The sequence below is a fragment of the Clytia hemisphaerica genome, unplaced genomic scaffold, assembly GCF_902728285.1.
Source record: "Clytia hemisphaerica strain Z4C2 unplaced genomic scaffold, Clytia hemisphaerica genome assembly, whole genome shotgun sequence".
NCBI lineage: Eukaryota > Metazoa > Cnidaria > Hydrozoa > Leptothecata > Clytiidae > Clytia > Clytia hemisphaerica.
The window spans coordinates 167,410-239,498 of NW_027103617.1; the positions used below are offsets into that span (position 1 = coordinate 167,410).

A 72,089-nucleotide genomic window follows, 5' to 3' on the forward strand; every position below is an offset into this window, starting at 1 on the left:
GACAATCTCAAGGACATCAGAAAGGCAGCATAACTTTCTGCAAGAATACAATGAATTCACCATGATATTCAATTGTAATGTATGCCTAAATCAAATCAGTATTTAGGGAAATTTGGGTCGATTTGATTTGACCAGGCCAGTAGACCACCAGTGATATCTTTGACTTTTACATTGTGTCCGTTAGATTGTTCATCAAGATACTTTTGTAAAAGTTGCGCCGCTGTTTGTGATTCATTCCCTCGTTTACATACAACGAACACTAAAACGAAGAAAGAATATTTGTCCTACTTATAAGTTACCCTAAAAGATGTTATTTCTTAAGAAAGAAGGCGCGCATCTATGCTGACAAAGCAGAGTAAAAGAAGGATTTCTCAAAATTCTAGTGTTTGTTTAAAACTGTTTTATAGGCAATATAGCAGATACTTTACATAATTACGATACAAAATACATGATTTCCTTTAAAAAGTTATATTTATTTTCCACAGATTTATATTTGAGTATGTAATGAGAAAAGTCTTTTTTAGTCTTTTGCCCCCCCCCCCCCCACCCACACCCAGTGGATACAATACTGTTCTTACCTTTTTTCTCTTCTTCCACGCCCTTCAATATAGGTTCCAGATTTTTCTTCTTCTCTATGTCATTCAACGGAATATGTAAAACAACAATAATAAGTCAAAGAATAAATTTTTATATAAGAACAAACTATTAAGAACATAAGGCTTCGCTGACCAAAATCTTAAGAACAAGTAAAAAGAACATTTTAAGGCTTTGTGGACTCAAAAACCCCTATTTCTTAGGGAAATGGTCACAAAATGGTCAAAATAAGAACATACTAAGAAAATTTTTAGGGCTTAAAACTTACTCCATAACTCGAAATTTCCTTAATTCGACTAAAAAAAATTGTTCCCGTGCGGGTTCTAGGCTTAAAGACTCAGAAAAGGCGTTCGAAAAGGATATTAATTGAAGGTTGCAAGGAACAAATTTCGTATTCGACGTCAGGTCTGCAATCTACCAGCAAGTGATCTTCAGTCAATATCTTCTTATATTCCTAGAAAAAGTAACAGGTACACAGTCTGGAACCGATTAGATATGTTCTCACGCCAGCCCGTTAAAAGAATCGATTAGGTACACATATACATAGATTACATAGCTTAAATTAATTACAAAGGGCGAAACATTTTGTGGAATAGTTTGAGCAGAATTTTTTTTGGACGCTGACTCCTTTAGAACACTTAACCACCTCCATATCTTTCTAAGCAGAACCCAGGAAGTAAAATGAATGGCAGTGAAATGTCCGTCTTCATATGTAGAAAGTTCAGTTTTTCGTCATACCTTTACTGTTATCCTTTGATCGCGTCCAAGTATTTCAATCGGTGCCTCCTGAAAATTAGATTTGACTTAATATGAATACCCTGTATTCATGATATGCACCATTGCAATGTCTTCTGAAATTACATCACGGACCCAATAGCTGATTGGATTTAGGTGACGTAAAATTAGTCAATACTTCACTTTCAACCAATCAGCTGTTGGGTCCTTGGAAGACATTACAATGGTGCATATCATAAATAAGCATATGATATGTTTGATTATTCCATTTTGTATATTTTAAGGCAGGTTTTTTTCGCAAAATACAGTTGACGCTCTTTAATATAGGCTGTGCACATCTCCGAAATTGATTTTGATATTGTGGAAGTTTGCTTCGGTAAATTATGTTCAACTCCGCTTCACGTCGTTGAATATCGCTTGCCTCGTGTTAATAAATCGCAATATCTAATAAGGCCATGCAAAATTTGCTATTACTTTAAGGGCAGAAAATTTCGCTGGCAGAAAGTTTCGCGAAGTCAAAAAGTCGCGAAATTTTAATCCTTAGGATGCTCTAGACTTTTTTTGGTTTCAAAGCCTAAAATGTCCTTAACATGTTCTTATTTTCATCATTTTTCGAGCATTTTTGTCCATTTTCTTAAGCAATTAGCCATTTTAGAGTCTGCAAAACCTTAAAATGTATTTCACTTGTTCTTAACATTTTGGCCATCGAAGCCACATGTTCTTATATAGTTTGTTCTCATAAAAAAACGTGTATTGAAAAACACGGTAAGCAGAAACTCTCATAAACGATGCCCTAATTGTCGATACGCCCCCATATTCGATTCCCCTTGAAAATAGAAATAGAGCGGCGTCAACTGTACTAAAAATTTCAGCGCTGAAAATCTTAAGATTGGTCGCATAAGTAGTTGTAAAAATCATCTTCTGTTACCTTATCTGTTGCTTTTGAACCACAGAACAATTCGTAATCCTGAAGTTTGGTAATTTGTGGGTTCTCACTGCACACGAGACATGATGACTGCCGACCACGCAACTTGATCGATCGGAACGAACCAGCAAATGCGTCATACAATAATAGTTTGCCACAGAAAGAGGCTTTGAGAAAAATACAATGTGTAAAATGTCAAAGATTGGAAGAGATTATCCTAAAACAAACCCCTATTTTAAGTTACTTCCACCAAACCTACTTTCAATATTTTTGAAACCCTGACTTGAGCTCGTTTTATCCACTTCCTAAATTTTAAATTGAATTCGGATTCACTCTTGAGTGAGGAGATGTTTGGAACCCTCGATTTTCTACATTAACCCCGATTTCGGACAATTTACCCTTTATAGAAGAAATTCCCCTAGCCACCCTTTTTGCACTTTTCAGAAGATCGCCGTCTTTCCTTTCTGGAAAGTTCTCACAATAAAACAATTAAAAAGGCCGAAAGACACATACATAGATTATTGGTGATAATTTTAATGGCTTCCATCGCTTGCAACGAACCAATAACGCCAGTCACTTAAATGAGAGAGAATAGAATGTTGTCGTAAACAAAATCAAGTCCAGCGATAGTCATGCAAATCATTCAGTGACCCAGGTTTAAAATACGATAAAAGTACATACAAGCAACGGATTAGAATAGGTGGATTAAGAACTCATAGAAAACACTCCTCGTTAGGTTATCAAACTTTTTTACGAGTTTGCTAGCAATTAAAACTTGATAAGTTGTAAAAAAGTTGTAAAAAATCATTACTTTCAACATTTTCATTGGTCATTACGTATCACGTGGTACATTTTAAATAAGAAAATGCACTTTTTTAGCCCTTTCTATCCAATGCAGAAATTAGCCAAATAATTTGAAATTTATTTTCCTAATTCTAAATACGTCTTCTTTCACCAGTATGCAACCCCTTCGTGACCCATCGATAGTTTCTTAGTATAGGACCATACGTTAATTTTCACTTCTGAGATTGCATTGACAAAAAAAGATTAAAATTTACATTAAAACTGGTCTAGCGTTTGTTGATGCTAAAACTTAAGTGCAGGATTTAAAATATTTGCAAAATCATCAAAATTGATCGAATCATAGGACAAATTCGTTTTCGAAACTGTATAAATTGGAAAATTGTTCTTATAAAAACAATGAAAAAACTAAACGAGGAGTGCGCAGAGTCATTTACAGATTTTTCTTGTAACAATGAGAAGACAATGGATCTCTCTTGGGAGCAACGAGAGAAGTTAATCCACCTATTCTAATCCGTTGATACAAGGTACTCAAATCACTTATACTCGCAATATATCACTAATCTTAATTTTTTGAGAGCTTTCCAAAAATATACAACAGGTTTCTATTTTCTCAAGTTAAAATTTTCATAAATTTTTGACCCTATAATTTTTGCCTGAGACTGTCATATTTGTCCAAGAATCACACCAAAGTGTCCGAAAAAAAATTAGCACCCAAGTTATTTTGATTACCCTACCCCTTAGCTTTCGAAAAATGTATAACAAGTGCTTTGATTAAAAAATCGAGCGATCTTAAAAATTTCCCCCTACTAAAATGGGTCTGAAATGATAAGCAAGGGAAAGGGGAGAATCGTTCAATGGAGAAGTTTCTTACCAGCGCCCATGACACCTCCATCAGAGCAATTGGTGACAGTTTCTGGTGGTGGAGGAGTGGGGTATAAACATCGATAGCATGGTCCATTCATGTAGTTGTAAACTATTAACTGGAAAGAAAATCATGAGAAAAGCCATTCAGGAGTGCCAAGGTCAATATTGCAGAATACTTGTGCCACCAATGCTCAATAACTCTAAAGTAAGTATTGGCTGTAAAACAGGTCATCTGTACGGGATTTCTTTATGCATTTTCAAAGCAAAACATACATTTTCAAGATTTGTTTTACCAAAATTTTATAGATCTCTACGCTTCTCTCTTGGCTGTGTATTAATGCGTCTATACTTAAATTGATTAATATTGTAAGGCATCAGAGTTGTAAAGACTATTTGTGGCTTATTTTATCTAAACAGTCACATGATGCTTTCGAGTGTAAACACATTCCGAAGGGAATGAAGTTTTTTTTTTCAAATTTCGTGATCTCTCACCTGCCCTTCAAATCGTAGCGCACTGCCAGAGACCAACGGTTTACCAGCAAAAATACACGCATCGTTCAATAAATACCTGAAAAAAAAACACAAACAGGCTGGTAATAATACGTTGGAGCTGAACGTAAAAAATAAGGGACAATGATCTTTTAGAACAGATTCTAAGCAACCCTTGCACTTGCATCAAAGAGAGAAGGGAAATATAGAAAGCTCTTACAAATTTGGTGAAAGCCAAGAGAAACCTTTACTCAAAATTAAAAAAAATATTTAATTTGAACTTTGCAGCACTAGATTAAATCACTTTTTTTTTCTTGCTTGTGAGATCAAAACAAAGTGACGAAGAGTCCAAAAGAGACTTTTTTCCTAGTCTACTTCATACCTTCGTTTCGAGCGTAAAACTCCTAAGTAAGGTCTAAAAGCCTGAAAACTGCCTATTGTGTAGACTAATATTTTCCATTTTATGGTAGAGAATTTATAGAAGACAAACCCCGTAGAGAGGTAACAACACTACTCTCTAAGACAAAGATGTGCGAGAAAAAATTGGGCGACAAACAAGGAGAATCTCAAAGAAAAATAAACGAGAAAATTTGATTTAGATAAATTCATTATCTTACCTGGTAGCTACATTGTCTGTACAATCGAGAACTAAATCGTACGTTTATAGAAAATTAAGGACAAAACAAAGATATATGATAAAATATCAAGAAAAGGTAAAAAGAAAGTGACTTGGAGATCACTGCGTAATAAAAATAGGAAGACATTTTCAGTGAAAAGGATATTGATTTATGATATCCATGGCGTTCGAAGAATCCAATGCTGTTTTATGAGCATTCAATTTCGTGCTGGAATTCAACCTGGTAAAGAAAGGCAAGTACATCTATATGGGTAATTAATGGGTAACTACCAGTGCCCCGCAATGATTTACCCAACAAATTATTTTATTCCTTACAGTTGGTAGGATACTGGTCGAATAGCCAACATCTTAATTAGAATTCGATATGCCTTTGGGCAGTAGCAAAAAGAACTCTTCGGAAGAGCTAGTTTTCGAGAGCACCATTTCAAAAATAGCCCCTGTATCAGCAACACAGTAGATAATCGTCCTAAGAGGTTTCACCCATCATTTGAGATTGCTCTATTTTTTGGTCCTGTACCGGTAGGTCTAGATCGGCATAATTTTCTTTGTTGAGGTGTACGCGTATTAGAAATCAAAAAAAATATTACAGATTGATGGCACTCGAAAGGTTAAGGATTCAACTTACCTGTTCAAGTATTGTATTGCAGAATCTACTTTATCGAGACCAACTTTATCCTCGGTATGCAATATTTGACGATGCAAGTTGCTTAAATCAACCGTGTCGTAGTCAACCAATCCCACCGTTCCTAGTAGAAAGAACCAATGGGAAAACTTTCACTAAAAAAAAAAGTGTTTTGAATTGGTCGGTGAAAGTCTAAAGGGATATGGCGAATGTGACGACCTGACCTAGCTGCAAAGCCAAAAGAATCAAAGCCGCGTTGCTTATGGCTTGAAAACAAAAGCAACTAGGTTCTAATGTTTATGTATACAATTATGGCTTTTGATTTTGAAGCAAAACATCTTTTGCTTCAGCCAATCATCGCGCTAAAAAGCTCATTTGAAATTCAAAAGATCAAAGCGATGCGCCAACCTGGCCAGATTCACGATTCAGATACCTGCCACCATACCAGAATAACAGAATCTGCTCGAGATTATTGAAATTCATAAATTTGGACCGAATAATTCGTAGTGAGGTAATCAACGTAAATATCACGTCTGATCGTCAAAGAAACTAGACCGGCAAATCAAATTTAAGATTGTGTTGTCTCTCGCACCGTTAGGATCTCATGTTTTTCATAAAACCCGCAGGGTAGTTACACAGCGCAAGCAAAAATGAGTTTTAAAGCAGGTGAAAGTTTCGTTTGGATGAATGAATTTAGTATTTTTTATTATTCATCAAACACTATTTTCAATCGCAACAGTTAGAGAGACTTCACGAGGTATACTGCAACTGTAGATTTCAGGAAGACTTCAAACTGGTCTCAGTTATCTTAAAGTAAGAAATTTTGGCTGAAATTCAATTAGGCGGATGGCGGGAAAAATTAAACTTGGCGGGAACTTAATTTCCTTTCCGCCAAAATTACTTTCCTTACAGTAATCTCTCCCGAACCATAAAAATAAATTAAACGATCAAGAGTAGTCAAGATATTTCATTTGAAAGAAAATACTTTTACTTACCAACGCCGGCCGATGTGAGATAAAGGGCGGCGGGACACCCAAGACCGCCAGTACCGACCACCAGAACTGAAGAACTCTTCAACTTCAGTTGGCCTGGAAAGATAAGGAAAGACCAATGAAATTTAACAAAATATTCGCCAACATGTGAAGTATTTTGGAATTTCCGATTTCTCTATCAAGCAAGAGAAATTTTGCGAATGTCACAATCTTTGAATTTGTGTTCTTTTTTTTACAGTATCTTTTAAACCTTTTAAGATGACAATTATATGGAAAAAGATTTAATTTTGCTAAGAACTTTTGGCAAGTAAGCGAAATTTAATTCAAATTCGGCAAATGATTTTTTCATTAATGGTATTGATTAATTGCCAGATTCCTCAAAATTATAATGATGTTATGTGCAGAAGGTATAGAAAACTTTGGGTCAGTAGAACAGCCTAAGCTTCTTAATTGACGATTTCATTAAAAAATATGTTGAAAAGTATTACCTTGTACTCTAACTTCCGGAAGAATCATTTGCCGTGAATACTTTTCAATTTCATAATTCGGTAGATCACATTGTTTGCAATGAACAACCAGACTGGATGCCTCATCACCGTTAGATTTGCATGGTGATTCTGATGGTACATCCCGTTGGAGAGATGAGCGCAGTGATTGCAACTCTGATTCCAATTCACGAATGCGCCTCAATGTTTCTGTTTTATTTTCACTCATTTTTATTTAACTATTTCTTAGCTAAAATAAAAGATTAGCAGTGTGTAGAGTCTTAAAACAAATTACATTGATAATTGAACTTTCTGTCCCCGACTTCTATTTCTGACTAATAAAGCCCAAAACTAAGACTTATTGCGATGAAAACGACCTTTATGCTAAAACAGGAAAACTTAAAAATAAAATATACAAATTAAAATTTATATTTGAAGATGCAGTTACAAAATTGTGTGTACAAGAAAGATAATAAAAAGTCAATGAAAAGAAATAAAATTTACAAACATACAACAAAATAAAGTTTCTAGGAAAAACCCAGAAATTACAGAAAATTAACAAACTACAGTAAATTTCGTATAATTAGGGGATAATAAATGCTAAAACGAAAATGTCTAACTTAAAAATTAAGTTGGATTCCCCGATAGAACAAGGTATTAAGAGGTAAAAATTCCAGAAATCATTTTTTTAGAGCCACGACTCGTTATACACCTTATACACCTTATTATCAGCGCTTAGGATAATTTGGGCGGGGCGCGTTCCCTTTTCATTCGTACACTCTAACGGCCCATTTTACACCAAAAAGTATCACCTTTGCTTTGCATTTTGATTTTGTAATATTTGATAAAGAACATTTTAAAAATTTGCTCTCTAAAAACTCCTCACCAGCCAGACCAAGCTAAAAAACAGAAGAAATCTGATAGAAAATAATATGAAAGAAAAAAGGCAAAGAAAAGCTCGAAGAAACAGCGTGAATTCGACCAAATTCTCGTACCAAAAATGTACCAAAAACGTGTGTGTTTTGAATTTGAAATCACTCGCTTCTTGCATTATTATACAACGCACCTTGTGCGGAGTTGGTTAAAGAGAACATTTTTTCTTGGTCATGACTGGACAACCAAATGGAAACGAAGCTTTGAGAAACACAATAAAGGAACTTAATGAAGTGGAAGTTAAAAAGAAAGATGAAGAGCATACAAAAGCAATGGGGAAATTGAAAAGTAGAATTGGACTTAAGAGCCATTTTTTGAGAGATCCGGGCAAAGTAAGAAAGTGATGTCTTTAGATTTTCATCATTTTTGGATATTTTGCTCAGAATAATGAAAAAAACATCCACTGAATTTTTTTTCGAACATTCCTTCCGGAGAATAATAATGAAAGTGAGGAAAGTGAATCTGTTCCGGCAGATTTGATTGTTTTGGTAAACTTGTTCAGGAAAAGTGATTCATTTGAACAGATAATAGTATCTGTTGTTAACCATGATAAGCATACCAAAGATGAATTAACGAGATTTGTTGGTTGTAAAAAGCACCAAATAGATCAAGCACAAAAACTGAATAATGAGAATACTGGTTTAAAACTGCCATCTAAAGCTGAGAAAATCACTCGTTCACGAATTCTCCAGGATAAGATTGAACATTGTTTAGATTCCCTTTTCACAAGAGGACTAAAAAATTAAGTTTGACAACGGGAATGTACATAATATTGCTAATTCTATTTTAACGATGAAGTATAGTCATACTATTCACTTTTACAAGGAGATGTGTAAAGAAACTGGATATTCTCCTATTTCTGACTCGTCTTTGTGGAGAGTGTTATATATGGAATCATCCTTCACAAAGAAAAGCTTTAGCTGGACTAAATGATGTTACTGCTGCTGGAATGAATGGTTTTAAAGTCCTGACCGATATTGCTGAGAAAATAAAGCAAAATGATATTTGTAAATCACTTGAAAAAGGAAAGAGATATCTCAAATCAAATTACCCTGTCAAATGTTCAGAAACTTCAAAACTTTCTTCTCACTCAACTTGCTTCGCTTTAAGTTGCAAAGATGATCCAGATTTGAGCACATGCGCAGAAATCAGTAAAGAAGAATGTGCTGATTGCACTGAACTTCACTCAGTTTTGAACCAGATTCGGGACCTTGTCAAAGAAACTAACGATGGAGACATCCAATACGACGCTAATGTTGTAATTGCAGATATTGAAGCATACATGAAACATCAAATTAGAGATGCTCCGCAAAAATTAACAAAGATAATGGCATTTGACCAATAATCACCTGAAACAGGGTTTTGGCTAATAGACTTCTGCCAAAAGATTTTACCAGCTCGTTTCAGAGAAGGCCAGAAAGAATACTTTGGCAAGAAGGGTATAACTCTTGTCGATGTCGATGTTTTTTTCTTTAAAGATAGGAAAAAAAGTTGATGAAGAAGGTATACTGTATTTTACAACAGTCTATCGCTGTGAACAAGCCCTAGTTGACTCACTTTGTCTAGCAGATGTTGTTTTGGAAAAGGCAAAGAAGGACTTTCCAAACATGTGTCAACTTTATGCTAAATCAGACAATGCACCTTCGCATCATGGGAATTACTATTTAGAATCCCTTTACAAATTGTGCAAGGCCAAAGATATTTTATTGCAGCGTTACGACTATAATGAACCTTCCTGAGGAAAGGAAAAGTGCGACCGTGAATCTGCTACACTGACACAACATTTAATTCTTCTATAAAGGTCGTTAAAGATAAACCAATCCCTCGTCTTCATCTGCAAAGAAACCACGTGCTGATAGGATGGTTAACACTGCAAAAACCTATTTTTTAAGTAATATTGAAGATTACTTATTTTAAGTAAATTTCTTCTTAATTCAAGAAATAATTTTAAAATGCAATAATTTAGTTACTTTAATCAAGGAAATAAATTCCTTCAGTACTCACTTAACTGACTTATTTGATTCCTCATTTTAAGGAAATTACTTTTTACAATGATTTGGATCCATAACTGAAATATTTTAATATTTTATTTTATTATTTCTATAGGTACTTTCTTTATAAGAAACGAATCAATGACTCTAATTTTGAGGTATTTTGGCTATTGGTGATTGGTTCTTACAGAGGAAACAAGGGACCATGCTGAATATTATCATATTTAATTTTTCTATAGGCACTTTCTTTATAAGAAATCGAATGAAGAAATCAAAGATCTAGTGCTGCATCTTAAAAATGAAGTGGACATCATCAAAAAAATTTATTTACATCAAGAAGGCCACATCCAACCACCACCGCCCCAATGCAAACCCAAACCCAAACCCAAACCCACAACCACAACCAAGTCAAGAGAGCGAAATCGACAGTTTTTTCGAAGAAAACATCAATTACATGTCACTGGATGACGGATGAGGAGTTGTTTCCAAGTTTTCAAGAAGAAGAAGCGGCGGAAGAAGAAGCGGTGGAAGAAGAAGCAGTGGAAGAAGAAGAAACAAAAAACGGACAACGAAGAAAATTCTCCACCTGATGCCCCCCCAACGAAAAAGAGAAGAAAAGTCAACAAAGCCGTGCGGATGCTAAAAAGGAAGCTGCATAATTCATTCTCCCAGCTCGAGTTGGCGACACACCGTTATACAGCGGTGACTCGTACCTTCAAAGGTCAACAAATCATTTGCGATGCGCTGTCGCCAACTCGGCTCAACAGGGCAATTGCCAAAGTCGACCAAAAACACCCTACGGATATGGCTGACATTAGAGCAAAGAATGAATTGGGCGTACCCGTGAACCAAAAATGTAGGGCAGCCGTGAGAGCCACGAAAAAGCTATAAATTAACTGAATCTAATATTAATGCAATTTGTAGAGCATTTTCTATTATAACCTAAGAATGTAAGAACATTTTTGAATGATTTTCCCAAAAAAGTTACAAAAAGAATACCCATGATGATACACCATTCTTATAAAAAAACGTGTAGTAGGGGACATTTTAAATTTTCGACACACTTCACGTTTTTTTATTAGAACGCAGTTTATAAGAACAATTAGGCTGAAATTTGTTTAAAAAAATGAGAATATCTTAAAAACATTTCCAGCCTGGGCAAAGAGAGGTAAAAAAATTGAGACATAATCTATCAAATTAAAAAGAGCTTTTTTAAAGATTGTCTCAAAGTTGGAAAATGCTAAGTAAAAACAAGGCAAGAAATAAGAACATTTTGACGAAATGAAATTCAAGGATTTCCGTAGTAATATTTTTTGTTCCCAAGCAGGTCCTCTTTCAAATAAAACAAAAATTTTTCGATTTCGACGATTTTTCAATTGCCGATGACGTCATCGATGACGTCATTTTTTAGCTATTTTCCTTTATAGCTTCTCAAATATTGATTTTCAGGTATATGTTGTGATATTTTTGGGAATCCTCGGATGAATATCTTTCATTTGAGCCATATATGAGCTTCTAATTTTCACTTTCATTTTCAAGCCCCAGCAAATCCAAAAGCGACGACGTCACATGGGGACCAGCAAAATGGTCAAAATTTTTCTCACCACTCGTTTTTATGATCTTATAGACCTAATTGATCATTTAAAAAAGTTTCTTTGCTTTTAACAAGTCTGTGCACACGAAGAACATATTGTAGCTCTCCCAGCAAATCATTATTTTCTCTGTCTTTTTTCCTATTGGCCCATGAAAGCCATTTTCTTGTTTTTTTTATTGATCACATGACGTTAGAGAGCCAATCATTAATTTTTCCAAACATTCCTCACAGAATGAAAACAAAAGGATTTTTGAGCAAGTTGCGTGTTTCTTTTTTTCTATTGGCTGCATGGTTTCAGCCCCCCCCCTTAAAATAAGGGGTGATTTAAAATTTAGAGAAAAACACAAGGGGTAAAAATGTTAAAAACTGAGAAATAAGGGGGGACTTGGTCTCAAGGGTCAAATGGAAGCCCTTGCTACTTGAGGGGGGAGTAATCTTGTTCCTTTATGTTCCAACAGCTGATATTTCTTCGTAACTTTTTCATTTTTACCTCATTCTAAAACAATTTTGTTCCTGCTGTGTCCCGATCTTGCAAAGCATATAAGGCTCCAATCACATTTCAGCTATGGAATTTTCTATTTCGATACGAATGTTAAATTCGAAAATATTTTTGTTTCCTTGGTGTGTCATCATCCTACGTACACTACATGTAAGGCTCCAATCACATTTCAGTAATGGAATGTCCCGTGATTCGAATGTTTACATTTTTTAAAGACATTCAATTTGGAATATTTTTCTGTTCTGCTTCTATATGGAATAGTTTCATTCAAATGCTATCAGTTTGAGGAGAAAACGATTTTAGAAAAGTGTATTGTAGGGATTTTTATTCCAGGTATATTGTTTATTGCAGTTTACCTTTCTCCCGAAAAATGTCATATCAGGCACATAACTGTATAGGTCGGTATGTATAAAAGAAAGAACTTTGGCGGGTAAACTGCTCACTCTGAATCGCTTATTGAGTGTTTCGTTGGTTACTACTACAACTTTGTAATTTTTTAATCGAATTTTTTAAAAATCAAAAATCATGAGTGATCAAGTGCTTTGTTATAAGTTTCAAGGGGGAAAACAACTACAAGTCAGATTGGGCATCCTATTATCAAGGGGCTGTCGTCGGCGATATGATAAAGGTGACTTGGAAGAGGAAGGAGGTGGAGGTGGAAGTGGTGGCATTTCGCACCGTACAGGAGATAACAGGTATTTTGTAATATATTGTGACTAGAGTATCAGGTCTTGTTTTTGAGAGCTCTGTTAAGATTTATATATTGTGAATGAAGTTTCTTAAAATCCAGACATCAGGCTTTGTATAAAACAAATAAAGGCCACTGTGTCGAAGGCTGAAGCATAATACTTGATTCGCAAAATTAAGACAAAGAAGATTTCTTCTCCGTTTTTTTGCCTAGTGTTAAGTAGAAATATGTTATGGGTTTCATCAGTTCAGAATTTTCTTTTTTAACTTTCGCCGATAAATATTTGTGTTTTTCATTCAAATTCAATATGTTCGAATTTCAAAATGTTCGAATTTCAAAATGTTCGAATTTCAAAATGTTCGAATTTCAAAATGTTCGAATTTCAAGATGTTCGAATTTGTGAAAGATTCGAAAACTGTTTAGGCTTTATTTACACCGTATCAATAAGTGTAGCGAAAATTAAAAAGATGAAATGAATTTTACAATAATACACCTTTCCCGTAACTCAAATTTTCATGATTTTCACGAATTTTGGCTCTTTTCGCGAAAGTAAATGTCTTTAAAAATTCAGGGTGATATAATATCATAAGTAGAAAGACAATACTTAAATATGAGAGGATGAAATATTTGAGCATTTGAAATTTGAAATACAAACTTATTAAAAACACACTTCATATTTTCCATCAACCCCGTAGGAAAGTATGCACTAGGGGGAAATTTGTAAAATCGCTCGATTTTTTTAGTCAAAGCACTTGTTATACATTTTTGGAAAGCTAAGGGGTAGGGGAATCAAAATAACTTGGGTGCCAATTTTTTTTTGGACACTTTGGTGTGATTTTCGGACAAATACGACGCTCTCAGGCAAAAATCATAGGGTGAAAAAATAATGAAAATTTTAGCTTGAGAAAACAGAGCCCTGTTGTATATTTTTGGAAAGCTCTCAAAAAATTAAGATTAGTGATATATTGCGAGTATAGGTGATTTCTTTACCTAGCTCGAGATATTAATCCTTAAAAACAGTGTTTTTCATTGTTTTTCAGCCAGATACAGCTGTTTTGTCCAGTTTTTGCGCTTTTGCGCGAATTTCGCGAGTTTTTCCGAAATTCGCAAAATATAATCCTCGCGAAAATTAAGTTTTTTTAGACATAATTTCCCTTTGTTTTCAGAAAAATTATACCTATTAAAGACATATCAATCGGTACGACGGAGAGTTTTCATCAACAATGCTTGTTATATCTGTAGACAAAAGCAAGTTTTTTGTTGGTCTACTGTTCGATTTTTTAGTTTTGAACTTTCGAAAAAGCCCACTTCTCGCGAAACTCGCGAAAATTTAGAATATCCGTCTTCGCGAAAATAAGTCCCGCGAAAATTAAATTATTTCGCAAAAAAATTGTCTTGCGAAAATAAGTTACCGCGAAAATTAATCCCCTTAAGGTATTTTGATTCCCCTACCCCTTAGCTTTCCAAAAATGTATAACAAGTGCTTTGACTAAAAAAATCGAGCAACCTCAAAAAAACGAACAAATTTCCCTCTACTATAATCTATCTGGTTATTAAAGTCAATATATCCAATTGTATTTTAGAATTCATCCAGAACGCAAAAGGGAAAACTAAAGGGAAAAGTATCAGTCCATGGAGACACCAGACGATCCCAAAAACGGTATGTTATAAAGCTAAAATACTGTGAAATAATTGTCTTTGCGATCCTATGTGATGAAATAATAAAATGAATAACTTGGCATATGCCGACATTGGCAAATAGGTCGAACCTTTTTTTTTCCCGTGGCAAATAGGTCGAACCTTAAAAAATACGAACGGCAGTTAAAGGGTTAATCTAATACATCAGGTCCAGATGAGGAAAACTTAATTCAATTAATTAATATACAAAAATATTCCTCACACTTCAGGCGAAACGAGTCAAAGGGTTCAGAATCTTCCGAATGAAGAAATCGTCCTTCCAACATTAGGTAAAAAATATATTGTTGATCAGTGTATATATCCTCCGAACCCCATAATAAAGAATGTTCATAGAGTCTGGCCACGGAATGATTTTTAAGCTTTTGATTTATTATGTGACCCGCTTTAATTTTACTTTATACGCTTCTTTTAAAAAGATCTAGTCTGAATAGACGATATCGCTTTTAGATAAATGCAATGCATTCTGGTTTCTCGGGGACTCTCAAAGGAACTATAATGTCGAATATATACTGATCTGGAATAGATTATAATTCCCTTGAGGGTCCCGAGAAACCAGAATGCATTGCATTTATCTAAACGCGATATCGTCTATTAGGATCCTAGCCTCAGAATGCTGTAAAAATATTTTAGGATAATCTTCCCGGTTTTTATAAAAAATTTATGCTTTTAATCAAACTAATTAAACCAAACCTTTTTTTAGACGAAGAGGCAATCGTTAAACAGAGGATAGAGGAAACTGAAGTTACCACCAAAACCGGTATATATTTTCGCTTAGTTATAAGGCCGCTTTATGCGAGTCAAAAATCCGGGCTACATGACCTACAGGTAGCTAGTTATAAAAAGTGCAACAAACTTGTAAAACAATCAAAAGTAGCCATATTTGGTTTGATTTTTTATTTTGACACGTGACATTTGTTTTGATTTTGTATCCGCATACAGTTTGTTTACAATTTCCCAAGTACTGTTTTGTCCCTTTAAAATGTATGTATTTTATTTGAGATCGAATTTCGAATGACGTCATTTTTTTCTTCTTTTTTTTTCCAGTTGCTATTCAAACTGAAAACGTAAATGACACGAACAAAAATGATACGAACCAATTATTACATCAAGTCCTGGTAATTTTAATTTACATATAGTAAATAGTATAGAATTTTTAAGGTCTTAAGGGCTCTGACCATAGTCAGAAAATTAATTTTAGTATCTGAACATAAAAGTTATGTTTAAGATTCTTTAACACTTTTAACAAAGAATTGCCTTTATAAATTGCTTTTTAATCAAACCCCTTAAGAGTAATTAAGAACTTAATTGCAAAAATGACGTTATGAACTTTAAAAAGACGTTAATAATATGTTGCATCACCTTCTTTTATAAAAAGTGCTAAGTTTTAATGGGTAATTAACCTTTTTGTTTCGAACTTTTTTCAAACTGACCGCAAAGAATTGAACTATTTTAAATTTTGCAGAAAATTTTTCTAAAAAGAGTTGTCAAAAGTTATGACTGTTTTTTTAAGCAAAATCCAGATGAAAAATTGATGAAAAACCACTATTTTGAAGATTTCGACACAAAGAAGCATTTACAAAAATTCTCCGCAAAAATTTTTATTGTTCGGTAAAAGATACACCATCTACTGCGAAAATTTTTTCAAAATGTTCTTTCTTCGCTGAAACTAAGCTCTTCAAAGTTGAAATACTCTTCCTCGCAAAAGTCTTCATTTTCTTCTTCATCAAATTTTTTTCAATGCAATTTTTGAATTTTCAGATTCAGGAATAGTTTGTCTAACAGAAAATGTATCACATGCCATAGTTTTGTTAGTTACATCAGTCAGAAACACATTTTAAACACGGCAATTATGAAAAATTCACTATGGTCAGAGCCCTTAACCTTAAGTAAAATTTTACGTGTATGTGAAAAAAGCTTTACAAAAGAAGGATACTGTTTTCCAATCAATTTATCAACCCTATTTGCTCTAAGGAGGGGGCTTTTTTATACCGTACCAGCTGAAGACTTTTGTTTTATATCTTCATACTCTCGGGTACCTAATAGCCGGGGGGTTGGAATAAGCGGGGGGGGGGGGGTTGGAAAAAATCTCAAAACTTAATAAGCGGGGGGGGGGGGCGTTGGAATAAAAATGTCCTGGGTGGAAAATTTTTGAAAAGGAGGCTAATACAGCTGAATTAGGACAAAAAAGGGAACTTTCAAAAACATTTTCCCAAAAATTAATAAGCGGGGGGGTTGGAATAAGAATGTCCTGGGTGGAAAATTAATTAGCGGGGGGGGGGACGGCTATTAAGTACCCGAGAGTAAATATCAATATTAAATCCTAATCATTTTGCGACTTTTCCTAACAAAGCTTCAAAGACAGTCGGCATTTGCCGAGATTCACCTTATTATGAGAATAAGCGGTACAATTTTTTCATGTCACACTAAAAATCAATCCAATTACAACTCTTTTTAAGAAATCGAATGAAGAAATCAAAGATATGGTGCTACATCTCAAAAATGAAGTGGACATGATCAAAAAATTTATCTGTAACAAGAAGGCCACATTCAACCACCACCACCCCAACGCAAACCCAAACCCAAACCCGAACGCAAACCCAAACCCACAACCACAACCACAACAACAAAAAGAAATTCAACCAAGTCAAGAGAGCGAGATTGACAGTTTTTTCGAGGAAAATATCAGCTACATATCACTGATGACAGACGATGATTTGTTTCCCAGCTTACAACAAGAGGAAGCGGTGGAATAGGAAGCGGTGGAATAGGAAGCGGTGGAAGAGGAAGCGGTGGAAGAGGAAGCGGTGGAAGAAGAAACAAAAACGGACAATGAAGAAAGTTCTCTGCCTGGTGCCCCCAACAAAAAAGAGAAGAACAGTCAACCAAGCGAAGCGGATGCTAAAAAGGGAGCTCCATAATTCCTTCTCCCAGCACGAGTTGGCGACACACCGTTTCACAGCGGTGAATCGTACGTTCAAAGGTCAACAAATCATTTGCGATGCGCTGTCGCCAACTCGGCTGAACAGGGCCATTGCCAAAGTCGACCAAAAACACCCTTTGGATATGGCTGACATTCGAGCAAGAAATGAATTGGGCGAAACCATAAACCAAAAATGTAGGGCAGCCGTGAGAGCCACGAAAAAGCTACTTTAATCGTAGAAATTTTAGCGAGACTAAATTTAGCGTTTTAGCAAGTTTTCCCTATTTTTGCTAAAATAAATCTCGCTAAAACACGCTGAATTGACAGATCGCTAAGATTTATCCGCGCGAAATTTCTGGTTATATTGCCTTGATACATTTTTATCAAGTGGAAATAATGTTTTAGTAGAAAGAAACGCAAGAAAACAAGTTCAGTCAATAATGTAATACGAGTATTCGCTAAAATTTTTCCACGAGAAATTTTTTTAAATCGTAATTCGCTAAAATAAATCCAAAAAAAATCAAGATTTTCCTGACTCGCTAATATACGCTAAAATTAGTCCCGCTACAATTTCTACGATTAAAGTATAAATTTTATAACATCATTGTTCTACACACTTTTTTTAATAAGAATACACTTTACATGACCATCCATCGTGAAAATGGCCAAAAATTTAAGAAATATGCTAAGAATATCACCATCATGGAATTTGGAAACTGAAGCTAATATTAATGCCATTTGTAGAGCATTTTCAATTATAACCTAAGAATGTAAGAACATTTTTGAATGATTTTCCCAAAAAAGTTACAAAATGAATACCCATGATGATACACCATTCTTATAAAAAAACCGTGTAGTAGGGGGCATTTTCAAATTTCGACACACTTCACGTTTTTTTATTAGAACGCAGTTTATAAGAACAATTAGTCTGAAATTGGTTTAAAAAATGAGAACATCTTAAAAACATTTTCAGCCTGGGCAAAGAGAGGTAAAAAAATTGAGACATAATCTATCAAATTAAAAAGAGTTTTTTAAAAGATTGTCTCAAAGTTGGAAAATGCTAAGTAAAAACAAGGCAAGAAATAAGAACATTTGAGGCTGAAATTCGAAGAAAAAATAAGCACATTTAGACGCAGCCAAAATTAAGGTCTTCTAATAAAAAAAACGTGTAAATGTCCTCTAGTAATTTATATTTGTTTCTTCGATGATTGATGATTAAGTCTACATTGAGGGAACTAATTCTCGCAGGATCGAGTAGCAAAAAAAAATTCAAAGAAAAGATAGGCATTTTTGTCTCAAAGCTGGTGTCCAAATCGTGTCGCAAAAATAAGGTCCGGCAAAAAGTAGTTCCCTTGAAGGCGACTTAAATACTTGAGCAATATCTACATTTAGGTGTACGTTGAATATAATCCAGAAATGCTATAATAATTACCAGTGATACTTTTTTGTGTTTAATTGTAAGGAGGGGTAGAATAATGGTACTGGTTGATACACAAAAAAGTCAAAGAAATAAACTACAAAATGGACTCCGATGTATGTATCTAAATGTAGGTAGTGCATAGGTTGGACTGATTTTAAAGACTTTGTAAGAATATTACATTATTTAGGCTTCAAACCGAAAAAAAGGAACATTCGAAGGCTTCCAAGAATGTTCTGTTCTAATAAAAAACGTGCATTGTTGTGATTTCTTTTTTCCTTGAGTAGCATGAGAAAGTTCTATTGAAAAATTGGACTAAAATTTCAAAAATGTCCTAATGATATTGCTATCTTAAAAACTTTCAATCCCCAAATTATTTCTGGAAAATAGTCTTAGATGAATGTAAAATTTCTCCCAAGTCATTCTATAAAATAAATAGTTTTATATTACTTTATTATGGTTTCCATTAGTCTCCCCCCTACTTAACTATACACTAGACTTGATTGTACGCATGAAACTCAGAGTTCTACAAAGATAAAGTTTTGAATTTTTACTAATAATGCTCCTTCTGTAGAGCACTTTTTGCTGTTAACAAACAACTTACTTATGATATTGATACACTAGACTTAAAAATATGCTAAAATGATTTCAACCAAAAAAAATAACAAATGACAGAGAACTTTCGTTGATAAATAGTCAAACGAGAAAAAATAAAGATACATCGTTCTAAAAAAAGCTTCGACACGGGAAAGAATTCTTTATTGAATACAAAAAAATATTGAAGGAATTTAAAAATGCACGTGGTCGAAAGTGCCACAACAAATGAGCAGACTTTGTTTGTCGTGTTTATAAAGCGAAGAGTAAAATCTATTCATGTTTTCACCATTGGATAAAAGAAAGATGTTTACATAAAAAAAATTCACAAACCTGATTTTTGTTTCTTGTTCCTTTCAACTGCCTTTCTTCGTCTCGCTTTCTCCCACTATCCTCACATGTGACGATTCTTGATTGCTTTTTTCATCATAATTATGTCAAGTTTCGTGAAAATAATTTTTCTCTTGTTTTGATTTTGCATATGTTGCAAATGACGTCACGTCATAAATAAAAGAACTTTCGAGAGCCAATCATTATTTTCTCTGTCTTTTTTCCTATTGGCCCATGAAAGCCATTTTATTGTTTTTTTTATTGATCACATGACGTTAGAGAGCCAATCATTAATTTTTCCAAACATTCCTCACAGAATGAAAACAAAAGAATTTTTGAGAAAGTTGCGGGTTTCTTTTTTTCTATTGGCTGCCTCAACACGTTCATTTGTTTGCTTGTTAATCACGTGACCTGTAAGAGCCAATCACTGAATTATCCAAACGGTTTTCGAATCAAAACAAAAACAAAATAGAACTGAAAATTTAGTCAGACAGGAGAGAAAGAGCAAGTTGTGCAATATTTTGGAAGAAAGAGATTTTTATTGATTTTGAAAGTCGAATTTACTCAAGCATTTAAACTTCCAAAGGTATGAATCATTTATTATAAAGTTAAATTTTCTATGGAGCTACTGCACTGGAAACACAGAGCTTAACAATGTGTATAATACCTTATTTTGCCTCATTTCACTTTGAGCTTTAAAGTGTTGCAGCGTGTAGCAAAGATATAGTTGTAGAGAACAGGGTATAGTAGTTTTAACCTCTATGTAGAATATTAGTATTCATAATATATTGCCTCGATCGTGTGAATTTGAAGAATTGGTACAAATTTAATTAACCGAATTTGAGAATTCGATTAAATAATCGAATTTGAGAATTCGATTAAATAAGCGAATTTGAGAATTCGATTAAATAATCGAATTATTAATTCGTCGCTATAATAATCGAATATTTAACCGAATTCAAAAGGGATCAAATTCGCTTAAATAATCGAATTCAATCAACTAAATAATCGAATTCAAACCGCTTAAATAAGCGGATCATTAATCGAATTGCATACTCGAAATTCGATTATTATTTTTGAGAAGATCCCTAACATTCAAATTTGGAATCAGCACCCTAAAATTGAGTAAGAAACATATCAAAAAGTTAGTCACAGACATTTTGAATTTTTTCTTTATTTTTGAAACATTAACAATCCACTGGCCACGGCCTAAAATAATCGAATTCAAACCGCTTAAATAAGCGAATCATTAATCGAATTGCATAGTCGAAATTCGATTATTATTTTTGAAAAGATCCCTAAAACAAGTAATTTTTTTCTTAAAATAAAATTAGGTTTTTGCAGTGCAAAACCCAGATAATTTTGTGTAGAACTTGTTTGTTAACACAAAATACCCTTACCAGAGTACTGCTGTATGCCCTTTTTTAAGCCAGGAGGCCAAACTAACACTTTTTATTTTTCCTTAAAAACTGTTAAGATTTTTAAATTCACAATTTAGTTTGTTTACACTTCAGGTAAAACTGTCTTTCTTTTAATAATTTATAGTATTATTGCTTAGATCATATTATTTTTAGGCTATCACATTTTTGAGTTTATTTTTTGTTCTTACTAGATTTTTTCAGCTCTTAGTTGTACTTTTTTAAAGATTTTATTGTTAATTTTACTGCAATATATATATTGTAAAATGATTCTTTGACATTATTCAAATTAATGTTAGTATTTGCATTATTTTCTTTAAATAGTTGTATTGTATTGAACAAACATGAGAATACTTAAAATGCTACTTCCTCAAAATGTCAAAAATAGACATAAGGCACTCTTATTTTACAGCGACGATATGTGTTTTCCTTTGGTATCTAATATAACTATACCACTGAATGCTACATTCAAATGTCAACGACTCCATGACCTGATCAGACGAGTAATGAAGGCAATACTCGACTGATTGATGGACAATTTTATAAAATGGCCGACGGGCAGAGAAGCCGAAGAAGTTTTGAGGGGTTTTCAAGCATTCAGAGGAATGGAAAATGTTATTGGCGCAATTGATGGGAGCCATATTCCCATAATGGGCCAAGGGGAGGACACTTAGAAGTTATATTAATAGAAAGGACTTTCCGTCTATTGTTCTCAAGGCTGTTTGTGACCACAAATTGAAGTTCACACACTGCTTTATTGGGTTTCCAGGGGCAGTCCATGATGTTAGAACTTTTGTAAACAGTCCTCGTTATAATAACATCGTGAATAAACCCATTGAGATGTTACCGAGAGATGAGATGACGCTGCTTATTTTGGCCTGGAAACATTCTTGATAACCTCCTTTAAAGGACTCGAACTTGGTGCTCGTTCATCTGAATCTAATTTCAACTTCGTTCATGCATCTACTCGTAATGTCATTGACAGGGAAGATTCCGGCGAATGACAGAAAAAATTCAGCTCAACGATCCTGAAGAAATTTGTAAGCTCGCGATGGTAGCATACATTTTTGCACAATTTTTGTTTGTTAGAGGATGAAAGGCTATTCAGTAATGTCGGCGATAGCGACGATGATATTGAAAAATATGAGGAACTCGATGTCATGATGATAAGGCTTTAAAGGTGAGGAGAAAACGGAAAAGAAAAATGGAGGACTTTGAATGTGGGGGCCGGTGCTTGGTTACATATGGTTCAGATAAGAAATCTGCTAAAAGAAAGAGGAACGAAATTGTTATAAAATTGGCTAAAAGAAAAAAGAAGTACTCTAGGCCCTCTAGGTAAAGTTGCTTTGTCTGTTTTTGGAATGGTAAAGTAATGTAATATTAAGAGATGGAAAAATAAATGCTAACTAGCCGGTACCCGGCGTCGCACGCCGGTTTAGCTGTTTGCTGAACGCATTTAAAGTCCTTTGAGATGTTGGGAAGGTGGCTTAAACACGATGAAATCAAAATTAAAGGGAAGAATTCTCTTAAAAGTTTGACTCTATCCCTCCCGGGATCTTTTAACCATATTCTGAAAAAGATTTTTGTGGCAAAAATGATCAGAAAACAGAAATGGCGTCATTCCCAAATTACACCATACCAGCGACCAGCGACGTCCGAGACGACTCTGCAATTAGATTTTTTTTCTCGCTTCGCTCGCGTTATATTTGCCTTAGTTCTTGATGTTTAGGATATCTTTGATGTCAAGATAAGCGGAGTGAAATAATAGACATGACACGCGATTCGTCGAAAAAAGGCAGCCCTGGGGAGGGGGTACTTAGGCAAGAGAAGGGTATGGGTATGTGCCGGCCTTATGGGTGCTTTTTTTGAAACATGGCAGTTTGAAAAATCGGAAAATCAAACTTCAGTCCCACTAAGAATTGGAAAAATAGGAAAATTTCAACTTTTTGCCCCCAGAAAGATGGTCAAATTAGTTCCAAAAATTGAAGTAGAATTCACCAATTTCCCTGGTTTCTTCTCCTCTTTATTCTGCTAAGGGTCCGAGGGGCAGGGCCGAATGTAAGCTCGCAACCATAGTCCCCCCCGGAAGGCAGCTAGGACAACGCAGACAAAAAAGCGTGATAGCGCAATTTTATGTTGCTTTTTATAAAATAACTTCGTCATAACTTTAATAATTTTTTAAATTCAACAATGACTTAGATTTATAGCAAAATAATGACATACATGTTTAAAGGTCCCCTTTTACGAAGAAAGAATTCTAGTTTTTACGCCTTTTGAATGTATTTTTAGTGTTGCTGTTGTTCTAACAAACCTGTCTTGTGATTCTAGTGTTTTATCTTATATTTGTTCTTTTCTTTAACAGATTCTATTTAAAAGATTTCTTTTGGTTTGAAAAGAATTCGAATGTCTCAAATCAAATAAGGTCGTTAATTACATTCGAAAACATAAAACAAAAGAAAAGAAGAAAAAAAAAAGAAAAAGTCTAATCTATCAATCAAAACAAAGTCTTTATAAAACGGCGCGAATATCGTTAAACAAATTTGTGGAGCAAGAACAAAATAAAAGTCATCTTTTGGAAGAACAAAAACATTGCGTGCGAAAACGAAAGTAGCACAGACAGAAAGACGACAAAACGACATACAGACTACCACTATTAATATATAGAATAGTTTTTAATAGAAGAGAAAGCTCTTTTTAGTACTCATTTGGAAACACATGACAGAGCTGCTTACAAATCAGTACAAATGTGACATTTGCGAGCGTGTTTTTAAGCGAATCGACCATTTTCAAAGTCATCTTGATCTGCAAGAATGTGTCAAGTTGATACATCTGCAACAAAGACTTTTAATGTCGAGGACCCATTTGGATTTAATGAAGAACATGTGGAGGAAAGTCAAAGATCCTTCTACTCAATACCATTTCAAGAGGTGAGTAAAACAGGTTGTTAATCCTCTGCTCTCCTCTTTCATCCTCAAACGACCGTAGTAAGGTAGAGCATCCAGCTAAGGGTGCACAAGGTCGTTTGTTCAAACCCTGGCCGGGTCATACCAAAGACTTCTTAAAAATGGTACTTGATGCCTCTCTGCTTGATGCTCAGCAATTAAGGGAAGGATCAAGGTTAAGTGGAGAAAGAGTGGTGCGCTTCCCTACCTTCAGGTCGCCTCCAACTGCGGTCGCAGACTATTCTCTGCTGTTGATCCTCTGCTTTTGATTCTCTCTATTTTTGACCTGATTGTTATTCTTCCAGTAGATTTCTTTGACTTGATTGACTATTAGTTGGATCTACTTTTTTTTTTACTTTTGCTAGGATACAGAAAGACAACAAAGTTCTGGAAAAGCAATTGATTAGATTGAGCAACCTGCTAATAGTACAGATCAAGAGATTCAGGTTTGCTTACTTATTTTATTAAGAATATTATCAGTTAACTCTGTTTGATTTGCTAAATTTTCAAGTCCTTTTTTGATTCATTGGAAACTTTGCTATAAATAGATTAAAAGAAGCGATGCAATTCAAATTTAAAATTCAGTTTTTAATATTTTTTTCAGGATGCTCACCTGGACATATCATTCGAGTTCAGATTTTGAAACACAGTTGAATTTGCAAGAAGAAACACCAGTTAAAGTGAGATTCTCTAATTATAATCCAGTGAGTACTGTTTTGGTAATCAAAAGTTATAGGACATGTTCATTAAAAAAGGCCAGTTTTTAAAAACATGATGAAAAGAACATGATGAATCTGAGAATGGCTCAGAAAGCATTCCTATGAAAAAAAGGCTAAACCAAGAAACGCAAGGAAAGTACCTGTCAAAGTAACTGTGGGAAAAAAAAGCAGCAGAAAAACTTACAGAAAGAAATAAAAAGGTCTATGAAGCAGATAACGAATTGGATTATGAAGAGGAAGTTGAAGAGCAGGAAGAAGAGACTCCTGTTGACCAGGTCGAGGTGAAGAAAGAGGAGGTGAAGAAAGAGGAGGAGAAAAAGCTGTGGAAAACAGCAGGTTGGAAGCTTAATCCAAGGACAGTGTCACTTCCAAGAGCACAACTCAGGGGCCGCGGCAGCGGGGAGGGGGGCCACCCGGGCCTTGGCCCGGGCCCGACCACATTTTTTCAAAGCAAAAAGGAAATTTACTGATTCAGCTAAATTCTGGGTAAAAACCTTGAAAAAGACCTGTTTTAGGCAATCTAGAATGGCTAATTTTCCCCTGCAACTGCTAACTGCTAGACCCAGCATCCGCAATTTGGAATCAGGATTCCTTTCTAGAGTACTTTTTGACTTTTTCCCCGTTGACTATACTAGAAATGTAATGCTTCCAGCGACAAATAAAGTTGCTAAAGAAAATGGCTGGATGGAGTAGCCATCCAGTTTTGAGGAATTTGTTCACTTCCTTGGCCTGCTCTATATGATGGAAGTAAGAAAGAAAGAAGAAAGAAGAATGTACTGGCGAAAAGAAGCCGATGGTCTATTCCCTGCTTTGAACTTTGGGAAGATAATGGATCTCCATCGATTTGAGGAATTTCTAAATGTATGGCAGTTATCCGATTCAGATGACATTGATAAGCAAGTACTAGAATTCCTTGATGCTGTTAACACCCATCTCAAGGGTCATTCACCGACACATGTGATTTTCACGGGTAGAGAAATAAAAGTAAAAGCAAAACTTTTTATCTTCTTAAAAAAATTTCATACGTGGAATATATGAAGTAACCGAAAATATAATCATAGCGTATTTGTAAATTTATTTACCTAGCTATGAAAACCTAAATCACACAGAGATAACACGATTAACTTTTCACAATACAGTAGAGAGTTTGTGCATCCAAAAATGGAAATGAACTTACAGTATTTCCATAAACTCTCCTTTCTGAGAAATTTTTCAATTCTTAGTTAGCTACTAAAGTAAACCTTTCAAATACATTTGCTCAACATAAACTTTTTTAACCAGCTTGAACCTTTGAATAAATCTCACCTTGAATGTTTTATTTACAGTTCGAGAGCAACATTAGTTCCAATCGAACCTCAAAAATTACAAAAAGGATCAGGGAACTATATGGCTTTTGCCTTGTCTTTAAATTTCGAAAAACTTAGGCAATCGACGATACAAACCAAAGAGATAGAGAAGAGCACGCAAAAGCTGAAGAAATCTGCTAAACCATCAAGAAAATAAGCAACTATTTTGGAGAAGTCAAACATGAAGAAAGTAATACTTTTTATTCAAATTTTGATGGTACTTGGCTCAACCAGTACGACCAGCGAAGTAAAAAATAAGAAGCAGCTTAAGACACGAAAAGCAGTCAAAAAGTAAGTTCTTGAGTTTTACCATTCATTGTGTCTTTAACACAAGCTTAAAAAACGACCTCTGAGAAAACTCTTACAGCGATCCGCCAAATTAAATTCTCGCCTAAATTCATTCTTTAAGGTGGTCATCGACCCTTAGAAAAAGTCAAATTTTCAAAATTTTCACTTTTTTCATATTTTTTGATAAAAAGGTACCTAAGCAGTTTTAGGGAGAGAAAGTAGCTCAAAAAGCATTTTTTAAAGTATTTAGGGACCCTATATATTTGAAAAATTCAAAAAAAAATATTCAAAAATTTTGTTAAAATTTTGATGCTTTTTGTTGTAGCCACCTTGATATCGCTTTTCAACGATTTCTTTCGTGTAGAACGGCCTTTATTCAAAAAGCCGTTTACAGTATGAATAGGGCCTTAAATGGTTGTAAATTAGATGAGATTTATCAAAAAATGTTGCTTTGGAGGTGGGAGTACCCTAGGACATTGATAAGATATAGATACTGTTATTTTCATGGATGGCAAGATTGACAAATGTTTTAAAGCTGAAAAACAAGTTAGAAACAGAGTGGACAAGTACAAAAGTATCAGAAAAACGAAGAGAAAGGGTTTTAATGGCACAAGACAGCCAAAAGAAAAAGAACATTCAACGAACAACGACACCACGACAAATGAAACCGTATCAACCACCGCTGACGATATTTCTGTAACTGAAAGTCAGAGTAAATCAACTACACCAACAACCACAACTTCTACTTCTTCCAGTAATGTATCTGTAATTATTTCAAAACAAGCTGATAAGCAATCTTCCAGTAAAAATACTGATGACATCTCGACAAATGACAATAATGACTCAACGACTGTCGCTCAGAACATTGATGTACCTCAGAGTCAGAATGAATCCGTTCCACCAACAACTACAAGAACCTTTACTGCTTCTAGTAAAGCAGCTGTAATGATTTCCAAACAAGGAAACAAGCCAGCTTGTTCTCCACTCAAACAATATGACACTTCAACTTCAGCTACTACTTCAACTGTTACTTCCATGATTACACGCAAACGAAAACACGGGAAAGAGAACATTCCACCGAATATGTCTGACGATATTGTACATATTAAAGGATCTGGCTACAAAATTATTGACAGTACTCAGCTCTCTAGTTTGATTGCTGCTACATGTTGTTTCAAATGTAAAAATGATACTCTTGAAATGAGACAAAATAACAAGAAAAGGAAAGGAATGTGTGAGACAATGTACTTTACTGTACGCATTGTGATGAAGTGATTAAGACTATTGATACCAGTAGAAAAGTTGAATCAGAGAATGCACGAAGCCAGCTAATTGACATTAATTTACGATCGGTCATGGCAACGACAGCAGCTGGTGGAGGCCTTGCAAGTTTACGCAGGCTGTGTACTAATTTTAACTTACCTGAACCGGTCACAGAAAACTCGTACACAAATTATTTGAAGCACATTGAATCGAATTCGAAAGCCAATTGTGAACGTAGCATGAACACTGCTGCCAAGGAACTAAGGGCAGTTTTGTTAAAGGGTGAAGAGGATAAGGACCAGACATTAGAGGCAGCAGTAAGTGTTGATGGCTCATGGCAAAAGCGTTACGGCCATAATTCCTTGAACGGTTTGGTTTACGTTATTTCGATTGATACCGGGAAAGTTTTGGATTACGCTGTGCAAACAAAAGTATGCCATGCATGTAAAGCAAATCCAGATGCTAGTGATGAGTGGAAAGAGGCTCACAAGAAGGTATGCTGTATTAACCACACAGGAAGTGCAGGTTCAATGGAGGTGGTGATTTTTTTACGTTCGATCGAGAAACATAATCTGAAATATACTACATACGTTGGGGACGGGGATTCAAGCGCGTTTGGAAATGTCAAAGATGCTGTCTATGAAAAGTTTGGAGATGATTACATCATTGTCAAAGAAGATTGTGTTGGCCACATTCAAAAAAGGATGGGGACTGGCCTACGAAACTACAAAGCAGTAATGACAACCTCGAAAGCAAAACTTTCTGATGGCAAAGGTGACGTTTAGGGCTCTTTAATAAGTGAACTTGATAAATTATTTTCAACACAGCCCAATGCAAATGCCAATTGAGATTAAGACGAGTTATCACTGTGATGGTTGTGCTGGACTTAACGGGCAGAAAGTATATCCTTTGTGTAACCCAAGTACTGGGAGAAATTGTTATAAGCTTCATATTTCTCACGGTACACCTGTGAAGCGTCGATTTTCACGCAAATGACTTCTCCTTAGATATTATCCAAAACATTGACATTTAGACTCTTTTGTCTAGGCATTGCTGTCTTTTTACCATATATTTTACCTTAGTTCATTTAGATTATTATTTACATTGACATTAGTGTAGGAACCATAGGAAACTAGTTCATTTATTTGTTTAGCCTGTTGCGGACAGCAAAATGCAAATTATGAAAAATACCTACCGGTAGGGGTTTTTCTATCATGGACTCTCTTAGCTCTTAATGAATGATCTGAAGGAACGGAAAGTCTTAAAACTCAACAAAATTGTTAAATACTTCAGAGGGTATGCAAATAAATCTTAAAATATGACAGTTTAAAGTATTTCTTAGTGCATGTGAAATCCCCCTACCGGTAGGGGTTTTTCACAAATAGGGCATTTTCGGTTTTTGTTCCAGGTGTTTCAGATTTACGTAAAGTTTCTATGTATCATTTGACCCCTACATATTGTAGCAATTCATGGTATAATGTTTTTTAGCTGTGTGGGAATATTCTAGTCATACTAAATTTAGCTAGCAACAGGTTTTGATTTTTTGGCTGTCCGACAGGGAGAAATTATGAAAATTTTTTTTAGGAGAACAGGCATGTATTTTTACCCTGCTTTAGGTGATCCAATATTATATCAGACACTTTTCAACCAAAATTACTGTTCTAACTTACCACAACTTCTTTTCCATAATAAATTATTACTTGACAAATTTTGGTATTTTTGAATAAAACTGATGGGGGACCGCCTGAGTTTTTCAGACCCTGCAATTTCTCATTGAAAATAATTGTTATTTTCCATTCTGCAAGGGTATAAGCTTAGAGAATTTAGCAAAAGTTATATTTCAGACACAAGAAATAAGGGTGTGGGAGTCTATAAATGAGGCATGGTGAAAACCCTACTGGTAGGTATTAATACCTACCGGTAGGGGGTTGTACGAATTATCATTAAATCATTGAATGGGTTTGAAAATAATTTATCAAGTTCCCTTATTAAAGAGTCCTAAATGTCCCTTCCAATGCTGATGTTATATTTAAGGTTAACAGGCAGATTTACCACACTGATAGTTTGAAAGGATTTCTGAAAGACTCATTGAAGTTTATCTATTGAAAAACCCTCTAGCGGTTTCTGTAAAAACCAAGAAGGTCTCAGAAAAGACTTTTGATGGCCTTCCTAATATAGGATTTTTTTGTTGTTTATTTAAACTTTTAAAATGGTTTTTTCCAAGACTCCTTTCTTTCAAAGCAAAATCCATAAGAGTCTTTTGATACCAAAAATATGTATACTTCAAATCTCATTTCATATAAAACTTCAAACAGTCTTTTGAGCCAAATAACTTTGTTTAAACTGTGCTGTGTTTTGAGAAAAGAGATTTTTGACGGTGAGGTGATAAATTCACAACAATGCAGCAACCCTGTTGTATGTGGTTTTGATGAAGAACGATGAATTGGCATGCTTGTTGGGTTACATGATCACGTATGATGCAAAAAATACAAACTTTAGTAAGTAATTTTAATTCGTTTTTTATAATAGGTTAAATTCTGCAGTATAATAGAATTCTTAAATTATTCATAATTTCAGTAAATGAACATTATCTTTACTAATATATTTGATTAGTTTTCTCCATTTGATTGAAAGTAAAAGTTCATCATCTTTAACCCTATTTTTATCAGGGGGGGGGGGTGTTTTCCACCAGGCTGAAACTCTTTTGCTAATAGCTCACTGAAAAAAAATTTTAACACTCTGAAAGTTTTTGACTTTTAATATAATCCTATTAGCAGCATGTATACCAATTTTTACAATTATACACCAACCAGATCAGGTTTTATGACTTTTTTGTGCAGTCATATCATAAAATCCAGCTAAAACCCTGTAAAATCCCAAAATCTTAAATTTAGCATAACTTTTGATCTAGGCATCCAACTAACTTCAAATTTTGACAGGTTTTAGGTATCAATAATACATTTTTAAAAATATTTTAAAAATTTTCATAGACTGCTGATGTCATCAAAAATGACGTCATTGTTTTTTGAAAAAAATTACTCATTTTCTGCATGGATTTTAAACGTCAATTTTATTAGTATGTTAAATACCGACAAATATGTTGAAGATATTTATTTTGACTTTTAGAAATTCAAAACAGAATTGAAAAATCTACATTCGTTCAACTTTAATTGCTATTTTTATTGAATAGTACTTTTTCATTGGTCAGCGATAATTGTGAAACTTTGTGATGACGTCATCACCTTTATGATGACGTCATCAACCAAAATTTTTTTCTATGAACTCCTTTTATGGTAGAGAACATTTCTGCCAAATTTCAAGTCCATATCTTTTCTAGATCAAAAGTTATGCAAGGCTGGTGGAAAACACCCCCCCCCCCTTGAGAATACAAAATCCGAAAAAGCCTGATAATAATAGGGTTAAGATGAGAAACAGAAAGACAGTAGGATTCAATAGTGTTGTTGCTTGTAAACTTTGTAACACTGTTACCGCCTTGACGGACGCCTTGTTGAGTAGTTTTCTTTGTGTTCGATTTTGTTATGTTTAAAAAAGAACCTATGAAAACTCTTTTCTATTTTATTCTAGGTGACCAATGAATTTCGTCGACTAACAGGATGGGATATAAAAGAGAAAATGGAGAAGAAATTGTGTGAGCACTCTAAAATCTTAAGTATGGTTCCTACAGTGGCAAAGTAAAGAAAGATAATGGCGGGTCTGATTACCACAATATCTGGTAGCAGATTAGAGTCGATCAAAAGATGTAAGTGTGATATCACTTTTGAACGAAAGTTTTTTTTATCAAACTGGAATCTGACACATTGAAACTAATCGAGTCAATTTTAAAACTTTATTGTAGAATTACAGTACTATCATTGGACTTTCCCAACACAATATTGGGTGATAACTAACGAGCTACTAAAACGTGATATTTAAGAGTTAAAGTCTAATTTTCTCAGGCTAGAATCTCAAAAATGGTTTCAGATAGGGTCTTGAAATCTTTTGGTGTTCATAGTATTCTGGATATACTCTGGGAGAACCAAAATGGTTTAGGTTAGAAATTTGCCAAAGTTCGCTATTATGGAATTGCATTTCCCACTAAAACGCAATATTTAGAGCTAAACTCTAATTTTCTCAGGCTAAAATCTCAAAAGTGGTTTCAAATAGGGTCCTGAAATCTTTTGGTGTTGAAAGTATTCTAGAAATACTATGGAAAAACCAAAATAGTTTTGGTCAAAAATTTGCCAAAGTCTGCCATTATGGAATTGTATTTCATTCTAAAACACAATGTTTTGAGTAAGCTTGAGTGTTCTTCCTAAAGAAATTAAATTCATAATGGCAGACTTTGGCATATATATGACCATTGTGAACCACTATGATTTTCCTTGAGTGTTCCCAGAATACTTTCAACACCAAAAGATTTCAGGACCCTATTTGAAACCATTTTTGAGATTTTAGCCTGAGAAAATTAGACTTTAACTCTTAAATATCACGTTTTAGTAGGAAATGCAATACCATATTGGCAGACTTAGGCAAATTTCAAACCCAAACCATTTTGGTTCTCCCAGAGTATATCCAGAATACTTTCAACACCAAAAGATTTCAGGACCCTATTTAAAACCATTTTTGAGATTTTAGCCTGAGAAAATCAGACTTTAACTCTAAATATTGCGTTCTAGTGGAAAATGCAATACCATAATAGCAGACTTGGGCAAATTTCAACCCCAAACCATTTTGGTTCTCCCAGAGTATATCCAGAATACTTTCAACACCAAAAGATTTCAGGACCCTATTTGAAACCATTTTTGAGATTTTAGCCTGAGAAAATCAGACTTTAACTCTAAATATTGCGTTTTAGTGGGAAATGCAATACCATAATGGCAGACTTTGGCAAATTTCTGACCCAAACCATTTTGATTCTCCCAGAGTATATCCAGAATACTTTCAACACCCAAAGATATCAGGACACCATTTGAAACCATTTTTGAGATTTTAGCCCAAGAAAACCAAGTTTTAGCTTGAAATATTGGCATTTAGCATGAAAACTCAATTTCTAGGGCGCCATTATGGATTTATAGGAAATATTTGAAAACTCAAGTTTGATTTTTCCTGGAGCTTTCTCTGAAGTGTTTCATTGCTGAAAATTTCAAGTGTGTACCTTAAAAAGTTTAAAAGTTGTGGGTCCTCAAAAATGCTGCTTTCATGCATTTTGCTACCCAGAATCCAGGAAAATCGGCCTTTTTAGCCTGAAATTGAAACATTGAGCGATCTCCCTGGGGTTATTTTGTCTTTTTGTGTTGAATATTAGTACAAGACACCATTTAGAAACCATTTTGACCATTTTCTGGCCTTTTATGGTCTTAAAATGGACAAAAAATGCCATTTTTGCCGTTTTTTGCTACTACCGCGAATCAGATACCCCTGGGGCAAACAGTGGATTTTTGACTTATGGACCTCAAAATTGCGCAAAAAGTCTGACAATTTCGAAACTCTAAAATTCAAAATCCAGTTTACACCCTATTCAAATGAAAGAGGAGATTTGCTCTTGTCAAAAATGTATGATGGGTAATTTTATAAGCTGTTAAGACAGTTCCACTGGAGCCAATGATAGTGTCAGTGAAGAAAATTTGATGGAAGAGAGTGATGAAAGTGATTGTGAAAGTGATCGTGAAAATGATAGTGAAATTGGTTCTGATATGTATGAGTATGAATTATTCAAACACACAGAATTTGGAGATGCCATTAGTGAAGGGCAGATTATTGCCATATATTCAAGCGAAAACGTTAACGACCCATTTTTTTGTGCAAAGTTTTGTCTAAAGCACACACGGATAAAAATATAACTGATGAAAGTGACAATTGCATTCCTTTAAAAGCATTAATTTACCGGGTGCACCAAAAGAAGTATACAAGTTTGTCGAGATATTGTGAGCTTCAGGATTTAAATTTTTAGTTTATTCTTTTTTTGTCGTATAAAGGATGCGCTAACTTGAATTTTGAGCTATCATACATTAAATTTGAAAAAGTAGTTCGAAAGTTATTTGAAAAATGATTTTTTGAAATTTTGACATGGAAAAAAAGTCAGTTTCTTTCAAATAACTTTTGAACTACTTTTTCAAATTTAATGTATGATAGCTCAAAATTCAAGTTAGAGCATCATTTTCTTTAATAGTTTTATACTTTTTCAAAAGTATAAGATGGGAACAAGAAGTTGGAGTGAGAATTTAGAAAAGTACAATATGGACAACCTATCTTTGTAAGAGCTGGATATTTTGATAGTGACAAAAGTGAAGCTAAGAAAGAGTGCTTGTTTTAATTCAAAGAAGAAACACTTTTGAAAGGGAAAATCATTTCAGTGCATGAATCATCAGTGAAAATAAAATTCAAGATAGATGATTCCGTATCAAATGTAAAGTATGGGGACATTGTAGAAATAAACAGATCAAAATAGACATTTGATTTTTGATGGTAAGTCATGGTAATTAATCTTATAGTTATCAATTTATGTCATCTCTGGTTTAAATTTACGAAAACAATTACACTCATTTCTGACTGAGTCAGACCTGACTGACCTGTCTTTCTTTCAATATTTTCCAGCCATCTAAAACAGTTCTAAAAGATGATTTTTTAAAGATACAGCCCAATGACTCTTCAATTTTTTCACTACATTTGGGAGTGTTTATTCTTTTTTGTGTAGGTGATGGTGATAATAAATCAGATGATGAAGGACACGTTAGTTATTTATTCCTAATGAAAACATATATCATAGTAGCACCAGCCTCCCAAGAGCGTTGGCATGGAAGAAGATAAGGACTCAGTCGAATGGAGCGAATGACTCCAAAAATTGGGGATTATATAAAACAATACAGCCATTTTCTTTGAGCAAGCTGTCACCCTATTAGGACAGGGTTTTAATGCAAAGATTTACCAGAGAAAACTTGAGCGTTGTTTTCAATGACAAAAAACGTGCAAAGGCAGTCTTCAAAGAGTTAGAGTCAGAAGAAGAAAGGAAGCAAAAGCAAACGTTAAGATGAGCAAAGAATATGAATGCGAATTATAAGACAGTGATGCTGATCATGGTGAAGAAGACCACACCAAGCACAACAAACCATGTTTGTTTCTGTCATTAAACGATCTTGATTGGTTCCGTTATTTAAAATACGTATGGAAAGAGTTGAATCTTTCTGTCTAAAGGAAGAAACTTGTTGGAAAGATAGCTTGTACTTTTCTACGATGCTAAATCTGATACCACCTGTACCCTATAGAGCAGTTGTCAAAGCAAGGTTTTTTGGTTGATAAGGAAAAATGAAGTATGTTTCTGAAAACGAGATTGAAAATGAGGAAGAATCTGTCTAAGATGTTGCAGATTTGAGTAAAGCTTGTGGTTTTACCAACTCGATCTATGGTACAAATAATCCTAATCCCGAAAAACTAATCCAGCCCGTTGCCAGCTACAGCTACAACGACATCCTAAGTGCAACCTCAGACAAAGAGAAAATTCCCCAAAGTCTGCTGGTGATCAAGTGACCGATATAGCGAATCCTAATAAAACTGGGAAGATGGGGAAAAGGACAGAAATGAGTTCATAGATCAAATGGAGCTGGGACTTATTAGAGATTCGGGGATGTATCTATTAAAAGTTGATCAACAAAACACTGGTGTTAAGACCAATGAAGTTGACCTTTGCACAAGGTCTCTTCCGGCTACTGATTTGAGGAAGCTTCTAGAAAGAGAATATCTTTGAAACACGAGATTCACATGATTCTCTTCAGCTATCAAATGACTAAATTTGACTCAAGTATTTAATGGCAATGAGCGCATGAACCTTCTTAAAAAAATGATTTCGGAACCAATTTTTAATGTTTTACAAAAGGATTCATTTCATTCATATCAAAATTTAAAGCTTTTGTAGAACCCATGTGATCATGTTTTCTGCATTGAGAACCCCTTTAAAAAACATAAAGATATCACTGGTTTCTTAAACTATATTCTCATAGAAATCTAATTTTGACAGTAGCTTTCAACAAAAATAATAGGATTCTGTAAAGCCAGGTTTCCAGGCTACATATACGCAATATTTTAAAGTAATCCTTGAGTAGTTGCCAAAATATTCATTCATAGTCCAAAAATATTAATTTCTTTTGTTAATTCAACCAATATCCAGAAACAATTTACAAACAAAATCACTTCTTGCTTTCTTGAACTACAAGTACAAGTAAGAATACAATATTGATTGTTGCTTACCAAACCTGACAAGACTTCAGTTTTGGATTCAATAATTCCGATTGCCACTTCTTCATTTTCATCTTTCAATTTCAGCTCAACACTGAAAAATAAAAGAAAAAACTTTCTTAAATATATTTCATTATTTCAAGGTTTTTATATTGACTAATTTTAGTTCAGTTTGAATCAATTTACAGAATGAATTTATAAAATCAATTTTAACTTCCTGAATTTTGCCCTGATGTGTTACAATGGAGTGAATACAGTCGCTCTCATGTTGTCTTCTGACCAGCCACCAGAACCGTTGCAAAACCAACGGATCCGCGAGACTCAAACACACAACCATGCCATTTGCGGGCATTTGCTCAACCATTGAGCTACGGGTCCATGTGAAACCTGAGGACTCAATTGCCACCCGGTAGAGCTGGAAGAGAATTCTTGTCTACTGACTGGACGGGCCAGAGACAGTGAATTGGGAGAAATCCATCTCCACATTGCTAGTGTTGCTCATAATCTTAACTTTCACTTCAAATGAAATGATATTCTTGATAATAACAAAAACAACTTACCTTTGAATGAAGAAAATGTAGCAAAACATCAAATGAGATTCATTCAAAACTGCCAGCTTTCATATGATTATACATTATTCTAGGCAATAATTACTTGCATGGAACATACTTTTTGCTTTACTATAATGTTGTTTTTAACTTGATCATTTTATAGAAATTCTCTAAAATAAAAACATGAAAAACATGATCGATTTGAATTAAGAGACATAACTCGACTCCAGGAGCATCAAAATGATTTGGATCTTGGATTGGTGAGATGAAATTAAGTGTCATTAAAGAGAACAATCAAAATCACGTGTCCAAAACAAACTTGTAAAACAATTGAACAATCAAAACAAAATTAGCCATATTTTATTTTTACATATGACATTTCGCCGGCCTAGATCAACAAAGCCTTAAGTCCATTTTTGACAATTTTGAGTTATGACCATAGTGGTCATTTATGGGGTGGTTTCTTTCAAAAAAATGGCTTAAGTCCATCAAAAACCAACCCAAAGTGCCCTTTTTTGCAGGTTAAAAAAAAATAAGGATTTTGTGTATGACTATTTTTTAATGAGCTAAAAAGCCTTAAGTCCTATGGAGTTGGATCAAAAAGGCCTTATGTCCATAGGAACAGAAAATATGGACTTAAGGCTTTTTATGAGATAAAAAAATTATACCTTATGTCCAAAATGATGAGCTATTATGGACTTAAGGTATTTATAATTCATAAATTCATAGGCTTTCTTAAGTACACTTTTCTAAAAAATAACAAGGTTAAGTATGAAAGGTCTTTGTAACTAAATTTGGTAATTTGGTCAAGAGATTATATACTATTTTTTATTCCTTAGTATGGAATTTTTCAAACTGTTTCAAAGATTTTGTCTGTTTTCTTGAAACCTGCTCAAGTCTATCTATGTTTTCTATTAGTCAAACTGAATGATTTTTCACATCAATTATTATAGGTTTAAAATTTGTTATAAAGAAGGGGATGGATGGGTTTATAAAAGGGTAGTCATCCCCACCGAGAAGAATCCTTGTTAGATAATTGAAATCGAACCCTGTCTAAAAATTTTCGAACCCTGTCTAAAATTTTTCCAACCCCTACCACTAACCCAGTGAGAATCTTTCAGACAGTGGGGATAAAATATAACAGCTACGTGCCAGCAGAGATTTCATAATTTATATGGGTTGTGAATTCAAATTTTATTGTTTATAGCTTGAATATCCAAAGGGAATTTCCAAAAATTTGTCGATATTGTTAAAGCTAAAAGTATATGTGTCAACTTCATCAATGGTAGCAGAATGGCTATGAAGATTAAGACACCAGAGTACAAAAGTGGTTACTATGAGAGATATCGGATTGAACTCGAAGCGTGGCGAGAAATTACCGACCTAGAAGCAGAGAAACAGGGCATAGCTATAGCCCTCACACTCCCAGAAGATGATGAAAGTGGAATTCGAGAGAAAGTTTTTGATGAGCTGTCTATAACTGACTTAAAAGGACAAGATGGTTTGGACAAATTACTGAGATTTATGGATAAAAAGTTAAAGAAGGACGATCTTGCTGACAGCTGGGAGAAATTCAGCACTTTTGAAGAATACGAGAAAAAGGAACAGTCTATTACTGAATACATTTCCAAATTCGATCAGAACTATAACAAAATGTCGAAAAAAGGAATGACCTTCCCTTCAGAAATACTTGCATTCAAGCTGTTGAAACAAGCCAATTTGGGCAATGAAGAGAGACTTCTAGTGTTAACTGGAATGGATTACAAAAACAAGAAAGAACTTTATGAACAAGCAAAACTTTCTTTGAAAAAGTTTAAAGGGGACCAAGTCTCTGAAATTTCCAATGGTGTGAAAGCAGCAAATCTTGAAACTGTTTGCTTAACTGAAGATGAAGTCTTGTATACAAATCACCGACAACAAAACAACAACGGAAGACGTGGCCGTGGCAGTTATCGTGGAGGTGCTCATCGTGGAGGTGCTAATCGAGGTGCTTATCGAGGAGGTGCTCGTTCCAGACCACAACAAAATTCGCAGCAGCAAGAATCTGATTCTACACGTCCTTCCAGAAAGATTAATCCAAAGAACTCTGAAGGGAAACTATTGACATGTGCAAGCTGTGGTTCATATAGACACTTACTTCCTGAATGTCCAGACAGCTGGGAAAATCTTGCTAAAACTAACAAAAACAATTCGCAAGAATTCTGTCTCTATACTGGAGCAGATACATCCAAACCAGATAATGCACTTCTTCGCTCAGAAGCTGCATTTTGTGCCGTGCTTGACTGTGCTTGTTCGAGCACAGTTTGTGGAACATCCTGGTTTCAGAACTATACTCAAATGCTCAATGAAGAGGAGAAGAAGAAAATCAAGCAGTTCACTGGAGGCAGACTGTTCAAGTTTGGCGGTGGTGAAGTTCTTTCCTCAATTGCCTGTTACGAAATCCCTGCGTATCTTGCTGGGAAAGAGATAACAATCGTTACTGACGTTGTCGATTCTGACATCCCTCTTCTGCTGTCCATCAAAGCAATGAAGCAATCTCAGTTCAATCATCATTCCAGAAAGGTATCATCCTCGATCTGATCAACGACTCAGCTGAGATCTTTGGCAAAGTTGTATCCTTAAATCATACATCATCAGGACACTACTGCGTCTCAATTGCCAAAGAATTTGATGTTTCTCAAGTGTTTGCAGTCAAAATTGCAGAACTGGAAGATAGTGACAGATACAAAGTTTTACTGAAGCTGCACAGACAATTTGCGCATCCATCGATGGTGAAGCTGATATCCCTTCTCAAAGATTCCAACAGTTGGTCAGACGAATTTAAACCCCTGCTTCTGGAAATCCACCAAAGATGTGAGCTGTGCAAGATGTATCCTACAACCCCTCCACGACCAGCCGTTGCGTTGCCATTAGCAGCCCAATTCAATGACAAAGTTGCCCTCGACTTAAAGAAGTGGGGAGACAAATGGATTCTCCACATGATAGACATGTGGTCTCGTCTCACAGTGTCAAAGTTTATCTCTCGTAAGAAGCCAACAGAAGTCATCGACAACATCATGCTGCACTGGTGTGGTGCAGGATATGGCATTATGTCAAGTATCGTTACAGACAATGGAGGTGAATTCAATGCTGATGAAATCAGAGAAGTGTCTAGCATCTTAAACATCCAAACAATTACAACAGCTGCAGAGAGTCCATTTCAAAATGGAGACAAGGACCGTCATTATCTGCGTCTCCAACAGTTAATGATGCAATCTCAGTTCAATCATCATTCCAGAAAGAAGCCACATCATCTCAACAATCGCCTATCATCTCTTCCAAAGCTTCACCTAAAGATTCTACATCCAAACGTTCATCGAGAAATTCATCAATAACAGCTCCATCACCAAAAGATTCAACACGTCAAACTGTGAAATTTCAAGACTCATCCTTAGAAACATCCACATCAAGAACAAAACAGACAGCAAAGAACCAGACGTTTCTAAAGAAGGGTGAAACCATCTCAATCAAGCATTCCTCAGAGTGGCAGTCTGCAAAGGTAATAAGTCGTGCTGGTAAAGCCAATGGGAAGTTCAAAAGCTGGTTCAACCTGGAAAGCTCAGAAGACCAATCTCCGATGGCTATTGATTTAGAAAAATGTGAGTGGAAGCAAATTCCTGATGCTCCTGAAGAAGTCAATATTGTTATCATACCAAAGAATCAACAACAAACACCTGACTGTGAACGAGCAAAGCTGGAGGAGATTGAGAAGCTCAAACAATTCAATACCTTTTCAGTAGTTAAAGACGAAGGTCAATTTCGTATATCAACAACATGGGTGTTATGGGAGAAGAATGGTGGTGTCCGAGCACGTCTTGTTGCAAGAGGCTATGAGGAATCATTCAAAGAAAGGACAGACTCACCCACAGTTTCAAAGAATGTCCTGCGAACATTTCTGGCAATTGCGCCAAACACGAATTGGGATGTCAAGACAACTGATATCAAATCTGCATTTTTGCAAGGAAAAACAATCTCAAGGGAAATACATGTGTCTCCTCCAAAAGAAACTAAGTTGAAAGGAAAACTTTGGAAACTACAGAAGTGTCTCTATGGGTTAAACGACGCAGCCCGACAATTCTACGCAAGTGTTGCAGATAAGTTAACAAAGCAAGGATGTATACAATCAATTTTGGATCCAGCAGTCTTCTACTACAAGTTAAACGATTCTCTCCAAGGATTCATTGTGTGCCATGTTGATGATTTTCTCCATGCTGGAAACAATCGATTTGAGACGGACATTATCAAACCACTTCACCAAAGATTTCATGCTGGAAGATGTGAAGAAGAAACATTCAACTATGTTGGTTTTCACCTGACTCAAACATCAGATGGCATCACTATCTCCCAAAATGATTATGTTCAAAGTTTACCAGATGTTGAAATATCACCAGAACGAATGTCTCAAAAATGTGAAAAGTTAACTCCTGAAGAAACAACAACATTCAGAGCTTTGGTTGGCAAACTTAATTGGGCTGTTCAAGGATCAAGACCAGACTTCGCCTTCCACGTTGTCTATTTCAGTACAAAATTTAATGATGCAACAGTCAACGATCTAATACAACTAAAGAAATGTATCAGAAAACTGAAAGAGTTCCTGTGAAGTGATGTTTCCAACCCTTGGTCACCCAGGATCCTGGGGTATCACAGTGTTTTCAGATGCTGCACATGCTAACCTCAATGGTTTGAACAGTACGTCTGGTCATATTGTCTTTCTCACTGGAGAAAACCGACGTTGTGCATCGCTCTCGTGGAGTTGCAACAAGATCAAACGTGTGGTACGTTCTTCCTTGGCAGCAGAAGCATTGAGCTTACAAGAAGGACTCGAGGATGGTTTATATCACCAATCTATGATACAGGAGCTATTTGGCAAAAATTGTGCAACCAACATCAAGGCTTACACCGACAGTAAAAGCCTCATTGAAGCCATAAACTCCACAAAGCTAGTTGATGACAAGAGATTGATATTGGTGCCATCAAGGAATCTATTCAAAAGCATGAAGCCGACGTTCGCTGGTGTCCAGGATCAAAACAGCTGGCAAACTGCTTGACGAAAAAAGGTGCCCAATCGAATGACCTTCTCCGTGTTATCCAAACAGGTCGCCTGGATTGAATGATGAGACTTTATACACAAAATGTTGTTATTCTTATTGGTGATGATTTTTTAGTGACAGCGAATGTTCGAATTCTCGCTATTTTCTATTAACATTGTGACATTTTCTTTACAACGAATGTTGGAATTCTCGTTGTCCATTAACATTGTTGATCTTGTTGATCGTGATACAGTAAAAGACCTTAACTCGAGTTGATTAAACATGTCTCACGTAACAGTTGTTACATCACCATAGACATTTATCATTTTATTACATGGTCATGATTCATTTTGAACATTAAAAAAAAAAAAAGGAAGATCCTTCAATGGTTGGGATCATGCCTTTACTTTTATAGTTTTTGTTAGTTTTTATTTTTCACATTTTTATCCTACTGTTTACATTTCTTTTTATTTTCTAGTTTTTAGAGTTAGTATTTTTTATATCAAACATCCAAGAAACTAGTATGAATGTCGATATTGTTACTAACATATTTTATCTTTTGTTCTTATAGAGTAGATTAAGAGAGAGGGCTTGGTCCCCAAAATATATATTATACGAAAGCTAAAAGTATATGTGTCAACTTCATCAAAATTTTAACGTTTTTCCCAATGGGGATGAGAGTTTAGTATAATTTACCAATGGGGATGGTTTTCATACTATTTTTCTCACCAGGGACAAAGTTTTGGCTGATTATTGCAGTGGGTGGGGGTCCCACCGGGTCTGTGAGAAGGGGGTGTCTTACCTGAGTTTTTATTGTATGTTAGTATTAGTAAAGTACTACTGTTCTTGACAGTAATCACTATGGGAGATCCAATATTGTATTCTGTAGTTAGTAAAGGAAACCTAGTCAAGTCCAAGCAAGCCTATAAATAAATCAGAAAGGTCAGGACAAAAAAGCCTTATGTCCGATATTGTCCATTATTTTGTTACAAAAATTCTTTATGTTATAGTGTAGTAGTCCTATTATTGACAGTAATCACTATGGGGGATCCAATATTGTATTCTGTTACTGTAGGAAACCTTGGTTAAGTCCAAGCAAGCCTACGAATAAATCACAAACTTCAGGACAAAAAAGCCTTATGTCCAATTATCCATTATAAGTGGTCTTGTGATCAATATCTGTTTATGAAAATTTTACCTCAAAAGTATACTTATTAGAGCTACAACATACCAAAAAATCAGTTTCCAGCATCAAGTCAAAAGGAAATGAAACAGAAACCAATATTTCAAATGTGATTATCTCAAAATGACAAAAATGGACTTAAGCCTTTGTTGATCTAGGCCGGCGATTTGTTTTGATTTTGTATCCACTGCATACAGTTTGTTTACAAGTTTCGCAAGTACTGTTATGTCCCTTTAAAGTATCCTTATACTTACTATGTTTGGCAAAAAAGACGTGAACATGATTTTTTATGGGTGTAGTTATGATCAGTCCGTCAAAAAGAGCGATATTTCGATTGCACGGAAGCACTTCAAAACAACAGCTTTTTTGGAGTTTTGTCTTGTTTACCCAAACGCTTCAATCTCCCGTAAGCTTAGGGGTCAAGACTTGAACCCCCAATACAAGACATTTGCCTGACCGAAAAAAAATCATCATCATCAGTTATGTTAATTTTCAAAATCTTTTACTAACTGGAAATACGCAAATTTTTGAAGTTTCATTTTTTTTTTCGGTTGTGCTTCATTTTAAAAATAACAAAGATAAAAAGTTACCATCAATCCCACGAGTAAAAGAAGGTCAGGCATCGAAATAAGAGATAGAAAGTGCATCGCAATTTTTTGATAAGCATGATTTTGCATCCTAAAATGGATCAATTTCAATTTTTAGCTTGTAAGTAATCCAAAAACACGTCGCGAATTGCGAAATGCGATACGCTAATTCGATCCCTGAAGGTATTCCGACTAGCCTACGAAAAGTGTGTTCGCGCAGCGAATAGAATATCTCGCAAATTAATATATGCATAAAACTGACGAAATTCTTTCTTTTTTATGCTTAGGTGACTTGACAATGGAGAACCAAATTTGGCAATGCATAATTATTACGTGCGGCCAAGAAAGTTTGTGACGCAAAATTTGCGCAATAAACGAAGCGCTAGAAAAACGCTCATTGAAAATTGAAAATATAAATTTATTGATTTCACTAATGAAGTATCAAACTTTTTGTTTTTTGTGATTATTATAAATTCATAGTTTTTAAATACTATTTTTTGAAAGTCAAAGAACAATTAAAGTGAATTTAAGATGATTGGGTGGATATTGGACAGACGGGCGTTTTGCATGTTCAAAGATCGAAAATTATACGAGAGTAAAAGACGGGGAGGGGGTCTTAGTATGTAATATTAATTCTTTTCTTTTTTTTTCGCGAATGCAAAATGAATTTTAGATTTTTGAATTAAGGAAATATAATGTAATATATTATATTTGACTGTCAATGCCAAAAGATATTTCTTTACTTTACGAATAATCTGCTGTGTTGCTTCACCACTTACCCCCAGGATTGTTTTATTAGGCACTTCAGTCACGTGAATAAAAACACACGTATATGTTGAACCCGACCCACAGTGATCTTTCATTGGAACTTTTGTAAAATCGGGATTATTTTGGCTAATATCTCTTGTATCTCCTTAAGTAGTGCTCATAAGGAGATGAAATTTGGTATATAAAGTAAAGTCTCCTTATAGCAATGTAAAAGTAGGAAAATAAGTTTTTTGATATATTTATCAAACTTTTCACCAGTTATTGGACACTTTCGTTTTTGAGAGATCCCTCTATCCCGTCCTCATCCTGGTTGAGATCCCTCTAAATCGGAATCAAGATAATTCCAGATAGGAAAGTGCTAGAGACTTGAAATTTTCACATAACGTAATTCTATTTGTCCTCTAAAGGATTAAAGAAAAAGAAAGCATTTCTACTCAGTTAATTTCCTAAAATTTGGCTAAAACAAGGAAATTTGAATCCGATTAATCCAATCAAAGATCGCCGTGCTGTGGACTGACCGAAATTGCAATTACATAAATTATTGTGGAAGTGAACGCTTAAGACGAATGTTTGGGAAATAAAAAAGACAACTTTTATGAGAATGTTGAGTTTTGTTTATATGGCACTTTGTGATGGACTGATGATTTTTTTATTGCAACAACGTACAGGAACTTGCCAATGTTCCTATCTAATTTATTAAAGGCGAAGAAAATCAATCGAAATTATAACATACTTTTGATTGGCCTTTCAGATTCCAACCTTCCTACTGTTCCTATCTCTAAAAGGGCACTGCTGAAGAGGCACCGGTTTGGTTTGGCTTGGGAATGCAAACTACCGAAGTCCAAGTTTTTCAATATATCTCGCTCCAGAGCTAACAGATTTTTTGAAATTCTGTAAAAAAGTCCAAGCTCCTAAATAGTTTAACTACCGTGAAGTTGAGTAACTTGCATCAGTGGAGGCTAACATGCATAGCCCTCAAATGAATGGCCTGGCTGGTCCTTAAAATACAAAGTTAAATCAAAACAAAAATTGTAGAGTATAGTATAGTAGACCAGACGGTACTAATCGAGCGTTCGATTGTGATCGAAGTAATTAATAATGATCAATAACAATCGCAGGTGATCAATGACCACTTATCGCTTCTATCGGTGATTGAAGACTCACTCAACTCCAAATTATATGGCATTTTTATTGACCATTTTCGATTTGTTCAATCATTTTGATTATATATACTTTCAACAAGAATTTATTATAGACACTGGATAAACAACGAGCTATATTTTCATTGATTTCTCATGTTCTAGCCTTGTCCGCCGTAATGACATTATTGTTCACTCTCCTTCCTTCATTAAACAATTTTTCGTAACATTTTAATCATTTTTTCACCTTAACACAATCATTTTAATTCCCAAAATTAAGTTTTCCTTAGAGACGCATCAAAATAATTGCTAATTATGTGTAGTTATGACGTTTCAAGTCGCAAGAAAGATACGAAAAACATCCTATGTATAAAAAATCAAATGTTGACACCAGAAATTTTCAAACTTTAACCTCAATAAAACCACCGATCCACCACGAGCCTCCAAAATATTTTCATATCACGGTGAAGCCTAGACACTAGCAAGTCTAATGTAATATATGTCAATCTTAGCTCTTCTCAGAAAGATGTTAGAAAGATATCGCCAACTTAAAATTCTGTGTCATTTTAGGCCTTTTGTTTGATTTTTCTTGTCTGATGTTTTTGTCACACCAGACTTAATACATGTATCCGTTAAGTACCGTGAGTGATCCTAAATCCGACAGCCCTGCCTAAATCAGACGGAGTCTTTCAAAGATACAAACTAAAATGAAAACAAATCTCTTGCTGTGACGCAATGAAGATACCAAAGTGTCAACTAAACTGAGAGATTTGATACACTCAACCAATCAGTGAGGCTGGAACTTCGATTTTTGAAGTTAACGATTTTACCAGTTTTTTAGCGATTTTTGCCTCGCTAGCCCAAATCTTGCAACCTCTTTACCTTAAGGAAGATCGAAATTAGAGTTTTTCAGCGTTCCGAAAAAAACGCATAGCAGAAATTTTTTCATCTTCACATGATCGATTCTCAACAACAAAATACATCTTTTGGTCTTTGGGTTTGTTTCTGACGTTTTTTCTTCAAAGAATATCGATCACTTTCCTTTTCCCCTTGAGCGCGCGAGAAAAAAATGACTAGCTCGTTTTTGTGCGGGCGAATAAAGATGAGGCGGCAATCTTGCACTGAGGGTGCTACTTAGTTTCCGCCCTATTTTGCGCCCACGATAGAATGGTTCAAACACGGGGGTAGTCTAAATGATAAACTATGTCGTTCTGTAAGTGTTTATTTTCTGAGAGATACAAATAGTATATTTAAATATTATTAACTTATATTTATTAAAGTATTTTTGAGCGCAAATTTAAATATACGATTAAATAAAAAACGAATGATAACAGTTCTGTTTATTCCTCAAATCCCCGGGAAAAGTTTTTTTGCTGACTTAGCTATTTTAGAAATCTCGGAAAAGAACTCCCATAGGAATTCCGATACCTAACCCGATTGGTTAATTTCGAAACGACTTCAAGAAAGTCATAATAGCAGATAATTTTAAAAGTTTCTGAGGGAATGTGTGTAATTTATCAATGTTGATGGCTTGTTGATTCTTTAAAGAAAAAAGATAACAGGTATAGCTTTTTCTAATCCTGGAATATCGAGGTTCCAACTACACTGCCAATTGCACCAAATAACAATAATTGCTTCTTAATATAATACAAAACGTTTTTTGTTACAAAATTGTTGACTTTTTAAACACGAGCAACAGATTCCAGAATAATAGAGGTAATTATTTTTACAACTCACACTTTTTTGATCACATTAATTGACATATTATAGTTATCTTCTTACATCTTAAATGTTTTGTTTCGAGAGTTCTTGTAATAGTTTATTGTTCAACTTGGAGTGGGAATGTTTGTAAACATAGAATTTTTTTTCATAGCAGTTATTTGGGCTGTCGGATTAGGACCACTCACAGTATTTTATTATTTATTTCCAATTTTTTGGCGAGTAAAAGTACAAAAAGATAAAAATAGAGGACTTTTTAGAAATGAGATTATTAATCATTTTTCAAAATCAGAGAACTTCGAGCCGCCATGACAGTTGTCCTTTGCGGACAAAGCTAGATCCTCAATTGTTTTCTTAAACAAAAGAAAGACAATGCTTCGCTCTCCACCGTTTTATACGTTGTTTATCCAGTGTCTATATTAAACTCATGCCTTCAATCACTTTCGATCATATTGAATACCTTCGATTTCATCAAATATGTTTCCAGTAGCAGTGCGTCAAAATAATCTGAAACCAAGTTTATTTCGGCCAATTAAAACACGCGATTCACGCGCGAAAACCACTTTAGTTCTCTACTCGACCAATCAGAAAGCACGTAAACCACTTTCGTTAAAAATTATCCGGCCAATCAGAACGCGCAATATGAGTTATATACTTGAGGAAACCCAGGACGAAGACACACAAAATGGCGGGCGAAATGGGTGGGAAATAAGGAGGTCAATCTTTATGGCGGGTCTTCTTTTTGTGCTTTGGTTTTAGGTCAGTTTTTTTGGTTTTTCTTAAAGATATATCATAGTAATTGGTTATCAAAGTAATCAATTGGTTATCGAAGTTTTCAAAGTTATCGAAAGTAATCAATAACAATCAAAGTACTCAAATGGTTATCGAGTCTTCGAAGGGTTTGATTGAAGACCCACAATTTTTTTTAAATTTTGGTACTCGATATTCGATTGTTAATCGATAAATGGTTGTTCGATTACTTCGATCATTATCGATTACTTTGATAATCGAATTTATCGTCTGGAGGTGGAGTAGAGCTGCAAGCGGAGCTGCGTAGTTCATTTGTTTTGAAATTTCGGCTAATAACATGCATACCCCTCAAATGACTGACCACCACGGTGATGCAAGTTACCTGACTTCACAGTATGTTCTATGAAAAAATCATAACCATCAGTGAAATACTCTTTTTCATCTATTAGATTTGCGAAGAAAAAAAACCCTTTATCACAAAAAAATTGCTTTTTTAAACACTTTTTTCCACCGAAAAACAAATAGCTTTTATAATAGACTTACGAGAGAAGATAAAACCTTAAAAAATCAACCAGAAATTACAACCTGGATAAAAACTTCTTGTGTCTTCTTGTCATTGTGTGTCTACAGACTTTGGTTTATTAGATTGCGGACGTTGGCAACATGCTTTGAGTTTGGTTGCTTTGATTTTAAAGATGGCGTCCTGGTAAAGTAATGCAATGCGCGTCCTAGTGATTGCTCCACAATATGATCAATTTCTTTTTTCAAAAGATGAATAAATTGGTTTTAATTTTTAATTCCCTAAGTGCTGTTGTAATCTGGTGGAATATTCTGGGTAGTGTTAGTATTTGTTTCACTTTTTGTTTATCCTGCAATGATAAAATCATTACTTACGACGACTAAAACAACACAGCGGAAGGAAAGGAAGAAGGCACTGCATTGCAAATGGAAAATAAAATAAAAACGAATTATTTTTGATGTCTCACTCTCAGTACTCCAGTACTCCCAAGTAGCAATAGCAGGGGGTTCAAGCATGAATTGCGTGCTTGAAGAGAAGTCTAGTGAATCTTGTTGTTGTGTCATTCAGATCAAAGAAATCGAAGGAATTCAAAAACGTTTGAAAGAATGTTTTCTACTCCTCGAAAAAGAAGAATCAGAAAAGAACAGGAGAGACAAAGAAGAGCAACAGCTTGGCGACCAACAAGACGTTTTAGAAGAAATTGACCGAAACTATATTCCACAGATTGAAGATTTGACAAAGTTATGTAGCAAAGCTAACCAAAAAATAAAGAAAGATGCAGAAAGGATTGAATCTCTTGAAAGAACGGTTCATAAACAAAAGAAAATATTGGAACTTTGTAACCAGTTCGTTTCCTCTTATCAGAAACGTGAACAAAAACTTGTCAACCTTGTGAATGGAATTGATGTTTACTTTGAAAACGAGATGAAGAAAGAAAAAGAAGTGGGATGTTTTCGTTTGTCTTCGAAGAAATCTTCAAATAATTCAAAGATCCTTTACTATCGAGACATAGTCAAAGAATTGCAAGAGTTACTAGTACCTGAAGAAGATTGACGCAAATTAACAACGCGAGTCTTTATTTAGATTTTTTTGGACCCCTTCAATGGCTCCTGACATTTTATCATTGTTACAATCTGCTGATTGGTCGCAAACCATAAAAGTTATTGTGTTGTGCATATCATATAAGACATGACTGAACCGAGATGTTGACAAACCTGGCAATAATGAAATTTGCGTTTCTGTAATTTTAGTTAATTATTTTTTTTTTATCAGTAAATATTTTTGAATTGACTGCCAATAGTTTTATTTTCACCGAAAACAAATTGAAATTTTAGTGCATTTACCAGCAGAAACTTTGTACCAGAAAAAATAGAATGTCACAAAAATAACAGAGTGGGGCGACGATTTGCACACTTACTTCGGCGCTGCGCGTGGCTTACGCAGTTAGCGCACATATTTTACGTGTGCAAGCTTTTCGCGTGTGATGGGGCTATTCTAAGTCTGAAATGACCTTCGCGACTTCGGCGCAGCGGCGAAGGATGTTGCGCAGCGCGAGTCTTTCGCATATGGTATCAGTTATTTTATGTCTGGAACAGCCTTCGCGACTTCGGCGCAGCGACAAAACATATTGCGCAGCGCGAGTCTTTCGCATATGGTATAAGTTATTTTATGTCTGGAACAGCCTTCGCGACTTCGGCGCAGCGACGAAACATATTGCGCAGCGCGAGTCTTTCGCATATGGTATAAGTTTTTATGTCTGGAACGCCTTCGCGACTTCGGCGCAGCGACACACATATTGCGCAGCGCGAGTCTTTCGCATATGGTATAGTTATTTTATGTCTGGAACAGCCTTCGCGACTTCGGCGCAGCGACAAACATATTGCGCAGCGCGATCTTTCACATATGGTATGAGTTATTTTATGTCTGGAACAGCCTTCGCGGCTTCGGCGCAGCGGCGAAACATATTGCGCAGCGCAAGTCTTTCGCATATGTTATGATTTATTTTATATCCAGTTCAAATGTTGTCACAGGAAGAAGTGTAATCATGCGAAAACTTGCACTGCACAATATATTTCGCCGCTGCGCCGAAGTCGCGAAGCAGTAATATCCATGCTAAAATATCATTTTATATGATTAGTTTTACATCAGAAATGGCCTTCACAGCTTCGGCGCTGCGGCGAAAGATATTGCGCAGCGCAAGTCTTTCGCGTTTATAAAGAGTTATTTTTGTGTCCTGAAATGACCTTCGCGGATTCGGCGCAGCGGCGAAACATATCGCGCAGCGCAAATCTTTGTTAACAGCAACTGAAGCTCATGCAGAGTTTCTGAAAATGAAAGTGACGTCAGATCAAATGTCGTCAGAAAAGAAAGTGTAATCAAGCGAAAGGTTGCGCTGCGCAATATGTTTCGCCGTTGCGCCGAAGCCGCGAAGGTAGACATTTTAAAGAATAAATAGGTTTATGTCTTGCGAAAGGGTGCGCTGCGCGTTGGGTTTTGCCGCTGCGCCGAAGTCGCGAAAGTAAAAATTTTGAATAAGAAAAAAATATATCTTGCGAAAGGCTGCGCAGCGGCGAAGTAATTGTGCAAATCGCCGGCCCTTTGAAATAACAGCAGTATAAATGATTTGATATTAGAGGATTTCAACCGGCCCCTTGCTATATATTTGGCCCCTATATTTGACCTTTAACGACCTACTATATTTCTACTTTTGGGTAGATAGCTATCGAAAGAGGAGTCTTTAGACCACCTCCGCGATTGCGATCGCAGACTTAATACATAATATACTTTTAAGAAGATTATAAAACTATATCATACCATATATCGCCAGCCAGTGGTTTCTTTTATTCATCCACTTCTTAAAATAGATTCATCGATGAGTCAAGATCTAAAGTTAATCACTCTTAATTGCTTCCTGTACCATTAAGTAGTCGCTTATTTTAGAGTACAATTAAAGGTTTTGTTTCTAAATAAGAGTGACTTTGTTTGCTTGCTCATCAATTTGGATTTACAAGCTTTTTCACATTAGATTGACGCGGATGTGGAGCAAGACTGGTCAGAAAGAAAAACATTTCTTGGTTATATCAACATAATCTAACAATAGGCAGACACTTCCCTGAGATATATAAGATATGTGTCTGGTATGAAACGGGAACACTCATGTAAGAATAAAAGTATTAACGATGAATCAAAAGCAACAAAGAGAAAATTGCGAATTGTTCAAGTCCGTAAGGCGAATATAATTAAAAAACTTTGGGTCTTTCTAGAGCGTGTTCCGCAAAAAAGTATACTCAAATAAAAAAAGTCAACTTTTGAAATGAATGATGATCTGTTTTGAATGATTTTTAAAACTACTGAAAGCGCAGCTATTCAGCTTCCTATTGTCCAAATTTCATTTCGAACAATTCTTCTTTAGTGAGATATGACGCTTTTACTACACCCTGTTGGAGTTTAAAAAAAGTTGAGATGCATCATTTTTATTACCAAAGAGTTAATTAATTTTTGATTGACAGGTCTGTTTTTTGGTCAATTTGATGAAACTTTGCATTTTGAAAGATTGACCTATGCAGCTTGGAAATTAATTATCTCATTAACAAAAGGCTTTTCCGAAGGAATTCTTTCAGCAGTGGAAAAAAGAATGATTTTTCTTTCTTTGCATTAAAAATTTAGATTTTTTTTATCATTCTACCAATTTGAAATTAACGTTACTTTTTAATGAAGTAATTATGAAAAAACTTACTTGGTCTCCGATGTTTTAAATCTACACCTTTGCTTAATTATGACTTGATATCTCTTGAATAGAAAATTCTCTTGCAATGAATATTTGACCACAAAAAGCTTGATGGTTATGCTTTTAACTGGTTGAAAAATTAAGCTTAACATATAGATAGTTTTTTCAGAGCTACGCTTTACATTTTGAGTATACTTTTTTGCGGAACACACTGTATACACTTTGCTTGTAATATTATACTTTCTGAGAGTACAATTAATGATTCGTCGTACTCCTGAAGATCTTCTCTACCAAAAAATTTATAGTTTGTAATAAAGCTAGGTTGACGTATATGCATATAGGTAAAAATAGTGATTTTCGATTGAGCTGAACTTAAGCTATTACAGAATATATTGGTGAAACTAAAGCATATTAAGGGTAGAGGCGATGAGAGTGTTTATCCAATTTAAACATTTTGCTTCAATTCACATAAGTAGCATGACGAATTAAATCATGAACATATAAAACGTCTGGACATCCATCTCCTTTGTATTTTGTAGAAAGGGCTGCTAGCTTCGTTGCCGCCTCGTTAAAAGCACAAAATGAAAGAATAAATTTTGACGATATGCCTCTTGGGAATACCTTGCTAACAAAGTCAAAACTTATCGACAAAAGTCTCTGTTGTTCTTCTTCTCAAGTCTTCTATCTATATCATAACAAAGATAACAGAGGCAAAATCATTGTCAGCTTGTCAAAACTCCGACTAATATTTCTAAATTTTGACTCGAAAGTGTGAAATAATTTTAGAGTGAGATTCAAATTATGATATTCTTATAACACAAGTCAAATCATAAAAAAAATCATTGGAGTGATAAAAGTGATTCAAAACTATACACGCAGCTGAAATTCTGCATTTCAGCGATAAAAAATGTTGATAAAATATATTGCAGACTTAGTAAGAATTCGAGAATGATTCTCTTGTGAATTACGAGTAATGTTCAAGCTCTATCAATTCTTTTACCTAACTAATTCAAAGAAATAATGCTGTGACGAAATTTTGTCGGATTTTTTATTGGCCCAGCCGCGCAGCGCAAGTGGGCCTTTAAAAAGCAACTGACCGAAAAGATTTTGGCTTTGTCGGAGCCTGTGCGCGCAATAAATTAACAAGTCCAGTAGTCCAGGCTAAATCAGCGGCCGATTTAGAATTTTTGCTTCGCCTACCCGAACGATGTTTGACCTACTCTTATATTGGATTGAATTGGTAGTAAAGTCAAATTTCATTATCTTTATGGCAAAGTATTTTTTAATGTTTAGGTCAGGGAGCAAGTGGGAGTATTTGGATGTTGGAGCTTTATATTTCCAGCTTGACAGAGACTTTTTTCAAGTAAACTTATGCTGTAAGTAATTTAAGGATACTAAAATGCAGCTCGTGTGTAAATTTGAATAAGTTTGGAATGTTTTTCATGATGCTACCCGTGAAGATGGTCAATTTTGGATTTATCGCTCTAAACGTTTGGTGGCTGGATTTTTCAAACCTGACAGAAAATTTTTCCACGTAAACTTATATTGTAAGTTATTAAAGGATACTAAAATGCAGCTCATGTGTAAATTTGAATAAGTTTGGAATGTTTTTCATGATGCTACCCGTGAAAATGGTCAATTTTGGATCTATCGCTCTAAACGGTGGTCGGTGGTTGGATTTTTCAAACCTTACAGAGAATTTTTTCAAGTAAACTTATGCTGTAACTCATTAAAGGATACTAAAATGCAGCTCATGTGTAAATTTGAATAAGTTTGGAATGTTTTTTTCATGATGCTACGCCGTGAAAATGGTTAATTTTGGATTTATCGCTCTAAACGGACGGTGGCTGGATTTTTCAAACCTGACAGAGAATTTTTTCAAGTAAATTTATGCTGTAACTCATTAAAGGATACTAAAATGCAGCTCATGTGTAAATTTGAATAAGTTTGGAATGTTTTTCATGATGCTACGCCGTGAAAATGGTTAATTTTGGATTTATCGCTCTAAACGTTCGGTGGCTGGATTTTTCAAACCTGACAGAGAATTTTTCCAAGTAAACTTATGCAGTAACTCATTAAAGAATACTAAAACGCAGCTCATGTGTAAATTTGAATAAGTTTGGAATGTTTTTCATAATGCTACGCCGTGAAAATGGTTAATTTTGGATTTATCGCTCTAAACGGACCGTGGCTGCAGTGTGGCTCGAATCTCTCAGATCCTTGGTTAGAAAAAGCTATACCTGTTTACTTTTTTCTTGCCAGATTCAACAAGCCATCAACCAACAAAATTAATACTGACATCAAAAAATTCACACAACCTTTCCACTAGACACTTCTAAATTATCTGCCATTATGAATATGTTCCGAAATTAACCAATCGGGTTTACAATCGGAATTCCTCTGGGAGTTAGCGAGTCGGGAAATGTAAAGTTATGTAATAGGTAATACATAATTTTTCCGGGGGTTAAACGTATAAACAAAATTGAAATGGTTTGTTTTTTTCTTCATTATATATTTAAGTTTCCATTATCAAAATTCTATAAATGCTAGTTTGTAGACCATATTAGAAAATGGTTATATATTTCCCAAAATAAACACTTACAAAGCTTTTACTTACTATTTTTACCCCCGCTTTTTAAACAGCGTCTTCTGTGGGCGTGATATCAGGCGGAGACAAAACGCCCTCATCGTAAGATTCTCGGGTCGTCTTATTGTTTGTTCCTTTGTCGAGTCTGTCGGTCCTATTGTTCATGCTAAATCCATACACGATGACGTCAATGTTTGGCGGCATACCTGAAAATAAAAACAAAAAGATTATCATATTATTTTTGCATGAATTACGCTACCTTATACGTCATTATAAAATTATACAAAACGAAAGCGAGTCTAGGCCGCTCGCCTAGAGCGCGGGCCCTAATATTTTTTCTCTCGCGGTCTTCAGGGGAAAACGAAAGTGATCGATATTCTTCGAAGGAAGAATTTGCCAAACAAACCCCTAGACAAAAAGATGTATTTTGAGGTTGGGAATGGATCCTGCGAAGATGAAAAAATTTTGACTAGGCGTTTTTTTGGCAAAGCCAAAAACTCTAATTTTTTTCTTCCCTCAAGCTAAAAAGGTTACGGGTTTTGGGCAATCGAGGCAAAAATCAGCAAAAAGCTGGTGTTTTCCGTAAATCTGAGAATCGCGATAAGATCCTCACTGGGCTGGATTTTTCAAACCTGACAGAGAATTTTTCCAAGTAAACTTATGCAGTAACTCATTAAAGAATACTAAAATGCGGCTCATGTGTAAATTTGAATAAGTTTGGAATGTTTTTCATGATGCTACGCGTTAAATTGATATTTCTGAACTTTGACGGTCAACATTTGACATTTGAAGTTTGTGAATTTATTTAAACCGATTTTTTCTTTCATACTAGTAACAAAAACATAAAGTAAATCTATTATATACATATATTGCGTATCATTTATCATTACTTACCTTCCAGGGCAGCTGTTTTTTTTTTTTTTTTTCATTCAGCCAATTTTCGAACTTTTTTAACTTTCTGAATGTTCTGTATTTCAATCTCTGCCGAAAATGTGTGCATTAGGATTCTAAGATTCGATGTTTTCATTCAAACCCTAAAATTGCAAAAATACGATTCCGCAAACATTGGTTCTCTTAAGGTATATACCCAATACAACACCATTTGGTTATTGCCACGTCAGCTGGGCCTTCATGCCGCTTCGGCTTCTTGTATCAATATTGAAATACAGGCGGCAACGAAGCTCCACTTCAAAGACACAATAGAAGATAGACGTCCAGTCGTTCTATATGTTCGTGATTAAATCAATTAATCCTAGTCCTTAGAAACTTTTTTGGACGAGCAATTGTCATAGGTGTTAAATAAACACGTTGCCAAATTTCATACAGACACGGGAAGGAAACAAAAATAAAAGCTTTAAAGGCTCGAAGATAATCACATCTCTAGTTCAAGTGCCGAAGATAGACAAAAGAAGATTACCTATAAACTATAACATAACACCCATTTCCTTCATGTCTGTAGAAGTTTTTTTCAGTTTTCCTTCGATACTAAGATTATTTTATCCTCTACTATGACTCCCCTATGACTACCAGGGATCCGTTACAGAGGCCCCCCCAGCGGTTGGCGTGATGGCGTGATAGAGGGTTTTTCGTGGCGTGATGGCGTGAAATTTTGAAAAAAATGGCGTGATGGCGTGAAAATGAAGTGCCGGCGTGATCGTGAAATCGAGTTTTTTTAGGCGTGATGGCGTGAAATTTGCAGTTCAGCGTGATCGTGAAAATTATATTTATTACTTGAATCGTAATTCCATGTCCATTTTAGCCAGTTTAGAGGGTATAAATTTCAAAATTTTCTTGGTCGGCCCCAACTATGGTGGGGCCTCTTATAGATCTCATTTAATAACATAAAAGAGACGGTGCAAACAGTTTTATTCATTTGCCATTTATCCTTGTAACTTCCAATTGTCTTTAGCAGTTGCTAGCTAGTCTTTAAAATAAAGTCGAATGCTACGAGTAGGGTCGAGAATTGAAAATTTCTCCCGTCGGCGCAAACCATGGTTGCACTTCCTCCGTAACTAACATTTTCCTCTCTTTCTTAGATGCTTATTCTTAGATGGGGGGGGGGGACCAGAGGGCATAGCCCTCTCATGTTTTTACCAAAAAAGCTACTTGTGCGTTTAAAAGATTTCCATTATTTTTACATGAATTATTTTTCAAATTAAATTGAAATGGGTCCTAAAACACCACTTTGAGCCCTTCAAAATTCAAGAATTTTCTCCGTTGCCTAACAAATATACCTCAGCCCTCTCAAACCGGGGCCCTTTGGATGTGACCCACCAGTTGTCAAACAATTTTTGATATGCATAAGTCGAGATTACGTAATTTTTCCTATCCGAAACACCCGATAAAACTAAAATTTGACCCCTGTATATTACTATAAATAGAAAAACAAAGGTTGCAAATTCCTTCCAGATTTTTCGGGTGTTTCCGATAGGAAAAATGATATAATCTTGACTTACGCGCACGAGAATGCCGAAAAACTGATTGACAGAAAATTAAGCTTCTATAAAGGCATTTCGTTATCTATACCAATGGGTCTAAACGTGGTCTAAAACTGAATTTATCCAGAGATTATGAGCGTGAAAACCAGGGGGGGCCATGCAGTTATTATATAAACACTATGACAATTACTACCGTGGTGGTATATAAACCAAAATTTGGGAAAACAGTTACTCCACCAGTGGACTAACTGCAACATGGGTGGTGCCTAAGCCAAAAATTGTCGATTTTGGTAGGATATGGTGTACTAAGTGAGCACATTTTTCAATTTTTCACTTAAAATTTTAGGTTTTTAAAAATTCCGGAAGCAAAAAAATTCAAAACATTTTTTCAAAAGTCAAAAAAAAATCACAAAATTTTTTCTTTAATCAAGGCATGGAAGATATTTTAACAAACTTGGAAAATGATTGAGATATTTAACTCTTGAACGGTCGTTAATAAGACGTACCCAGTAAAATGGTATCAAAAATGAGGAATTCAGTGAAAAAATTGCCAAATTTGGCATTTTTGGGGGTGGTATACACCAATTTTGAGGGTAAAATCAGTTAGTACACTATGGAATAACTGCAAGGGTGGTGGTGTCTGTAGAAAATGTCCAAAATTGCAGTTACTCCACATAGTGTCAAGGAGTAACTGCAAGACCCCCCTGTGAAAACTAAATTTTCTAGGAGAAATGGCGTGAAATCGAAAAAAATTGGCGTGATCGTGAAAATCAAAATTTTCAGACGTGATGGCGTGAAATCGAAAAGAAATTGGCGTGATGGCGTGAATTTTGGGTCCGCTGGGGGGGCCTCGTTACATTTCAAGTTAAATGATATCTATTTGTTACCTACCTACCTACCTTGAAATGTCAATTAATTGAACTGACGGTCTCAGTAAATGATAAATGAAAACATTGAGTACTTGCACTGTGGATCACATGCAGATTTAAGAGCAAGTAAGTCGGAAACATACAACGCTCGTTAAATCACAATATAATCACAATTACAAATCTCTTCCTTTGATAAGTTCGACATGATCTAAAACCACCCATGGTGGGTAATTTTAATGCTGAAATTCCCATAGAATCTAAATAATATAGTGGTAAATAATTTTAATTCGAACAAAACACTAATCACGGCTGATTATTTTCCTCTAATTTAATTGTTATTCTTATTCTTTTGAGAAAAAAAAAATAAAATAATTTTGATTCGATAGCAGTAGGTCGGCCAGGCAAAGGTTTTTATGTTGAGGTGCGCCAAATTGGTATCGTCCGTTTGTTCCAAGGTCTACCACCCTATTTTTTCCCGTAAACCACCCTGACGCCTTGACTCTGCGCATGTATATTTTCACACGTTTACTGACCCTCTAAACGGACGATAACGTCGTCTATAGCAATTCCCAAGGGAAAAATTTTGAATACTCCTATTAATAAATGATGCATTTATAGAATCATAAAATCATCAAGTTTCCTACCACCATTCGGAAGTTTTCTTAAAAAGCAAATTTCAAGGTAAAAGGGAAAAGATATACAATTTCATTCAGCCTGTAACACAATGCAAACGGCGAGGCGTCTCCTAGAGCGGCCCTTATCGATCAAAGTGTTTCCGTGGACATTAATCATTAAACATTAATCGATTCCCCGAAGTAGCACGTTCATACGCTATGATCAATTAGGAGCCGTTGAGCCAATGCTGGTGGAATGAGTGCGAGCGCGAAATAATTCTGTGAGAAGGCTAAAACCGCTAGTGAAAATCAAAAACGCGTTTTATATAGATGGTAGCATTTCTCTTTTATAACATCACTTTATAATATAAACCTAGTCCTATTGAGATGCGATCTCACCATGGCGCGTTATCACCCTGCACTCTTAAACTAAATAAAAGAAGAATTTCCAAAAATAAACAGCAAAAAACTATAGCCACTAGTAGAACTTACACCTGTTCCAATCATTTGATAAAAAATGAAAAAAACATTGTACAGGTTTTTTACAAGAACAAAATATATAAGCTTCGATGATCAAAATGTTAAAAACATGTTAAAAACATTTTAAGGCTTCGCAGACTTTAAAACACCCAATTTCTTAAGAAAATTGACAAAAATACTCAAAAAATTGCGAAACTATGAACACGTTGAGAAAATTTTTAGGCTTAAAACTCAAAAAGTTAAGAACAGCCAGAGGCTTCAAAAATTTTGGATGCTCTTATATAAAAAAAACGTGTAAGTGCCTAGGATGTTTATATGACGTCACAACGCGAAACGAAAATATTACATAAACTTTAAAGAACATCAGTGATTGCGTATTCTTGTGAGCGGCAACCGTCTTAGAAGAACGTAATTAACATCAATTATTAATTAGTGTAAATTATAATAAAGTGCCACTACGTATCAATTTTTCACATTGTCCCTCAAAGCCGGAAGACGAAGACTCTTTTGAATCTTGTCGCAGTTATTTTCATCTTCCTATTTTTGAAACTTTGCAACACACTCCGTCATGTATCATACTATTGAAAGTGAAAAAGAAAAACAAAACTTTTCATTTTCACGTTTTAGACAATAGAATTATTTTTTAGTTTGTTTGAAAATGCCGGACAATAGTTAGTAGTTGTTGTTATTTTTCTCAAAGGGAAGTTGGGTGTATTTTTTCAACACAAAGACATATACCACCTACCTGTGATGCGCTAATAAAGTTACAAAATAAAGATCCTGATACAACCCATATAAAAAGCAACTTAACGGCGTTAAAAAATCATCTCATCTAACTCTCTCAACTTGCAAGAAGAAAAACGAAAAAAGTGTCTTGGTTCAATAATCAAGATGATCACAAAATTGTTCATTATCTCTGGTAAGTTGGCTTGAATTTATGATTAAATCACGTCTTACAAACATGTCAAAATGACTCGGTTCTCAACGATGAATATACTTTATGGTTAACTTGACCATGAGGTTTACAATAACAGGAACACTTTACCTTAGCTAGCCTGTTTCTTGATATCATGGATACAAGAGAAAGGCCTTGGTAAGTAGATTATTAAGATGTGCAACAGTGAATATAAACCAAAATTTGATTTCTCACTATTCTTTATTTTTCTCCCTTCAGCTACCATTTGTGTTTTGGTCCAAGGAAGAAGTCTTTTTTCTGAAGATGGATGCTACTCAAAGAAATACTTACCTGCTGAGCGATGTGATCAATACATCGTTTGTGATCATGGTATAAAACACATCATGAATTGTCCTAAAGGAACACATTTCAACGCAAAGCTTCAGGTCTGTGATTGGCCGGCTATTGCTAATTGTGATGGTGATAAAACACAACAAGAAACCACCACCGACTATTATGATACTACCACCACCAAAGCTAAGGACACAACCACCGACTACTATGATACCACCACCACACAAGCTAAGGACACCACCACCGACTATTATGATACCACCACCACCCAAGCTAAAGACACCACCACCGACTACTATGATACCACTACCACCAAAGCTGAAGACACAACCACCACCTACTACGACAGCACTACCACTACTGGTGGAGACACAACTACCGACTATTATGATACCACCACCACCAAAGCTGAAGACACCACCACCGACTATTATGATACCACAACCACCAAAGCTGAAGACACAACCACCGAATATTATGATACCACCACCACCCAAGCTAAAGACACCACCACTAAAGCTGAAGACACAACCACTGAATATTATGATACAACCACCACCCAAGCTGAAGACACAACCACCGACTATTATGATACCACCACCACACAAGCTAAGGACACCACCACCGACTACTATGATACCACCACCACACAAGCTAAAGACACCACCACCGACTATTATGATACTACCACAACACAAGCTAAAGACACAACCACCGACTATTATGATACCACCACCACACAAGCTAAGGACACCACCACCGAGTACTATGATACCACCACCACACAAGCTAAGGACACCACCACCGACTATTATGATACCACCACCACCAAAGTTGAAGACACCACCACCGACTATTATGATACCACCACCACACAAGCTGAAGACACAACAACCGACTATTATGATACCACCACCACCCAAGCTAAGGACACCACCACCGACTATTATGATACCACCACCACACAAGCTGAAGACACCACAACCGACTATTATGATACCACCACCACACAAGCTAAAGACACCACCACCGACTATTATGATACCACCACCACCCAAGCTAAGGACACCACCACCGACTATTATGATACCACCACCACTGGTGCAGACACAACCACCACTTACTACGATAGCACTACCACCACTGGTGCAGACACAACCACCACATACTATGACAGTACCACCACTGAGGAGAAAGATGCTACAACCACCGACTACATCACAACAACAGGCTATTACACTACATCAGAAATTTCTGCCACAACTGAACCAACAACCGTATCAGACCTCATCACTACCACAGACTATTACGATACCACCACAGATTATTACGATGCTACCACTGACTACGCGGTTACCACTGACCTACTAACCGACAAAGAACCAACAACCACAGAATATGGAACAACAACGGGCTTTACTGAAACCGTTACATACTATGGCAGTACTTACCCTACTTACTCTACTGAGGCATATTAGATAGTGGCTCTACTCATGCATTGTTAGTAAGAAAAATCACATATCCATTACCAAAAAAAAGTCTACCCTTTTAAATACACGCCTTTTCTTCAAAAAGTTCTTTATTTAACGGAACAAAAAATGGAAGCATAAATGCACAAATTTATTTATTGTATGCAATAGAAAAATCAAAATATTATTTATGTATTTATTTTTTTCAGGATATCTTGTCATATTTATTTTGATTAATTAATTAGCGTTTTTTTCAATATCCGAAAGAAAAGCAAAATTCAACTAAATTTACTTGAAGAAGTTTTCCTTGCCCATTGACCAGTTAAATAAGTTCTTCTAGTTCTAGAACTAAAGCCATAAAATTTGGACAAAACAATGAGATGTTTTCGACTATTTTGTTACAATGTTTGAGTGTTTTATTTTGGTAAAATAAAAATCTGCAAAAAAATACAAAACAAATAAAAAAAGGAATATCTAAAAAACATTTCCGGTTTTCGAGTTATTTTGAATCAAACCTTTATTTTAAATAATATAATTAAATGAAAACGAGGCCAGGCTGTATGTTTCAATTTTTATGAGGCATTTGACCATGAATAAACATAGTAAGTAAGTTTGCGACCCGGGGGGGGGGCAGCTGTGCAAAAGGACCGACGGGTATGTGTGGGTCGTAAGGGTACCTTTTCCGATATGTTTAAAATGCACTGTAAGGGTCGGAAAAACTAGAGATGCACTGTAAGGGTAGAAATTTCAGAAAATTCTTGAAAAATCTAGAATTTTGACCATTTTTTGCACGAAAGGGATCGAAAATTTGGGGGAAAATGCACTCTAAGGGTATGATTTTCACTGATTTTTGCTGCACTGTAAGGGTGCAATTTTAAATGCCAATTTTTGGCCCGCACATACCGTCAGTCCGCAAACCCAGTGCCTTCCCCCGGGGTTTGCGACCGCAGTCGAGGGCGACCCGAAGGCTCCCCTTTCGTATAGCTGTCTACCCAAAGATAGACGAGGGCGCCAATCCTTTCCCTAGATTTCTCCACTTACCCTTGATCTGTATCTTTAGTTGCTGAGCATCAAGCAGAGAGAGACATCAAGTACTATTTTGGGAATCTTTGGTATGACACGGCCGAGGTTCGAGTCCACGGCCTTGCGCACCGTAGCTGGATGCTCTACCTTCATGCTACGGTCGCTATGAATGATTAATAACATGAATAAACACATAGACATCGGTAGTGATAGAAATGAGCTTTTGAGCTCAAATTTTTAGAATCGGTTCGTCTCTATAATAACATCATAAACATAGAAATTTTGATCTGATTTGAAAACCTTCAAAAAATAGCAACATCTCGGTAAAGGTGTATTATTTTGAGAGAGTTTAAATGACTCGGGTAAATTAATGCGTGTCCAAATTTTCGTTAATTTTTCGCACTCATCATACAGAAAGACCTGAGAGGGGCGCCAAAAAAGCTTTTCAAGGGGGGTCCAAAATGTTTTTTGATCTTTGGTTGGGCGATTTGGCCCCCTTTGACACGTTTTTAGTGCCTTCCATAAGTGCAATGTAAATTTTTTTTCGCCTGCGGCGCTTCCTTCTGCTTCCAAAACTACTAACAACATTGAAGTGCGAAAAGTCAAAGCAAGAGAAGTGTTGTGTATCCACCAGGGGTTAAAGAGGATGCTCATCCCCAAAATGAGAGATTGATCGAAACTGCTCGCTGTGGTTTTTGTGGTCTTATGCGGACTAACTTTCTCCTTTTTAGAATATCTTTTGAGCTGTTTGACCTTTCTTACACCAAATTTTTTTGCCTGCTGCACCGCAGATTTTTTTTCGGACACGGACGGAAGTATCATCGACGGTCGGGAGTATCTCATCTTTGTTGTTTGGTTTTGTTTTTTGGAATTGCTTAGATCTGGGTTGGTAGTAACGGCTTGTCACTGTGCCGGGTGCATACTCGGCGCCTTGGGCCCCGCAGGGTTGCTAGTAACGGCTCGAATTTCAGTCAGGTTTAAAAAGGGGCAATTTTACCCATATTATTATAACATTACCCCCGTCTTTTTTATCATCTTATAAGTATTTTCTAATTTTGTGTTCTGCTGTGCGGGTGTGGCTCAACGGATAGCGCACTGTGTTTCTGATCAGAAACTCTTTCATTTGGTGGGTTCGAACCCCGGTCGGGTCGATATTTCAAGGTTTCAGATAAGTTTAAGATACTTCCGTCCGTCGATGATACTCCTGACCGTCAAGATGAGATACTCCCGACCGTCGATGATACTTCCGTCCATGTACGGAAATACAATTTTTACAAGAAAATTTGCTGCGGCGCCAGAATTACAAAGAACGCTTATTCCTGCCAAATTTCGGCATTTTAGGGCCTCTTCCAGCCATTGATCTTTAATGGAGAGTAACACCAGGAAATAACAATGAAATAGATATCAAGTTATCATTACCACCACCTTCGTATAAATAAAAGTTTGTTAACTCAGAGATTCCGGGCGTTACTTTCAACCAGTCACTGCTCTTAAAGTTTAATATTTTCACTTAATGGTGGAGGGTGCAAATAAGGACAAAAATACCAGGGGCGCCAATTTCATAGTTTGCACCACCAAGAAAATTAAGCCAGGCCACTGCATTACGATGTAGAACATGAAAACGGTGTTACTTAAACTTAGATTTTGTCAATTTTGCGAAAAACCGCAAAAAACAAAAAATGCCGACGTCAGCAAAACTTGTTTTTTAAATAACTCCAGTTTGGCTAATGGTATAAACATGAAATTTGGACCAAAGTTGCATATCATTAATAAAAACATTTTTGCATAATCCTTTTATTTCAAATTTTGATGACATCAGCAGAAATCAGCAAAATATAAAAATTTGCAATAAAGTGCAGACATCAGCAAAATGATCCCACTTTTTAGTTTTCCAAAAATGTCCCAAAATGATCAGCTTTGATATGGTCAAACTTGTTTTTTTATACCATATCAGACCATGAGTTTCAAACCTAGGTTGTGTAAAAAACACTTTGAAAACAATACCAAGTTCTATTCAGGAGAAAAAGAAGACGGCTTATCTACAATCAAAGTCATAATATTTGAGAAAAAAGGGAAATTCTCACGAAATCTTACAACCCCAAACGATTTAGAAGCGCTCTAAATTAGGTTGGACGGTTAGAGTTTTAACTCTGATCTTTAAACTTTAGACTTAAGACTTAGGACATAGCTTAGGATCTGAGGAACTAAAAGTCTAAGAATGGTCCAATAGGGCTCAGAATATAGCCTGGAAGTCTATAAACCCCTCCCAAATTGAAATATTCAGATAAATTTAGGAAAAGTTCGCCTAATATTAAAATGTATAAATGTATATATATAATGTATATATGCCAAAGTTTTATTGACTAGATATGGGGTGACCCGCGTGGTTTTCTTACAAACGCTGGATTAAAATTAAGATCCATTTTCCAGTTTTGAAATATCTTGGGCATAAACAAAGAAAGAGCTAGATTCAGTTCCAATTCTAAAGACGGCGCAAATTTCATTACCTTTCTTGGGTATGTTTGTAGGTTTCTTAATTAAAACATGAACTTTTGTGTTACTTTTAAAATCATCATTGCATCATCATTGCATTGCATTGAATAAAACATGTTTATTCCAATTCTATCTTATGCTATGGACGCCTTGCATTGCTGTATATAATATGTGCTTTTAGGATTGGGATTCAGAAAATCTATTTAAACAGCCCCTCTTGATGTACTTTTCCATTTAACTAGGTAGGAACTTAGGCGTTCTACGTATTGACCCAGCCAGGGCTTTTGGTGCTCCATGAACTTGACTGAACTCTTAAAATATATGCGTTTCTTCAAAAAAGTCTGATCAAAAAGTCAAGCGTGTAAATTTGCACGATGAGTAAAGGAAAATGTGGGCTGAAAATTCACACTAATGATATTTGAATATTGGCCTTTTTGATAAAATTACTAAGAGATTGGCGGTTGATTGTTTTTCGTGGAAGTGTCTTTTTTACATAATGCGGGAAAAACATTGAATAATCAGTTTGTCAAAAATACATTTTTTGATGACGCCTCTGCTTGTCCGATCCCACAATTGAACATCCACACGTGTGTTCCTTGAGAGACCGTAATTTATCGCATTTTTACTCGCACAGTATTTATAAAGGAGGCATTCACGCATTCACGTAATTTTATTTTTCGCAAATCGCTCAAATTCATTTTTTTTTATTTCACGCGGATCTTTCATTTAGTTGTCTGCAACTAAGGAACAAAGGGTAGAAAGGAATTCTTTTACACAACTGAATGAAAGATGTGACAAATATAACATATCGATACAAATCTTAACAGCTCTCGGAATCATTCAAAAGCTTCTAAGTTCCCTTATGTCACAGAGGGAAGGTGGTCTCTTCCCGGCGGAGGGGGGGGGGGTGCACTCAAGGTCAATGACCTATCATACGTGCGGCCCTTAAGGGTATATTTTCCAAGATTGCCAAAGTGCACTGTAAGGGTCAAAATCAGTAAAAATGAGAAAAATTGCATTCAAGGGTGTAAAGTGTCGAAAATCTGACCATATTTTGCCTGAAAATGATCAAAGATTTTCAAGAAAAGGGTCCGATTTCAAAGACTTAATTTTGGGCTGCACACATGGTCGTTTCTAAATCGAGTCTCCCCGGGGTCTCTTGCGATAAGTGTAACTTCGATGACATATTTTTCCAAAGCTTAGAGAAGATATCTCATCAATATTATTTCTAAAACAAATAATCAGCTTCATTTTCATTTCAAAAGACAATCAATTTCATAGGCCAATTTTCGGTTGAATATGATAAAGATTACATTGCTTACCACAGTTTTAATTACTACAGCTTTAATTACTATAAGCTTACATTAATCAATGACAACTGCTTATCTAACATTGCATCATATATAACCATGCTATGGTATGTTTTTCAGGTTTGTTTTTCAGGTTTTTGTTATTAATTGCTTTATAATTATCTAGCTAGGTACAATTACCAAACATGCCAACATTGTTTGTCCTTTGTTAATGAATACAGATGACCCTCTGTAATTCGACATTCTTATATTTGATAAGCTCCCGTTTTCAATAAATATGAAAATAACACCCCTGTGTCACAGACTCGCTTGGACCCCAGCCCCACTGGAAAATTCGGCTAACATTTCGTTGCCGGTGGGAAAATACTCCGGAAGTTCAGGCCCACTGGGAAATTGACTTTAACTTGATCCCCGTTCAAAATTCAATGTTTGAAAATTTTACTTCATAACCATCCCCACTGGAATTTTTAACCTTGGAACAATAGAATTTCTATCCCCATTGGGATTTCGATAGGAATTTTTATCCCCACTGATGAAAAAAGTTCCATTGGGCCTGTGAAGCAGGGGTGTAAAATAAGTCAGCGTCAAAGGTTAGCTTAGTAAACTCTATAAACGACTCTCTCTAATATTCGATAAAGCTCTTGATGAAAGTCTTTAGCTTTCTCGTTCGATGTCTAGGGTGTTAATAGATCTTTGGAGCTGAGTTAATAATCCAAATTTTACGCTCCCTTTATTAGATAAAATTCAATTCGCCTTAAAAATCAAATTAAAGAGTATTAACTGTTTCAAGTTGAATTTGTTGATTCGACCGGGAGGGGGAGGGGGGGGAGGGGTGAGGTGACCTCCGAAAAGGTAGAAATGAAAATGAAAATAAGCATCCAAATTTGCGAAGCCGATTGCAAGAAAATCATTATTTAAAGCATGTCATTCTTTTTGTCAATTCAAGAAACTTTCTTGGTCAATTCGATAGGCCACGCAAAGACATCAATTTATTGGCTGGTGAATAGATTCACAATGTATAGGCTAATTCCTATGGAACAAAATGTCTGACATGCACAAAGAGACATCAAAGAAATCCATTTAAACAAAAATGTTTTACCACACTGGTGAAAATACTTTTCTTAGTGGAGAAAGGTTTTCTTGTTAGAGATACCATTTCTCTCCTAAAGAAAAACATTCTTATTGATCTATGGGAAAAACTTTGTACGAGTAAATTAATCTTAGCATATTATTGAAATTTTTCAGATCAAAACTCAAAGAAAAGATTTCTTTGTGAGAAGAAAACTTGAGTTGTCTAAAGAAATTTTTTCTTGGAATTTTTCTCAAGAAAAAAGTTCTTCTGAAAAGTTATCGAAAGTAATTTTTTCTTCAGAATATTCCTGAGGCCTTCACAATGGAATTAAAACATTTTTTTATTTCTATTGTGGCTTTTGAACAAAAGCTCTATTTATCTGAATTGAATTAGCCAAGCGTGGCTCCAGCCTAGGCTCCAGCAAATGTGAATTTACAAAAAGTGTAATACGAGCGTAATATCTCTCTCTTAAAAATCTATATGTGGTGTGATTGGAAGACTTTTGAAAATGGTAAGAATATTTTTTTTTAGTTTTCCTTTATGATTTCAAAATTTGTATACATATTAGGGACCAAATCTTAAATCTGTTCCCCTAGAGCCCTAGAGGTAATTCTAGTTAAGCAGTTTCATTATTTTATTCTTGTTTAATAAGTGTTATTGATTGTTTGCCAACCTACTGGCGGGTGCTTATTTTGTTGTGCTTGTGTCTCATTGATTAATCTTCATTCCAATGCCCCAAAATCTCTAAAAACCTTACCATTAAAGATCATGAAATTTTATCCATTGAGTAAATGTAATTCAGTGCTTGCTAGCCTTATGCGGGTGCTAATTTTTGTTGTGCTTGTCAGCCTTGCGGGGTTAACCTTTTACTCGAAAGACCTAAAACTTTTACAAATAAAATCAAATTTTTTCTATTTGAGTAAACGTAATTCAGTGCTTGCTAGCCTTATGGCGGGTGCTAATTTTGTTGTGCTTGTCAGCCTTCTGGCGGGTTAACCTTTTACTCGAATGACCTAAAACTTATACAAATAAAATCATCCAATTTTTTTCCATTTGAGTAAATGTAATTCAGTGCTTGCTAGCCTTATGGCGGGTGCTAATTTTGTTGTGCTTGTCAGCCTTCTGCCTGGCGGGTTAACCTTTTACTCGAATGACCTAAAACTTATACAAATAAAATCGTCATCAATTTTTTTCCATTTGAGTAAATGTAATTCAGTGCTTGCTATCCTTATGGCGGGTGCTAATTTTGTTGTGCTTGTCAGCCTTCTGGCGGGTTATCCTTTTACTCGAATGACTTAAAACATCATGTTTCATCAGATTTGTTTATTGTTTGTAAAATACGTAAAACATATTAGTATATTTTTTGTCCTTGCTTCAATTAAGATCAGGGTTACAAAAATCGAAGTTTCTTTGTCGTTCTCTCTTTTCCTTTTTTCAGGACAACCGATGGTAACTGGACGCAGCTGACAGAAAACAACGTGACGATCATAAAACAGATAACGCCAAAAAAGCATCCAAGCTACCACAAGTTACCCACATTCAAAGCAGGTAAAAACTACTTTTGCCATGCACTTTCGAATCTTTGGTGTATTTTTATCTGATTAATTTTACTTTGTTTATAGAATTCCTGCTTATATCTATCGAATTAGCTTTAGTGGGTCTCGTTTCTACTCATAGGTCAATCCAGGTTCCAAAATAAGTAAATTTTAATATGCTCATTTTGATTGTTTTTCAGATTGACGAGGCTAAAGAGATGAAAGCTTTCTCCAAGTAGCAATTGACCGATTTTGACAATTATTGTTGATGACGTGGAGTAGAGCTTCCAAATATTAAATCAATTTATACTAAAATCATGTAGTATTTCAGTCAGTTACATTAAAATTAAAGTGAAAGATACAAATACAGAATACAACAGAAATTCATAATATTAATTGAATTGACCTGGAACTAAAATGAGCAGCTACTGTTGTTTCGACAACAATAAGACAAATAAGCATTGTAGAAAAGAATTTTTTACCGAAGAAAATTTCGAAAAGAAAAATGCACAAAATATTCAAGAAAAAATTACTCGCTTGAAGAAAAGCCTTCTTATATTCTTGCTGGGCAGAAGAGAAAAATTCTCTTGAGAGAAGTATACAATTCTTCTTAGAAGAAAATTATTTTCACCAGTTAAGAAAATGATTCTTAATTTGAGTTTATTTTTCTTATGATTTAAGAGTTTTTTCTTAAGATTGTTTTTCTTGTTTTCTTGATCAATAATATTTTTCTTGCTCCGCGGAAGAGAAATATATTCTTCTCTGAGGTTTTTTTTACTTGGTAGAAGAAAATTATTTTCACCAGTGCAAACTATGACGAAATAGAACGGAGTTAATACAACCTTGACGAAATAACAGGCTTGATCCGGGGTGAGAAGTAAGCATTTAAATTTGCAGAAAAATGAAGCGAATTGCAAGAAAATCATTATATCACGCAAAGACGTCAAATAATTGGCCAGTGAATAGATTCACAATGCAAAGCTAACTCCGATGAAACAAAATGTCTGATATGCACAAAGGGGCATCAAAGAAATCAATTTGAACAAAAATGTTTATCAAACTATGACGAAATAGAACGGAGTTAATACAACCGTACCGAAAAGACAGACTTGTCCAGTGATTCCAGAAACCAAACTCGCCCTTAGAGTTTTTTTATATAAGAAAACAATACAAAAGAAGTGAGGGGGTGGTGGTGGGGAGATAGACGCTTTTTATAAGAATGGTGTAAATCCATTTCATCATGGATATTCTTAACTTGTTTTGGGAAAATCATCCTAAAATATTCTTACATCATTCTTAGGTTAGGATCCTAATTCAGACTAGATTTAATATTTAGTGCATACAATTTAGGCATAAAATGGCATTTTTGTGAAAGAAAAGAGCCTTACTTGGGGGTTATTGAAACTTTATAATTGAAAATGCTCTGAAATGGCATTCTTAGCTTTAGTAGCAAAATTCCATGATGGTGGTATTCTTAGCATTATTCTTAATTTTTTGGCCATTTTTATCATGGACATTCTTATAAAGTGTATTCTTATAAAATGCTTGAATCACCGTCAACACCATTACAAAGCTTTATCCCCTCCCTCCCAAAAGAAGTTAAGATCCACCTTCAAAATGCTGTTATGCACAGCGTGTATGTATCTGGTGATCGAGTTAAGCATGAAACAGTCTGTAGTATGTTTTAATTTTTGAAGAAAATAAATTTTGAAATTCTAAAAATGTGTATAAATTAATTTTTCAAGATAGGAGAAGTACGGGGGAGTGCTATACATACAGTCGGTTTTACTTGAATCTATTTTTTTCTGAATAAGATGTGAAGCCGCGATGTTCAAAATACGACACACATCAAGTGACGAAATTTGACGGAAATACAAGGTAGATGTAATGAACCTCTTAATGACTATTAATTGTGTAATCAACATCTAATTGAAGACAAGTCAAATAACAGGAAGTTAAAAAGAAAAAAATGAGCTTTTTGAAAAAAAGGTTAGAGGTATTATGCTAAAAGAAATATTTGAATGTATCGGATAAAGAAAAATAGAACAATTGTATTCTTGCATGCCGTTTTTTTTTTGCAATATGGATTTCTTTTGTTTTAGTACAAACAATTTTTTTTACTTCTGCTGTTTGATTTCGGGAAAAACAATACTGCCGATGAAAGGTCGTTAAATAATACGATGTCGCTGTTACTTTTTTTGTAACAAAACTTCCGGTGGCTGAATGGTATATAAAGATCATTTTTGGGTCCTTGTAAGTCATCATTCCATCGATCAAACATTTTCTACCAAGATCAAATATTTGGGAAATTACTGAAGAAATTACAAGATGATTTCAAGACTACTTTATCTGACTGGTAAGTCAAATGTGAAATTTGTACCTTCATTTAGATAGAGTCGATATTTTACTTGGATAGGCAAGTAATCTAGGGCTTTTAGGCAGCCTTTTGATTGTTTTCACGGGGTGTAACGGCTAGCTGGCTCGGCTATCTGTAAACTGAACGGAACATTGGAAGAAGCGGGGATTTGAACCGGGGATTTGAACCGGGTACCCCTGGTTTAAGAAGATGACGCCTTTTACCACTCGGTAATCGCCTCTTGATACCATCATTGTTAATAGGATATGCATTTGTGCACGGAATATTATAACAAACGTCGATTATTATAATTTTCTTTAACTATAAAGCTGAAATTGTTTGAGGAATTTCTCAAATCGGAAGAAGTTATCTTCAACCTTCAACTTGAGGTATCTTGAGTTTTGAGGAATGTAAAGAGTGATTGATAATGAAATTAAAAGTTGCTGAACTATTTCATTTCTTTATTTGTCGTATTGGCTGTATCTGTTCATTTTTTCCATCAGTTAGGATTTAAGGAACTCCACAAGGGTTGAAACGTTTTTATCTTCATTTTACAGCTGCCATT

General features: G+C 35.2%; 4 protein-coding genes and 3 long non-coding RNA genes across 7 annotated transcripts in view; 5 read left to right on the forward strand and 2 right to left on the reverse strand.

The window, feature by feature from the left end:
• LOC136802240 (adenylyltransferase and sulfurtransferase MOCS3-like) overlaps nt 1-7,397 on the reverse strand; it is a 7,447-nt gene extending 50 nt beyond the window's left edge. Inside the window, exons 1-13 of the mRNA XM_067058960.1 lie at nt 7,151-7,397; nt 6,666-6,758; nt 5,674-5,794; nt 5,194-5,268; nt 5,029-5,070; nt 4,415-4,490; nt 3,930-4,038; nt 2,768-2,830; nt 2,258-2,421; nt 1,333-1,380; nt 954-1,048; nt 579-649; nt 1-259 (exon numbers count right to left, since the gene is read on the reverse strand). The exon at nt 1-259 is cut by the window's left edge and continues 50 nt beyond it. Coding sequence (XP_066915061.1) covers nt 96-259; nt 579-649; nt 954-1,048; nt 1,333-1,380; nt 2,258-2,421; nt 2,768-2,830; nt 3,930-4,038; nt 4,415-4,490; nt 5,029-5,070; nt 5,194-5,268; nt 5,674-5,794; nt 6,666-6,758; nt 7,151-7,376 — 1,347 coding nt within the window. The 5' untranslated portion in view covers nt 7,377-7,397 and the 3' untranslated portion in view covers nt 1-95. The remainder of the gene's footprint in view (nt 260-578; nt 650-953; nt 1,049-1,332; nt 1,381-2,257; nt 2,422-2,767; nt 2,831-3,929; nt 4,039-4,414; nt 4,491-5,028; nt 5,071-5,193; nt 5,269-5,673; nt 5,795-6,665; nt 6,759-7,150) is intronic.
• A 7,007-nt stretch (nt 7,398-14,404) lies between these two features.
• On the forward strand, nt 14,405-15,660 carry LOC136802241 (uncharacterized). The gene is made up of 4 exons (XR_010845981.1): nt 14,405-14,512; nt 14,760-14,819; nt 15,251-15,307; nt 15,595-15,660. It is a non-coding gene; the product is annotated as an uncharacterized lncRNA (long non-coding RNA).
• Nucleotides 15,661-35,755: 20,095 nt separating this feature from the next.
• Nucleotides 35,756-36,739, reverse strand: LOC136802258 (uncharacterized). Its single transcript, XR_010845984.1, has 2 exons — nt 36,577-36,739; nt 35,756-36,110 (listed from the first exon to the last, which is right to left on the reverse strand). It is a non-coding gene; the product is annotated as an uncharacterized lncRNA (long non-coding RNA).
• Nucleotides 36,740-37,860: 1,121 nt separating this feature from the next.
• On the forward strand, nt 37,861-41,206 carry LOC136802233 (uncharacterized). The gene is made up of 3 exons (XM_067058951.1): nt 37,861-39,042; nt 39,126-39,713; nt 39,845-41,206. Exons 1-3 carry the CDS (start codon nt 37,861-37,863, stop codon nt 41,204-41,206), a joined length of 3,132 nt encoding a protein of 1,043 aa, XP_066915052.1.
• An 18,642-nt stretch (nt 41,207-59,848) lies between these two features.
• Nucleotides 59,849-62,026, forward strand: LOC136802259 (mucin-21-like). The gene is made up of 2 exons (XM_067058976.1): nt 59,849-59,936; nt 60,192-62,026. The coding sequence occupies exons 1-2, from the start codon at nt 59,909-59,911 to the stop codon at nt 61,742-61,744; spliced, it is 1,581 nt and encodes a 526-aa protein (XP_066915077.1). The 5' UTR covers nt 59,849-59,908; the 3' UTR covers nt 61,745-62,026.
• Nucleotides 62,027-68,538: 6,512 nt separating this feature from the next.
• LOC136802242 (uncharacterized) lies at nt 68,539-69,551 on the forward strand. Its single transcript, XR_010845982.1, has 2 exons — nt 68,539-69,181; nt 69,369-69,551. It is a non-coding gene; the product is annotated as an uncharacterized lncRNA (long non-coding RNA).
• A 1,887-nt stretch (nt 69,552-71,438) lies between these two features.
• Nucleotides 71,439-72,089, forward strand: part of LOC136802260 (uncharacterized) — a 1,919-nt gene continuing 1,268 nt past the window's right edge. Inside the window, exons 1-2 of the mRNA XM_067058977.1 lie at nt 71,439-71,524; nt 72,082-72,089. The exon at nt 72,082-72,089 is cut by the window's right edge and continues 1,268 nt beyond it. Of these exons, the coding sequence (XP_066915078.1) occupies nt 71,497-71,524; nt 72,082-72,089 (36 nt within the window). The 5' untranslated portion in view covers nt 71,439-71,496. The remainder of the gene's footprint in view (nt 71,525-72,081) is intronic.

What these genes read in the sequence shown, in the direction of transcription:
- LOC136802233 (XM_067058951.1), top strand. Translation starts at nt 37,861, where the DNA reads ATGGCTATGAAGATTAAGACACCAGAGTACAAAAGTGGTTACTATGAG. An exon ending in CTGGGAAAGAGATAACAATC is followed by an intron (nt 39,043 to 39,125) that starts GTTACTGACGTT and finishes TCATCATTCCAG; the next exon opens with AAAGGTATCATCCTCGATCT. An exon ending in ATGCTGATGAAATCAGAGAA is followed by an intron (nt 39,714 to 39,844) that starts GTGTCTAGCATC and finishes TCATCATTCCAG; the next exon opens with AAAGAAGCCACATCATCTCA.
- LOC136802259 (XM_067058976.1), top strand. Translation starts at nt 59,909, where the DNA reads ATGATCACAAAATTGTTCATTATCTCTG. An exon ending in AAAATTGTTCATTATCTCTG is followed by an intron (nt 59,937 to 60,191) that starts GTAAGTTGGCTT and finishes TTCTCCCTTCAG; the next exon opens with CTACCATTTGTGTTTTGGTC.